Source organism: Salvelinus namaycush, chromosome 10 (genome assembly GCF_016432855.1).
Source record: "Salvelinus namaycush isolate Seneca chromosome 10, SaNama_1.0, whole genome shotgun sequence".
NCBI lineage: Eukaryota > Metazoa > Chordata > Actinopteri > Salmoniformes > Salmonidae > Salvelinus > Salvelinus namaycush.
Window position 1 is genome coordinate 1,478,360 of NC_052316.1, and position 72,089 is coordinate 1,550,448.

Sequence of the window (72,089 nt, forward strand, 5' to 3'; positions counted from 1 at the left end):
AATACCAGGTCCCTTCACGCGCTCTCCAGAAAACAGGAAACTGGTGACACGTCATGCCGAGAGCTATTATTCGAGCCCAGATCAAGTTACACACTCCATTTCTTCTCTCACTGCCTGTCGACATCAAGTGGAAGACGTATGAAGTGCATGTATACTGATATATATGAAGGGCATTTATAGGCAGCCCCTAGAAGAGAGCATCGATTTCAGATTTTCCACTTCCTGTCAGGAAGTTTGCTGCAAAATGAGTTCTGTTTTACTCACAGATATAATTCAAACGGTTTTAGAAACTAGAGAGTGTTTTCTATCCAATAGTAATAATAATATGCATATTGTACGAGCAAGAATTGAGTACGAGGCCGTTTGAAATGGGCACCTTTTATCCGGCTACTCAATACTGCCCCTGCAGCCCAAACAGGTTAATGTCTTGGCTCCCTCCCTCAATAAGCATGCTGGTCAGATGGGAGTTTTGGGATACTGTTGTTCCAGATGTAAAACTGTGCACAGCCCTGGCCAATAAAGTCCAGGCTCTCTAAAACCAACTGATAATAGCTAGAGGAAGATGCTAGGCTACATCAACTGCCTGCTAATGTAGGTCATCGTGTTGTTTTCTTCCTTATGAACGTCCCCTTTAGTTGCAAAGAGCATCCTCTTTTAGAGTATATTCTTGAGTGGTGGGCAAACAGCTAAACCAGTTTACCTATTTCTTTATTTCATTTTAAAACTATATAACAAATCTGTTCTGTTGGATGGTGTCAAACAATCGTTTAAGCTTACCCAATTTGAATGAGTGGTATATTTTTCATCGCAGAACCAGAATTTCAGCTTAAAATGACATACCCAAAAATGACATACCCAAAACTGCTTGTAGCTCAGGACCTGAAGCAAGGATATGCATACTCTTGATACCATTTGAAAGGAAACACTTAGAAGTTTGTGGAAATGTGAAATTGATGTAGGAGAATATAACACATTAAATCTGGTAAAAGATCATACAAAGAAATAAACATGCGTTTTCATTTACAATTTTCACAGTTGAAATGCAAGAGAAAGGCCATACTATCAGATAGGAGTTCAGTTGTAATTTAGATTTTGGCCACCATATAGCAGCAGTGTGTGTGCAAAGTTTCAGACTGATCCGATAAACGTTACATTACTACACTATATTTTGTATCAAGTCTGCCAGGAGAATGCCCAAATGTGCCAAATTGGTCAGTTGATAGATTTTCAAGTACATAACTATAGAGAACATATACAAAAATGCTATGGTAACAATACATTTAAGTGCACATACATCCAGGAATGTGGTACATGATAGATAAGTAGCTTCCCCGCAGAAAAAACACTAACAAAGTTCTAGATGGCCGGGCAGGGTGAGTGTGGGGCCAGAGACAGCAGGGGTTCAAACTGTAGAACCCAGTTCCTACATTTGAATATAAAAATGTATTTTATCAAACAAAACGATGCTACATTTTATCTCTGGGACCCTCAGGATGACAAATCAGAGCAAGATTACTGAATGTAAGTACATTATTTACCATCAGAGGTGAGTGTATCAGACCAGTTGCCATTATTAAAGTGTTTGGTTGTTGTGCACTCTCCTCAAACAATAGCATGATATTTTTTACACTGTAATACCGACTATGAATTGGACACTGCAGTTAGATTAACGCAAATGTAAGCTTTCTGGCCATATAACACACGTCTATGTCCTGGAAAGTTGGCTGTTACTTGCAACATCAGTCTAATTATATTAGCGCACGTTAGCATCCACCATCCCGGTTTAGGGACACTGATCCAGTAGAGGATAAACACAAGGAAAAAGAAAGAATGAAAATAAAGTTTTCAACAAGCCTAAATGAAGATAGTGGTTCTCTGGTATTATAAAAACAATGTAGGTTTTGTATTGTATCAGAAATCTCAGCTTCACTATAGATTAGCTCAAGCACTTGGAAAGGATCATGTCAACGTAAATTAAATTATACAACTTTAGTCATCTGGAAAGAATGAGTACAGTAACAATACCTCCCCATGGAGCCAAGTCAGTGAACATTTACTGCTGCCACATTTCAAGGCTGTAAATTCTCAAATAAGGGTATATAGAGATTTTGTCTTCAGTGCATGCATCTAATGTCTCGGGCTGTATTTTTTTTAAACAGGTTGATCATCGGTAGGGACACCATTTTGAAATGTCAAGGGGATTAATGGCCAATGATAAGTGGGATGGTGTATTAACTACTTTGAGTGTTGCCATTTCCATTTCAAGCATCATTTGTGGGATAATGGAAATTACAGTAGATCTAAAGTAGTAGGGTGGAAGGACTTTCAGTAAGGGACACAGATCCAAAAAACGTGCCAGTTTAGCTGAGCCAGACTATCAACAGCAAAACAGACGGCATACATACATGCTCACAGACAGACACGCAAACATCTGCAGGTTCTCACACACTATAACAGCTTTTCTTTATGGCAGCATGAGCACTATGAGCCGAGGGTGAAATGTGGGCACGGTGGGAGTCTCTGGGGAAGACAACTGTGTTTGCGCGTGTGCACGGCTCACATATGTGCATGTATGTATTGCACTGTTAGCATAAGCCAAGGCAGGACTCTCCGAAGTTCAGTGGTTTGGGGTGTTAATTATCTGATCAGCTTTTTTCTGATAATGTAAGTCAAAACGGCAGAGGCAACTCAGGATGCAACACCCAGGTTCAAAGTAAAACCATTGACCATACGTATCAAACCTCTCAGAGTAAGAGTGCTGCTCTAAGATCAGGTCTTCCCCGTCTATGTAGTCTTACTAATTGCAATCTAAAATGCAAAACTGATCCTAAATCCAGCCCTCCTACTCTGAGACGTTTGATAGATATGGTTCCAGATCTTTTCACACGAGTCCAATTCTAACCTTGAGAGTAGACACACTGCTCAGAACCGTTCCCTTGTGAAGAATGCATACAGAAATGCCCAAATATAAAAGCCCAATTCGATGAACTGTCTTCATTCAGCTCGTTCGCCAGGTTTAACATTCTCCTAAACAGGCAGCCAGGAGAGCAAGACTTCAGGAATGGACAATGCAGCTTGTTTCCAGTAGTCGGCAGTATCGACTAGCAGATACTGTATCACGCCTTGTCGAGCCAGTGTCCAGCCAGGAAACGGGAATTACAGAGTAGCACGGCCTTGAAAGCATGCTATGCAGAGCCCTTCACAAGCATGAATTTTAAGCCCGAACCCTACCCACGACATTCAGGCCCTACCATACCCAGGCCCGATTGCTTCTGCCAAATTTATAGCCTGGCCTTGCCCAAAATCTGAAATAACTTTAAACCGACATAACTTAAGGAACGTCATTATTTCCTGTGAAAATCTCTCCTGTCTTATATTTGATCAAGTTGAAGCACTTCTGAAACCATGTTATGTTCTCAGTGCGCAGCAGAGCATGACCTCAGCTTCAATATGTTTGTGATCAATTTCGTGATACCCGAGCTCTACCCATACCCTAGTTATTGATGAAAAAACAGGCCCTACCCGGTCCTAACCCAATGTATAATGTCGGGGCCCGTTGGGCTCGGGTCAGGTAGCAGAGCTCTAACACCATGCATTTAAGAGTGCTTTCTTTCCCCCACCTGTGTGAGTTCAAATAAATCCTGGAGGCTCTTGTAGTCACACAAATGAAAATGCATCCATTTATACTGTAACTATATCAGCAAAAGAAAATTGGCTAGAAAGTGAAGCAGAGCTGGGCCTGGGCATGCTGATTGGGGCTTGGCCTGGGTCATTTTAATGGAGCAAGAGGGACATCTAATGGTTGGATTTAGACAGTGTGCTCTTTTTCCACATTGTGTTGTCAGTAGTATCTCGAGTTTCCCTTTGTCTATGGCTGTGATGAGTGTCATTTGAGCCCATGTGCTACAGTATAGTTATTCATATGCATCTTAAAATGGCACCCTATCCCTTATGTAGTGCACTACTTTTGATCAGGGCCCACAAGGGTAGTATGTGAAGTTGTGCGCTACATAGGGAATAAGGTGCCATTTGGGACTCATCATGGTGACATGCTTAGTCTTAACTACATGTGTAGTGTAACGGTTTTGACTTGAATTGAGGTGATGGTTTGTTAGGGGTGCAAGGTAGGTCATCCCTACCAGAGAAACATTGGATTTCTCCTTTGTCTCATCTGTCAGTCAAGTCTACACCAATACAAAGGATTCATGTAAAAGTCAGAATTGTGAAATACACTTTGCATAAACCCTTAAAACATTGGAAGCAGTAAGTAACTTCAAAACAAAGGTGTCCATTTGCTTTTCTTATATTATTCAAAATAAAATATCCCACAAACATAACAGTCTCAAAATAATAATAACTTTGGTCACTCAGGAAAGGCACATTCCTCTGGCCTAAAAGGAGTTTGACTCAGTAAATGACTACAGTGAACCTATTTGACCTGTCTAGCAATGTTCATCAATACATAAGGGAGGTTTCTGAGTCAAAGGTGAACAAGGTGATTAGCTCACTAAAGAACTCTAAAGCCAAATATGTGTTTGGGCTGGACTCTACAGAGAGTCACTCACTGGCCCCATTACTAAGGTCACCAACACATCTATTGGTGGTGTTAGCAATAGTCTGGAATAACACAGATCTTTAAATCAGGTGACCCTGCTGATGTGAGTAACTACAGGCCCATTAGTATACTACCTGTGGTGTTGAAGGTTGCTGAAAAGTGTGTAGCAGAGCAACTGATTGCCCACTTCAACAACAGTCCCTTCACAGAAATGGCCAAATGCTTTCTTTGGAAAATGTGAAGTCCAAGATGGACAAAAGGGGCATTGTTGGGGATGTGTTTCTAGACCTAAGGAACGTCTTTGATACTGTTAACCATGAGGTTCTCATCACAAAACTGTCCAAATTAAACTTTTCCCCCAATGTCTTGAGATGGATGAAATCATACCTTGAGAGCAGAACCCAGTGTGTCAGAGTGAGCAATGAGATGTCGCCCACTCTCAGCTATGATGTAGGCGTGCACCAAGGGTCAATACTGGGGCCACTGCTGTTCAGCCTGCATGTTAGTCACAAATAGGGCAACTTATGCTACTACGCCAGATGTCTATGTGTCAGGGGAGAAGATCCAGTTGGTGTCGGATTTTAGGTACCTTGGCATCATACTTGATTCCAACCTCTCTTTTAAAAAGCAAGAGAAAAAGGTAACTCAAATAACCAAAATCAACCTAGCTAATTTCCGATACATACACAATTGTTTGACTACAGAGGCAGCAAAACTGTACTTCAATGCTATGATACTCCCCCACTTAACATACTGCTTGACTAGTTGTGCCCAAGCTTGCTGTACAACATTAAAACCCATTCAGTCTGTCTACAAACAGGCTCTCAAAGTGCTTGATAGAAAGCCAAATTGCCATCATTACTGTTACATCCTCAGAAAGCATGAGTTCCTGAGTTGGGAAAATCTTGTGCAATACACAGAGGCATGTCTTGTATTCAAGATCCTAAATGGCCTGGCTCCACGTCCACTTAGTACTTTAGTCAAACAGAAAACCCAAACCCATGGCAGCAGATCCACAAGGTCTGCCATGAGAGGTGACTGTATAGTTCCCTAAAGGAAAAGCAGCTTTAGTCAAACTGCTTTCTATGTGAGAGCATCCATGTCTGGAACACACCATCATCCGACACACATACATACAATGGCTTGCGAAAGTATTCACCCCCCTTGGCATTTTCCCTATTTTGTTGCTTTACAATCTGGAATTAAAATAGATTTTTGGGGGTTTTGTATAATTTAATTTACAGTTGAAGTCAGAAGTTTATATACATATACACATTTTGTTGAATTTTTTTTTTAAATGTATCAATTACATGTTACATTTACCACATTGGTAACACTTTACCTTAAGTGTCCTTCAAATAATAATAATAATACTAAATAGTAATACATGTATTTATAGCATAGTAGTTACATGTATGTACACTATTGTAAAGTGGCTGTTCCACTGGATATCATAAGGTGAATGCACCAATTTGTAAGTCGCTCTGGATAAGAGCGTCTGCTAAATGACTTAAATGTATATGTAAATGTAATTACTATGTACATACTATGTAATTACACTGTAATAGCGGTTTAGTGCTATAGGTTATTACACAAGTGGAACAAGGATATGTAATTACAAATCAGCTTGATGGCGGTCATTCCACATGTGTAATTACTTTTGTTACTTTTGTTCCGACTCCCGAGCGCTACAATGGTAATCTTGGCACTTGCAGAGCCTTTCTTGTGCAATCCTCACTAGTATTTGAGCAACAGCCCTAGTGCTAGTGAACGAGCCAAGATTCAGTCACCTATCTGCTTCTCCTACGGTAGATTCACGGAGGAGATGAGGAAGGTCTTCGACCACCCGGTCCGTGGAAAGGATACCGCTTAACGACTTCTGTCCCTTCGTCAAGGCTCCCAGAGTATGGCTGAAATAGCATGTGAGTTCCGCACCCTCGACACAGAGAGCAGCTAGAATGAGGAGGCCCTTCAGGGAGCATTCCAAAACGCACTCACTGAGACCCTCAAAGACGAGTTGGTGTCCAGAGAGGTGCCTGTTGGACTTGACAAACTCATTTCTCTCACTATCCGCATTGACAACCATCTCCGTAAGCGTCGGAGGGAGAGAGTAGGTAGGGTTGCATGTCCCATAACATCTGCTTCAGTGCCTTGCTCTCCTTCTCTGACTGCATCACATCTCCAGGCAGGTTCTAATCCTGAACCCATGCAGCTCAGCCGGACCCGTCTATCTCCAGAGGAGAGGCAGCGGCGTATCAGTACTAGGAGCTGTTTATATTGTGGCCAGGTTGGTCACCTGGTCTCCACTTGTTCCCTGTGTCCAGCAAAAGAGGGGGCCTTGCTTGAGGCCATCCTTGTGTGGCAGAGCCAGGCTTTTCCTCTGTCTGCTCTCATCGATTCAGGTGCCGACAAGAGCTTCCTGGACCGAGGGGTCATTAACCAGTTGGGTCTGGACACTGTTTCTTTCGATTCACCTCTCGATGCCAACACTCTCAATGGAAAGCAACTCTTCCGTGTTTTTGAGAGAACTGTTCCTGTTATCCTGCGTCTCTCTGGAAATCACCAGGAAAAGATCAGTTTCCACATATCGACTGTCCTTACTCTCCCCTGGATCTGGGTCATCCATGGTTAAAGATACACAACCCACAGATTGACTGGTCCACCGGGAGGGTAACTACTTGGAGTACATTTTGTCATTCCAATCGTCTACATTCTGCACTTCCACCTGCCTTGTCCGCACCCCAGTCAATTCCAGAACCCCCAGACCTGTCTTCTGTTCCTCCAGAGAATCACGGTCTAGCTCCTATATTTAGTAAGCACCACACCCCACCTCTGCCGTAAGACTGCGCTATCAAGCTGCAGCCTGGAGCTCTTCTCCCTAGTAGCAGGTTGTATAACCTCTCTCGCCCCGAGCAAGAGGCTATGGAGGAATACATCCAGGATACCCTGGCTGTCGGACATGTCAGGCCTTCTTCCTCTCCGGTGGGAGCTTGGTTTTTTTTGTCAAGAAAGAGGATGGGTCACTGAGGCCATGCATAGACTTCCGTGGGTTGAATAGTATCACTGTCAGGAACAAGTATCCCTTGCCACAGTGCTGCTTTTGCCTCCCTCCATGGTGCCACAGTGTTTACTAAACTTGACCTCCTGAATGCCTACCACCTTGTTCGCATCAGAGGGGGACGAGTGGAAAGTGGCGTTCAACACACCACTTGGACATTGAGTATTTGGTCATGCCTTTTGGTCTCACTAATGCCACTGCTGTTTTTCAGAGCCTGGTTAATGACGTCCTGAGGGATGTCATTGGGCGTTTTGTTTTTGTCTATGTGGATGACATTCTTATTTTTTCGAAGGACCTTGAGGCTCACAAGCAACACGTTCCCCAAAGGCTGTTGGAGAATAAGCTGTTTGTTAAGACTGAGAAATGTGAGTTTCATGGTTCCTGTGTACTTCTTGGGTTACATCACTGCTCAAGGACAGCTACGAATTGACCCTGCCAAGGTTAGAGCAGTCACAGAGTGGCCTGGGCCCGCAAATCTGAAGCAGCAACAGCGTTTCCTGGGGTTTGCCAATTTTTGTAGATGTTTCATCTGTGACTACATTTACATTTACATTTAAGTAAACTACAGTCGTTTGGCAGCTCCTCTCACCACCACTCCATTCCACTGGTCCCCTGAGGCAGCGTTCCGGGACCTCAAGCACCGCTTCACTTCCGCTCCAATCCTTGCCCATCCAGACCCTGAATTCCAGTTCGTTCTCGAGGTGGACGCTTCCGACACCGGTGCAGATGAAACCTGTCTCAACGTTCTCCCTCGGATCAGAAGCTCCATCCTTGTGCCTTGTCCCGCAAGCTCTCACCTGCAGAGAGACATTTTGACATAGGTAACCAGGAACTCCTGGTTGTTAAGCTGGCTCTTGAGGAGTGGCGTCACTGGTTAGAGGGTTTGGTCCTTCCCTTCATTGTGTGGACGGATCACAAAACAATCTAGCCTACATCCAGACCGCCAAACGTCTGAACTCTCGGCAGGCCAGGTGAGCATTCTTTTTCGGAAGATTCAACTTCACACTCACATATCGCCCCGGACCTAAGAATATCAAGCCTGATGCCCCCTCCCGTCAGTTCACCGCAGACAACACAGGTTCCGAGCCAGAAAACATTATGCCATCGTCCTGCATCGTTGCTGCTGTCTCCTGGGAGAGTCCCGTGTTCGTCAGGCTCCGTTGAACAAGCCTGATCCAAGAAACGTACCTTGTAAGGCTCTGTTTGTGCCAGATTCAGTTTGTTCTGAAGTTCTTCAGTGGGCCCATTCTACCCAGCTCACCTGTCACCCTGGCATGAACCAGACTGTCGCCTTCCTGCGTCAGCAATTTTGGTGGCCCACCATGGAGAAAGACGCTCGGGAATTAATCTCATCCTGCTCGGTCTGTGCCCGGAACAAAACCTCCACCAAACCTACATCCGGTGTGCTTCGCCCTCTTCCCATACCCAGTCGCCCCTGGTCACACATAGCTCTGGACTTTGTCACTGGCCTTCCCCCATCGAACAGTAACTCAGTCATCCTCACTATTATTGACCGAATTTTTTATTTTAATTTTTTCCACATGAGCTGTTGTCATCGCACCTGGAGGAGGGCCCAGGCTGCTCTTCGTGCCTCTGCCAGGACCCAATCCCAAGCTAACCGTCAATGTGCATCAACCCCAGTCTACACTCCAGGCCATTGACGACCATCCTGTCTCACCATCCGGCGGCTTTTGGATGTGCGCCGCCATGGTTGGCAGTATCTGGTTACTGGGAGGGATATGGGCCTGAGGAGCGCTGCTGGGTTCCCCGTCATCACATTCTGGATCCCTCCCTCTTACAGGATTTTCATACCTTACTGGGTCGCGCGCCAGGTGGTGTCTGTACGCCCTCTTGTGGTCATCCGGTGTCTTCTTGACCTGCAGTTACTCCCCCAGTACACACTCTCTCTCTCTCTCTCCCCCTCTCTGTGTGATTGTGTGGTTGGAGACAGGTGTGCTGGAGTCAGAGCAGATGCCTACCAGCTACAACTCGTTCCATATTCAAGACCTCTACAAATACTCAGTCCTGCCGCTTCCACTCTGCCAGATCATAATCTCTGCTCAGTCAGCTCATGCTTCTAGCTATTTATTATTATTCAAGATCCTGTTACGCTGCGGTGCCTGTTTCCCTACCTGACGCTGTTTATCCTCTCATTGCAGTTTTACCGCTCTGTCTCTGGCGCCTGTCTCCCGTTCCACATCTCAACACCCTACTACCCTGTTCTGGATTTAGCTCACCACCACTACCTTGGATTCCCCTCCGGACCTGTTTACCCGGTTCTACCCAGCTCACTCCAACCTCAGTCTCCATCTGGTTTTCTACAACTCATCCGAGCTTCCCCAGATCTGCACTCCATATCTCCCTGTGTTACAATAAATATCTTGGTTCATTCATCCCTGTTTCCTCATCTGAGTCTGCTCTTGGTTTCCCCTGTGTCGCTCCGCCTAACAGATTACAACTGTGTCTTTCTGGGTAAGTCTCTAAAAGCTTTGCACACCTGGATTGTACAATATTTGCACAATATTGTTTTTGAAATTCTTAAATCTCAAGTTGGTTGGTCATTTTCAAGTCTTGCAATAGATTTAAGCCAATTTAAGTCAAAACTGTAACGAGGCTACTCAGGAACATTCAATGTCATCTTGGTATGCAACTCCAGTGTATTTAGCCTTGTTTTAGATTATTGTCCTGCTGAAAGGTGACTTCATCTCCCAGTGTCTGATGGAAAGCCGACAACCAGGTTTTTCACTAGGATTTTGCTCGGGCTTAGCTCAATTCCATGAATTTGTTATCCTGGAAAAACTCCCAAGTCCTTAACAACCTCTTCAGGCTAGGGGGCAGTATTTTCACGTCCGGATGAAAAGCGTGCACAAAGTAAACTGCCTGCTACTCAGGCCCAGAAGCTAGGATATACATATAATTGGTAGATTTAGATAGAAAACACTAAAGTTTCTAAAACTGTTTGAATAATGTCTGTGAGTATAACAGAGCTGATATGGCAGGCGAAAACTTGAAGAAAAATCCATCCAGGAAAAAATAACTGACGTCACTCTCTTTTCAATGGGTTTTCTATGAGTATGTAGATTTCTGTGGCGCTTGCAGTTCCTATCGCTTCCACTGGATGTCAAGTCTTTAGAAATTGGTTGATGTTTTTCCTTTGAGAAATGAAGTAGGGCAGTTCAGAACGAGGGTCGAGTGTAGTGTTTGTTTGGCGCTCGCTCCACTTTGCTCCACTTTGTTTTTATCCGCTATTGAACACAGTTTATCCCGTCTTACATTTTATCGATTATTTACATTAGAAAATACCTAAAGTTGTATTAGGATTTTTTTTTAATGTTTGGAACAAGTTTACAGGTAATTTATTAGATATTTTGTAGTCATGTTGCGCAAGTTGGAACCAGTGTTGGATCAAACGTGCCAAATAAATTGACATTTTGGAGATATAACGACGGAATTAATTGAACAAAAGGACCATTTGTGATGTTTATGAGACATATTGGAGTGCCAACAAAAGAAGATCTTCAAAGGAAAGGCATTAATTATATAATTATTTATGCGTTTTGTGTCGCCCCTGGCGGGTTGAAATATGAATGTCATGTGTTTGTTTTGTGGGGTGCTATCCTCAGATAATCGCATGGTTTGCTTTCGCCGTAAAGCCTTTTTGAAATCTGACACATTGGCTGGATTAACAACAAGTGTAGTTTTGCTTTGGTGTATTGCATGTGTCATTTCATGAAAGTTTAATATTTATAGTAATTTGAATTTGGCGCTCTGCCATTTCACCGGATGTTGTCGAGGGGTTCCGCTAGCGGAACGTCTAGCCGTAACACGTTAACAATTACAAGCATACCCATAACATGATGCAGCCACCGCTATGCTTGAAAATATGGAGATTGGTACTCAGTAATGTATTGGATTTGCCCCAACATAACACTTTGTATTCAGGACAAAGTAAATTGCTTTGCCACATTTGTTGCAGTATTACTTCAGTGCTATGTTGTAAACAGGAGTGTTTTCTATCCAAATCTACCAATTATATGCATATTCTATCTTCTGGGCCTGAGTAGTAGGCAGTTTAGTTTGGGCACGCTTTTCATCCAAGATTCCGAATGCTGTCCCCTACCCTCGTGAGGTTAACAGATGCTGGAGAAGTCATCAGAAGAGCAAAATACTTCATCCAGTTCAGGGCAGTATTTACATTTACGTCATTTAGCAGACGCTCTTATCCAGAGCGACTTACAAGTACATACAATCATACTTTTTTTGTACTGGCCCCCCGTGGGAATCGAACCCACAACCCTGGCGTTGCAAGCGCCATGCTCTACCAACTGAGCCACACGGGACGTTTTGAGTTGAAGTTTTGAGTTGCCTGTACAAGAGACTGAGCCAACGTAGTTTTTGTCATTGTAAACAGAGCAAAATATATAGGTAATTTGTCTATCGGCAAGGGATGAGAGGAAATCCGTGTGTTTTGAGGTATTAGACAGCGCAAATAATAAAATCAAACTTTATTTGTCACACGCGCCGATTACAAGTGTAGATTTTACTGTGAAATGCTTAATTACAATACAATTGATCCTCAAAATGTAGTCTTTTTCCATTTGATTTATTAGGCTTTGTCCAAAATGGCACACTATTCACTAGATAGGGTTCTACTCATATGGGCTGTGGTCGACTCTAGTTCATTATTTAGGGAACTAACCAAAAGTGCAGTTCAAGAAGAGTTAAGAAAATATTTACCCATAAAAGTAATGAGGTTATATACAGGGGGCACCGGTACCGAGTCAATGTACAGGTTATTTGAGGTAATTTGTACATGTAGGTGGGGATGACTATGCATATATAATAAGCAGCAGTGTACAACAGAGGGGGGTTAATGTAAATTGTCCGGTGGCGATTTTGTTAATTTTTCAGCAGTCTTATGGCTTGGGGGTAGAAACTGTTGAGGAGCCTCTTGGTCCTAGACTTGGCACTCTGGTACCTCTTGCCATGCGGTAGTAGAGAAAACAGTCTATAACTTGGGTTACTGGAGTCTCTGACAATTTTATAGGCTTTCCTCTGACACCGCCTATTATATAGGTCGTGGATGGCAGGAAGCTTGGCCCCAGTGATGTACTGGGCCGTTCGCATTACCCTCTGTAGCGCCTTATGGTCAGATGCCGAGCAGTTGCCATACCAGGCGGTGATGCAACCGGTCAGGATGCTCTCTGGTGCAGCTGTAGAACCTTTTGAGGATCTGGGGGCCCATGCCAAATCTTTTCAGTCTCCTTAGGGGGAAAAGGTTTTGTTGTGCCCTCTTCACGACTGTCTTGGTATGTTTGGACCATGACAGTTCGTTGGTGATGTGGACACCAAGGAACTTAACACTCGACCCGCTCCACTACAGCCCCATCGATGTTAATGCGGGCCTGTTCGGCCCGCCTTTTCCTGTAGTCCATGATCAGCTCTTTAGTCTTGCTCACATTGAGGGAGAGGTTGTTGTCCTGGCACCACACTGCCAGCCCTATACGCCGTCTCATCATTGTCGGTGATCAGGCCTACCGCTGTTGTGTCGCCAGGAAACTTAATGGTGGTGTTGGAGTCGTGTTTGGCCAGGCAGTCGTGGGTGAACACGGAATACAGCAGGGGACTAGGTACACACGCCTGAGGGGCCCCAGTGTTAAGGATCAGCGTGGCAGACGTGTTGCCTACTCTTACCACCTGGGTGTGGCCCGTCAGGAAGTCCAGGATCGTGTTACATTCAAAATCATAATGTCACAAGTCATCTCTATTGTTTCTACTGCTGAAAGGAAATCATTATTTGACATTAAAATATTTTATTATTCTTCGTGTTACATTCAAAATCATGATTTATTTCATGATGGGCTGTTAAAGGTTGGCTTATCAACTCTCTTTGTCCTGTATTTCGAACATTTCCGGATAAATGTGCCACCAATCAAGTGTTTTGTTTTTTTAAACTGTTAACTATATTTAAGCAGCTAAATGCACTACAGGTATGTTCAGAGAAGCCACCTTGTAAGTGTTGCTGCATGAGAATCAAATCACAGTATTGCCAAGTACCTAAACTCCTCCACGGAGGTAAGCGCAGACTATTTTTTTTTAAATGAACCCCCGACTCAGAGTCGCTATGCGTCGATACATACCATTTTTGTTTCTTAAACCTTTACCGTGTATCTGTTTTTCCTCTGTTGCATGCCTTTCTTTGTTTGCTGAAATCCATACTTTTTTATAAAATGTTAATCAAATACAACTACCGACTGTTTCCTTGTTGAGATTCAATTGGCACATGAAAATTCGCGCTGATTTGCCAATCTTACAACACCAATGAGTCAGTCATTGGTATGTGATTAACTCTAGTCTGCGCTCAACTCTGTGGAGGAGTTGAGGTGCTTGGCAAATCACAGTACAATACACTACAGTATCAACTGGCTGAATTCAACTTTGGATTGGATATCTGATGCCTGTGTGTAGTCCACCAGCAGCGATTCATGTGAGTGACACACATTGTAACTTATATTATGCTGCTCTGTGATATGATAATTAACAAATCAATCATATCTTATCATTATGGAATTGTTAGTCCAGTATCGTGACGGGAGTGAGTCAGTTGGGCCGCTTGGGTGAGTAGTTCTTACAAGAAGTTGTCAAATATAATTTTTGAACTTTTAATACGAGTTGAGACATTCAGGAACTCTCAATATCAATAAGCCTAACATGACGTTGGTAGAAAATGTCATTCAACTTAAGTGCAGTGAATTTATGTCTTAGCTGTAAAATTACACCGTACGACTACAAAACAATATGCTGAAATGACTTACAAAACACCTCACGTTGTTACAACGAAAGCTTCATACTAGTCAACACTAGTGCAAATATTTTCAGTGCAGTGAGTTAACCTTGGACTTTTCCCCACATGACTGCAGTCACTGTTCAATACAAGGAGTGTTCAGTACAGGGAGTGCTACAGTACATTTATTTGTGCATTTACGGAAACACATCTGGTGGAAAAATAGCCTTTTTTTCCTAAACTGACTGAAATTGCTTATTCAAACGGTTACTTCTCTTTCAATTTGAACTCGTGTGTCCTTCCCCTTTTCAAATGGGATAACACTTAAAGGAACTTGTCAGAAAATAGATTATATGTTTTATCTTGTCTTCCTGTAAGTCATTTTCTTGTCCAAAAGTAATGTGATGAAGATGTCATATTCATTTTCATTCATTCAATCATATTCATTTGAGTTGAAGTTGATAGTTTTTACCTCAAGTTGTTCCCAATCATTTTAGTTGCTATAATAACATTTAAAACATATTTAGCCTAATAATAATGAGAATTGGGTTGTTTCTTTTAGTTCCACAATGAGCCAAGGCATAATAAAGGAGGAAATTCTTCGCGATGATCTAAAATACTACTTCATGAGCCCTTGTGAGAAATACAGGGCCAGACGCCAGTTACCATGGAAACTGGGGGTGCAGATCCTGAAAATCGTCATGATCACATCCCAGGTATAGTCTGAGAAGTGTATCATTAGAACTGTTTCTCTCTTTTTAGGAATTATCAAAGGTAATTGCTAAGAATGGCTATTCTGGGTGTCAGTCTGTTTCTGCTCGCTGTCTTGTCAACTCCTTATGGAATTGGTTTGGCATGGCATAAGGAGTTGGCGGTAGAGCAGAAAGTAACAGACAGGCACCAAGGCTTAAGAATGCTATCAACCCTTATGGATTTTTTTTACTCTCACAACTCAGTTGAATTTACACTGATTTGGTGATAAAACAATTTGATATGGTTGTGATATGAAAGGCAAATGCCCAGATTAGGCTGTTTTAGTATTTTGTTCATTAGTTCATTGTTGATACAATTCCCCAAAATTGTGCATGTCAGCAATCAAGTTTTCATGATAAAGCACTTTTCAGTACAGAGGAAAAAACGGATGTGTGTTGCATCATACTATCCCTTTAAAATCTGTTTTTCTTCTCCCACCAAGCTTATCTTGTTTGGACTGAACAACCAACTTGTGGTTTCCTACAAGGAGGAGAATGCCATGACCTTCAAGAACCTGTTCCTCAAGGACTATAGCGGAGTTGATGAGGACGATTACAGTGTAGCTCTTTTCTCCCAACAAGCCGTCTATGACAGTCTGTTCTATGTGCTGGATCAGGCAAGTCTCCAGGGCCCATATTCATAATAAAGCATCTCAGAGTAGGAGTGCAGATCTAGTATCTAAACAAGTCTCCCGACTGTCCTTCTCTTTCCCCTGTCTCTTTTACTCTATCCCCATTCTCTTTCTTACCGACGCTTTCTCCCTTGCTTGTCATCGGTTTCATAATCATTCCTGTATTTTTGCAGAGTAAATTGGTTTCTGCCACTCTTCAGGCAATTTTTCCCTGGGTTATCAATATTGAGTCATCGTTATAGCCTAATGCTGCACACATAAGCATTTCCCTCTTGAATTTAAAAAAATATTATAGAGATATAGGGTGACAGTGGGGAAAAACAGAGAGAGGTTGTGTCAAAGGGCAGCAGCTCAGATTTGACCTTCGCCGATACCGTAGACGTGTGCTGCAGGCTGCGACATTACTGCTAGACCAGCCAGGCCACCTTTTACTGTTTTATGAGTATGATTGTCCTTTTTTGTTTATGGTGCTGGTGCACCATTTCATTAGAGGTTATGACTCATACACATAGCGTTACATAGAGTAGCTGGTAATGAGCAAAACGCACTTGTGTTTGAATGGCGTTCTGCTTCCTGCAGTACCGCCAGTTGGGGCGCCTCTCTGTGGGGCCTATCAGTTACGCTGAGGAGGATGGGAAACTGTTACCTCTGGTCATCTGTAAGGAGTACTACAAGAGAGGCAATGTGGAACCCTCGGACGAGGCCTACGACATTGATGCTCAGTTAGAAAAAGGTCAGTGGACTCCAAGGGCGAAATTGTGGCGTAGATATTTGGGAGGATGAACAGTAGACGGTCAATTTCATTGACATTTTAAAGCATATTTCCTGCAATTCTACATAGTTTGACATGACTTATTATACCTATTTTCAGGGGTATATGGAGGGGTATTTAAAAAAAATTATAATAAAGGTTAACTTCCTGCATTTTGCCATGGGGAAGAGAAACATTTGCCGTTTTATAATATTATTCTATGAGATAATATGTTGCTAATTTTCTGCTACTCTACAAATTTTGACATGAGGCTGAGAGAAAATGTTGCATTTTTAAAGTAACTGTCCAGTGAAAATCTTACTTTTGAAAGAGAATATTCTGTTAACTCATACCCAAATAATGTTGTTGACTCATCCTATACTCGTATTTGTGGCCAAAGTATAAATTGGAGAAAAGCACTTCAACCCCCCACATCAAACTTCAAACAGGCTGTTTAAAAAATGCTTGCTATTTCCTCATAGAGGATGATGTCATCCTGAGCTGGCCAATCAGCCGTCTACTCGCATACATTTTTTAATGACCGGTATCCGACCACACCATTCACTTGTTAAACCTTCATTGTCTAAGAGTGTGAATCAAAATCAAATCAAATCAAATGCATTTATATAGCCCTTCTGACATCAGCTGATATCTCAAAGTGCTGTACAGAAACCCAGCCTAAAACCCCAAACAGCAAGCAATGCAGGTGTAGAAGCACGGTGGCTAGGAAAAACTCCCTAGAAAGGCCAAAACCTAGGAAGAAACCTAGAGAGGAACCAGGCTATGAGGGGTGGCCAGTCCTCTTCTGGCTGTGCCGGGTGGAGATTATAACAGAACATGGCCAAGATGTTCAAATGTTCATAAATGATCAGCATGGTCAAATAATAATAATCACAGTAGTGGTCGAGGGTGCAGCAAGTCAGCACCTCAGGAGTAAATGTCAGTTGGCTTTTCATAGCCGATCATTAAGAGTATCTCTACCGCTCCTGCAGTCTCTAGAGAGTTGAAAACAGCAGGTCTGGGACAGGTAGCACGTCCGGTGAACAGGTCAGGGTTCCATAGCCGCAGGCAGAACAGTTGAAACTGAACAACTTAATTTGGCCTACATATGGTTTAATTAGTTGTTCCAATCTTTTCATCTTTTGCAGATTGTATGACACATGATCCAACAAACGTGAGCCAGTGGAAAGCAGAAAATGTGTCTTTTTTCAATCTGGAATTTTACAGGTACAGTAACATGTTTCTTATTGGACAAGTGAGTGTTTCTTAAGCCTAATGAACACAACCCTGATCATTGGAAAAGCTCCTCGCCGCGGCACACGGAACCGGTTGGTGTCGGCCTGCCCTCCATTTGTTTTCATTTGCGGAGGCTTTCCTAACTGTTCATACCTCAGTGTTCCAGACAGACAAGAAATGGGCAGAGCCGAGTTCATATAGCTCAGTGGGTTCGCCTGGGCAAGTCCAGTACAAAAATAATTTCTTAACATTGCAAATAGGAAGGTCCATGAACAGACATGACTCCTTAGAATAGCAACAGTCATCAAAATTGTTAAGGCTTTATATATATATATTTTCTTATAGGTCATTTTTAAATATTTTGTTTAAAAAAAAATGTATATGCCTCACTTGCATAAATACAATGGGTGTATTTGCATATATGACTAAATTAACATTGCGCTGTGGAACAGGGCTGCAACAACCAAAAAACTTGCTCTCTCTAGGCCTACCTGCACCTGTGCTGTCTAGACTGCCTCATTATTACTGTTGTCAAGTTCTGTTGCATAATTCAACAAGTGTGTCAATAGCAGGATACCCTCGGATTAAAAATGAACATGCTTGGCTCTAGTTTACACCTATCTATACATACTTTACATTGTTTGCAAGATCAGACCTAATATGACTGTAATCCAGGTGTTCATTTTCGGAAGTTGTTTTCATTTCAGCGCATCTAATTTGTAAACGTTTCAACTGTATTCCAAGATTACTTTTTCAATTCCACAAAAAATGAACACCCATCAAAATAAAGTTATTTCTTGTGATGTAAGTGTCGAGATGTGTTAAATAATAAAAAGCTTCAGTGTTCATACAGATGCAACGAAAAGACAATGTAGTCGATTGAGCCCATTTCAGCCATTAACAGAGTGTGTTCGACGGGTCATTACAGACATTTGTGTGGTTGTAACGTTAACGGGATAAAACAATAGGCACAAGAATAAGAGTCGCAGGAATAAAATGAAACCATTCAATCCAGTGAGATGTAAGTGACAAGTAGATTTTGCACCCTTCAAATAGGAAATGGATGGCTTGAAAAGACATCTGCAGGTGGGCAGGGCATGTACGTTGCTACCTTAGAATCAGAGGCATATTTGTTCTACATAAAATATTTCTCTCAACGTTGAAGAGAAAAATATTTCTCTCCTTCCTCCTTCTGAATGCAGCCCTGTTATGCTGCATTCATAACCAAGTAGCTCCCTCATTTGACTCCCTGATTTGCATAGTGCTACTACTGATTTTGGAGCTCACAACAACGATTATCACTGCAGAAACAATAATTAGTGGGGAGAGCACATACATTCTGGTCCACTCTAATTTTTGCAGTGCGTGAAATATAAATTACACATTTTTTGCAGGTGATCTAATAATTTGTCCAGGTAAAAAAAAATTTGAATGTGCATTTCACGATCTAACATAATCGTAGGCTACTTTTTGAGCTTTACATTGGAGTTTGGTTCTAAGTCAGAGATGGGCAACTTCGATGGGGGTGGGAGCCACAAGTCTGCATACCGAAATCAGCATTCCCCACCACTTTGCATTTTTAGCATCACCTGTCTTGAGAGTGAATCATTATTTTTTGTTGTTTTAGAACACATAGAGAAAATGTTGCAGTATTAAAGCAAGTTGGCTGCAATTCTATACATTTTGACATGGGGTGGAGAGAAGATTTTGCTACAGTGGCTTTGCGAAAGTTTTCACCCCCTTGGCATTTTATCTATTTTGTTGCCACACAACCTGGAATTAAAATAGTTGTTTTTTTTGGGGGGGGGGGGGGGGGGGGGGGGGGTTAGCATCATTTGATTTACACAACATGCTTACCACTTTGAAGACGCAAAATATTTTTTATTGTGAAACAAACCAGAAATTAGACAAAAAGAACTGAACTTGAACGTGCATAACTATTCACCCCCCAAAGTCAATACTTTGTAGAGCCACCTTTTGCAGCAATTACAGCTGCAAGTCTCTTGGGGTATGTCTCTATAAACTTGGCACATCTAGCCACTGGGATTTTTGCCCATTCTTCAAGGCAAAACTGCTCCAGCTCCTTCAAGTTGGATGAGTTCCAATGGTGTACAGCAATATTTAAGTCATACCACATTTTCTCAATTGGATTCCCTGTGGGATGGTGTTCTTGGGGTGATGAGAGGTGTTGGGTTTGCGCCAGACAGTGTTTTCCTTGATGGCCAAAAAGCTACATTTTAGTTTCATCTGACCAGAGTACCTTCTTCATGTTTGGGGAGTCTCCCACATACCTTTTGGTGAACACTAAATGTGTTTGCTTATTTTTTTCTTTAAACAATGGCGTTTTTCTGGCCACTCTTCTGTAAAACCCAGCTCTGTGGAGTGTATGGCTTAAAGTGGTCCTATGGACAGATGCTCCAATCTCCGCTGTGGTGCTTTGCAGCTCCTTCAGGGGTATCTTTGGTCTCTTTGTTTCATCTGATTAAGCCCTCCTTGCCTGGTCCGTGAGTTTTGGTGGGCGGCCCTCTCTTGGCAGGTTTGTAGTGAGTTTCTGGGATGATGGTGTTGATGTGAACCATGATCAGCCTTTCAAAGTGCTAGGGGTCGGTAGTGGAATGGAACCATGACATCAGGAACCAAAACTCCTCCGTAGTGACCCGACACATGATAGCTAAATCAGCTGTTCGATTTAACTTACGGCATGTCAACTGAACCAGGATCACAGTCACATGGATTGGGAAGTATTTCTCAAAGTAATCTTCCAAGCGTTGGAGGTGAGCAGTCATCACTTGTAAGTAAGTAGCCTTGCACGAGCCTTGGATTGTGCGAACCGGAACGGCTCATTGAGCAGAAGCCTATGTCCTGTTTCTGTAGCATGAGGCAGCTTGATGTACAAGTACACGCCCTGAACAGGACACTAGTCTATCGCAGGGCCTTACCCTCAATCTATCTCAATGCTGAGTGCCAAACGGCAACGATCCAGGTCCCACTTTCGTATGACTCGGCCAGGGATTGAACCTTCCAATCTCAGGGCAGACACGCTAATGACAAGACCACTCGTATGGGACACTTACTGATGCTGTTTTCTGTTAGAAACGTGCACACCCAAGGGAAGGGGGCATGGAATTATTTCCTCTGAATCCACTGATTCGGTTACTCATCTGTAGAATGTTTTTGTATTTCCCCTGCGTCTTACGTTTAGTTCGTTCAATTTCTCAAATATGTATGTTACATAGGCAATGTAACAGTTTCATTAATTCATTGCTTGAGCACACTCCGCCAACCCTAATGTCCTAGCCGTGTCTGAATCCTGGCATAGGAAGTCCACCAAAAATTGTGACATTTCCATCCCCAATAGCATTTGTCTTGACGGAAAATGTAAAAGGGGGAGGAATTGCAATATACTGTAGAGATAGCCTGCAGAGTTCTGTCATACTATGCAGGTCTATGCCCAAACAGTTCGAGCTTCTACTTTTAAAGATCCATCTCTCCAGAAATAAGTCCTTCACTGTTGCCGCTTGTTATAGACCCCCCTCAGCTCCCAGCTGTGCCCTGGACACCATATGTGAATTGATTGCCCCCCATCTATCATCAGAGTTCGTACTGCTAGGTGACATAAATTGGGATATGATTAACACCCCGGCCGTCCTACAATCTAAGCTAGATACCCTCAATCTCACACAAATTATAAAGGAACCTACCAGGTACAACCCCAAATCCGTAAACATGGGCACCCTCATAGATATCATCCTGACCAACTTGCCCTCTAAATACACCTCTGCTGTTTCCAACCAGGATCTCAGCGATCACTGCCTCATTGCCTGCGTCCGTTATGGGTCCGTGGTCAAACCACCACCCCTCATCACTGTCAAATGTTCCCTAAAACACTTCTGCGAGCAGGCCTTTGTAATCGACCTGGCCCAGGTATCCTGGAAGGATATTGACCTCATCCCATCAGTAGAGGATACCTGGTTGTTCTTTAGAAGTGCTTTCCCCACCATCTTAAATAAGCGTGCCCCTTTCAAAAAATGTTGAACTAAGAACAGATATAGCCCTTGGTTCACTCCGGACTTGACTGCCCTTAACCAGCACAAAAACACCCTGTGGCATCCTGCACTAACATTGAATAGTCCCCACGATATGCAACTTTTCAGGGAAGTTAGGAACCAATACACACAGTCAGTTAGGCAAGCAAAGGCTAGCTTTTTCAAACAGAAATTTGCATCCTGCAGCACTAATTCCCAAAAGTTTTGGGACACTGTAAAGTCCATGGAGAATAAGAGCACCTCCTCCCAGCTGCCCACTGCACTAAGACTAGGAAACACTGTCACCACTGATAAATCCACGATAATCGAATTTCAATAAGTATTTCTCTACGGCTGGCCATGCTTTCCACCTGACTACCCCGGCCAACAGCTCTGCACCCCCCACAGCAGCTGGCAGTCTCTCTGGCAGTCTCTATGGGGGTGCCAGAGGGTTCAATTCTCAGGACGACTCTCTTCTCTGTTTACATCAATGATGTTGCTCTTGCTGCTGGTTATTCTCTGATCCACCTCTACGCAGACGACACCATTCTGTATACATCTGGCCCTTCTTTGGACACTGTTAGCAAACCTCAAAACGAGCTTCAACGCCATACAACACTCCTTCCGTGGCCTCAAACTGCTCTTAAATGCTAGTAAAATGAAATGCATGCTCGTCAACTGATCTCTGCCCGCACCTGCCTGCCATTCCAGCATCACTACTCTGGACGGTTCTGACTTAGAATATGTGGACAACTACCTGTACCTAGGTGTCTGGTTGGACTGTAAACTCTCCTTCCAGACTCACATTAAGCATCTCCAATCCAAAATTAAATTTAGAATTGGCTTCCTATTTCGCAACAAAGCATCCTTCACTCATGCTGCCAAACATACCCTCGTAAAACTGACTATCCTACCGATCCTTAGTCATTTACAAAATATCCTCCAACACTCTACTCAGCAAATTGGATGCAGTCTATCACAGTGCCATCCGTTTTGTCACCAAAGCCCCATATAATACCCACCACTGCGACCTGTATGCTCTCGTTGGCTGGCCCTCGCTAAATATTCATCGCTAAACCCACTGGCTCCAGGTCATCTAAGTCTTTGCTAGGTAAAGCTCCGCCTTATCTCAGCTCACTAGTCGCCATAGCAACACTCACCCGCAGCACACGCTCCAGCAGGTATATTTTACTGGTCATCCCCAAAGCCAACACCTCCTTTGGCCGCCTTTCCTTCCAGCTCTCTGTTGTCAATGACTGGAACGAATTGCAAAAATCACTGAAGCTGGAGACTTATATCTCCCTCACTAACTTTAAGCATCAGCTGTCAGAGCATGTTACTGATCACTGCACCTGTACATAGCCCATCCAACCAACTACCTACCTAATCCCCTATTTGTTTTAGTTTTTCTGCTCTTTTGCACACCAGTATTTCTACTTGCACATTCTCATCTGCACATATATCAATTTAGCATGTAAATTGCTAAATTGTAATTACTTCGCCACTATTAGCCTATGTATTGCCTTACCTCCTTACTTAATTTGCACACACTGTATACAGATGTTTCTATTGTTATTGACTGTACGTTTGTTTATCCCATGTGTAACTCTGTTTTTGTCGCACTGCTTTGCTTTATCTTGGCCAGGTCACAGTTGTAAATGAGAACTTGTTTTAAACTGGCCTACCTGGTTAAATAAAGGTGGGGGGAAAACATTTGAATGCTACATCCATTGTGAATGACAAAGTTCCTCTCTCAAAGCGAAAAGCCTCAGTGTGAAATAGAACAGTATCATGCTCTGATCCCATATCTCCATGTAGTTTTGCAAACAGGCTTGGGCGCAGTGAATGTGGTTTGATGTAGTTTACAATCGAAGTTACCTGCTGCAGTATATCTCTGAGTTCTGTGCTTCGATCTTTTGCCACCAGTTGCTCTCGGTGTATCATACAATGCGACCTTATGGCAGAAGGAGATAGATGGAGCCCCATCTGTGCAAAAGCCCACCATCCGATCCTATGTAGAATCTGTTTTTCTGCACATCCCCTGTGCAGTTTCATTCTCGGGAATCGTGAGACAGAACTGTGTGGGTGTCGGTGTGTGGGGGTGTCGGTGTGTGTGTGTGTCGGCCCTCACAGCTAACGTCCCTTTGGAGAACATAAACTGGGGAGTTTGAGTTCAGTCAGTTTCCTCTTGATTACTAGTAATAGCATAAATTCTTTGTTTAACAGTATTATCTGACAAAGATAATGATGTGAGTTTCTATGCCTCTGCCTCCCCACACATTGTTTTCACCATATCAATTGTGGCCAGTAATATCAAAGTCTGTAATAGTGTGTGGTTTCATGGCGTAGTGGGCCTAGTCAATCAGCATGGGAATTATTTTTCCATGATCTAAGGGCACGCTCTGGTTTCTTTTATATTTGAATAATTTAGATTTTTAAGGTTAACCAAATTACAATGATGGGTGGGGGGGGGGGGGGGGGGGATTGCTGAAGAGTATTTCTGTCTTTAATAAAGTGTGGGGAAAAACTCATTCTGATAGGCTGGGCCTAGCTCCCCAGTGGGTGGGCTTATGGCTGCACCCCTGTTTGTGAAATCCATAGATTAGGGCCTAATTTATTTATTTCAATTGACTGATTTCCATATGATTAATTCTCCAGCAACCCCATTTTCAAATTCGGCAACCCCATATGGGGTCACAATCCATAGTTTGGGAACCGCTGGCTTATGGGTAATGTGATTGAGGCTTTACATGTACCTGCTGATGTATCACCATGCAGGCTACGTTGTGTCGAGCGTGGTGGAATGAAAATGCATCTCAACCAAGGAAAATGTGTGGTGGGCCGACCCCGCCAACCTTGACCCGTTCCTTGTGCCGCAGCGAGGGGTACTTGGATCATTTGGGGATTGATTTCTTATTAACGTTGGCATGTTTTCCTTTCAGGCTTGTTGATATCAAGATCACTTTTCAACTTAAAGGAATCAACCTACAAACAGTGCGCTCACATGAGTTACCCGACTGTTATGTCTTTTTTGTGACGGTAAGGTTCCTTTGTTGTGTTTAAACATGTAACCCCATCATCATGCCCATGGAGCGCTGTTGGTACTGTTAGACCATTTTGTAATCTGTTTTCAGGTGTCTCTTTCTCCAGATCACATTTGATAACCAGTGTCACAGCGGAAAGATAAAAGTCTTCCTCGATATTGACGCACTGAGCAGTGCGTGCAAAAACTGGAAGATTTCAGGGACTGGTAAGTATAGTTAAGTTTGAGTTATTAAGAAACCAATTCGTTCATCAGGATTATTGTCCTGGGTAATTAAATAAACACAGTATGTTCAAATACTTGAGGTGCCGTTAAGTAGGTGTGCATGCACACAAATGCACAACTCCAGATTTCTTACTCATATTATTATAATTATTTGATTTATTCCGCTCATTCCAGCACTTCAACGACTTAAGCTATTAACATGAAACCAACTTCCAAATGTGCAGACCGACCCAACTTATTTTTGATATTGTATACTTTTTGTACTACAGCCATATTTAAATGAGCTGACAATACATTTCAATGGAAATAAAAGTGCCATAGACTTACACCATATATACAAAAGTATGTGGACACCCCTTCAAATGAGTGTATTCGTCTATTTCAGCCACACCCATTGCTGACAGGTGTATAAACTCGAGCACCCAGCCATGCAATCTCCATAGACAAACATTGGCAATATAATGGCCTTATTGAAGACCTGAGTGACTTTCTGCCCTGCTAGAGCTGCCCCAGTCAACTGTAAGTGCTGTTATTGTGAAGTGGAAACATCTAGGATCAACAATAGCTCAGCCGCGAAGTGGTAGGCCACATAAACTCACAGATTGTGACCGCCGAGTCCAAAGACTCTGGACAGGTGAAACTGGAGCAGCAGCACGACCAGGTGGACTCGGGACAGCTGAGAATACTTGCTCGTATTCATAGTGCCAACGGTAAAGTTTGGTGGAGGAGGAATAATGGTCTGGGGTGGTTTTTCATGGTTCAGGCTGGGCCCCTTAGTTCCAGTGAAGGGACATAACGCTACAGCATACAATGGCATTCTAGACGATTCTGCGCTTCCAACTTTGTGGAAACGGTTTTGGGAAGGCCATTTCCTGTTTCAGCATGACAATGCCCCCGTGCACAAAGCGAGGTCCATACAGAAATGGTTTGCCGAGATCGGTGTGGAAGAACTTGACTGGCCTGCACAGAGCCCTGACCTTAACCTCATTGAACGCCTTTGGGATGAATTGGAACGCCAACTGCGAGCCAGGCCTAATCACCAGTGCCCGACCTCAGTAATGCTCTTGTGGCTGAATGGAAGAAAGTCCCCTCAGCAAGAGTGGAGGCTGTTATAACTACACTGAACAAAAATATAAAAGCAACATGTAAAGTGTTGGTCCTATGTTTCATGAGCTGAAATAAAAAATCCCAGAAATTTTCCATACGAACAAAAAGCTTATTTCTCTCAAATTTTCTGAACAAATTTGTTTAGTGAGCATTTCTTCTTAGCCAAGATGATTGAGTTGGACTATTTCTGTCTGTAATAAAGCCCCTTTTCTGGGGGAAAAAAAATCATGCTGATTGGCTGCGCCTATGCGAAATGATGCGAATATCATTTCCTTATATGAACTGTAACTCAGTAAAATCTTTGACATTTTTGAATGTTGCATTTATATTTTTGGTGAGTATACATATGTTGGCATAACATAACTCGCTAACAGTAACTAGTGAACCGTTTAAGCTAGACAGACCAAACCAACTTTCTCATTTTCAGGCTATCCTAATTTCAAGTTATTAAACTTTTATCAACTATAATTATATAAATTTTCATAAAATACATCACCAACCCTAACTCTTAAACCGTTCAAGCTAGAGATACTAAACCAGCTTCCTCATTCTTAAACTTTTATCAACTATAACTATATGAAATTGCATGAATTTGCATAAAGAAACTACAAACAATAATTATTGAAAAGTTCAAGCTACATTATAGGCACCAAAATTCCACATGTTCAGGTTCACATGTAACTTCAAATTCTTAAAAAACTTTCAAAAATGACAACTTCAAATTTGCATCAAATAACACACCAACAGTAATTCTTGATCCGTAATTCTTGATCCGTTCAAGCTAGAGACACAAAACCAACTTTCACATGTTCAGGCTATCCTAACTTCAAATTGTTATACACTTTTATCAACTATATCTAAGCAAATTGCATAAATTAGCATACAATTTATCACCAACAGTAACTGTTGAACTGCTATCCTATTTTCAAATTCGTATTTTTTTTAAACAAATATAACTATACAAATTTGAATAAATTAGCATACAATTACTTGCCAACAGTAACTATTGAACCGTTCAAGATAGACACCAAAGCAACCATCACATGTTCAGGCTTTCCTAACTTCACATTTGTATATCCTTTTATCAACTATAACTCTTTCATTTGCATAAATTAGCATACAATTTCTCACCAACAGTAACTCTTGATCAGTTCAAGCTAGACATACTAAACTCACTTCATGTTCAGGCTATCCTAACTCCCATATCTAAAAAAACGTTAAGACATAACTATAAACATTTGCATAAACTAAGTCACTAACAGTAACTCTTAATTAAACCATTCTAGCTATAGATACTCAACCAACTTCCTCATGTTCCAGCTATCCTAACATCAAATTATTACAAACTTTTATCAACTATAACTATATGAAATTGCATAGATTTGAATAAAAAAACTACAAACAGTAATTATTGAACCGTTCCATATATAAGCACCAAACTAGCTTTGTCATGTTCAGGATATCCTAACTTTAAATTATTCACTTTGATCAACTATAGCTCACTTGCACAAAATAGCATACAATGACCAACCCACAGTAACTCTTTATTCGTTCAAGCTAGGGACTCCGAACCAATTTTCTCATGTTCATACTATCCTAACTTCAAATTCTTCAAAACTTTCAACAAATAGAACTATACAGATTTGAATGTATTTGCATAAAATAACCCACTAAAAGTAACTTCTTCCCTTTCAAGCTAGAGACACCAAATCAAGATTCTCATGTTCAGCCTATCCTAACGTAAACGTAACTTTTATTATATAAATGAACTATAAATATATAAATGTACATACTTTTACAAAAATAACTCACCGTCAGTAACTCTTGATCCTTCAAGTTTATGCCACCAAACCAACCTTTACATGTTCGGCCTATACTAAACCAACAGTAACTCTTGATCCGTTCAAGCTAGACTCCAAACCGCCGTTCACATGTTATGCCAATCCTAACTTCAAATTCTTAAACTTTCAACAACTACAACTATATAATTTGTAATACATGTTTGTAAAGTAAGCCACCAACAGTAACTCTTGATCCATTCAAGCTATACACCAAACCAACTTTCACATGTTCAGGCTATCCTAACTTCAAATACTTAAATGTTTACAAGAACAAAAAACACAAATGTACATGCATTTGCATAAATAACTCATCAATAGAAACTCTTGAACTGTTTAAGCTACTGTAGAGCCAAAAACCCAACCGTCACATATTCAGGCTATCCTAAATTCAAATTCTTATACAATTTTATCAACAATAACTAGGGAATTTGCGTAAATCAGCATACAATTTTTAACCAACAGTAACTGTTGAACCATTCAAGCTAGATCACATGTTCAGGCTATCCTAACTTAAAAATCTTAACTGTAACAACTATACAAATGTAACGAAATTAGCATAAAATGACTCGCCAACAGTAACTATTGATCTGTTCAAGCTAGATACACCAAACCAATTTTTACATGTTCAGGCTATCAAAAATTCTAAATCTTCAAAAGATTTCAACAACTATACAAATTGTAATACACTTGCATAAAATAACTGAATAAAAGTAACTCGTCTTCCGTTCAAGCTAGAGACACCAAACCACCTTTCACATGTTCATTGCATAAATTAGCATACAATTTCCCACCAACAGTAAGTCTTGATCCTTTCAAGCTAGAGATCCTAAACATATTTCCTCATGTTCAGGCTATCCTAACATCAAATTCTTAGACTTTTATCAACTACAACTACATGAAATGGCGTACATTTGACCAAAAAAACTACAAATAGTCATTATTGAACCGTTCAAGCTTTAGGCACCAAACATACTTTCACATGTTCAGACTATCCTAACTTCAAATCCGTGAAAACTATACTATACAAATTAGCATACATGAACATAATATAACTCACCAACAGTATCTCTTAAACCATTCAAGCTAAAGATACTAAACCAACTTCCTCATGTTCAGACTATCGTAACTTCAAATTTAACCAACTTTAAATATATAAATGTACCTACATTTGCATAAATAACTCACCAACAGTAACTCCTGATCCGTTTAAGTTTTTGCCACCAAACCAACGTTTACATGTTCAGGCTGTCCTAACCTCATATTCTTACTTTGAACCACTACAACTGTACACATTTGCATAAATGATCATAAAATAACCCACCAACAGTAACTCTTGATCCGTTCAAGCTAGAGACATCAGCCTATCCTAACTTCAAATTCTCAAAAACGTATCAACTGTATTTATATACATTTGCATAAAATTACCAACCCACAGTAACTCTTGAACCGTTCAAGCTAGAGAAACCAAACCAAGTTTCTCATGTTCAAGCTATCCTAACTTTAAACTCTTAACGTTTATCAACTATAATTATATAAATTAATAAAATGTATACCTAAAGGGGTCCTAAAATTCTAAATCAAATTGTTAAATGATCCATGGTATGACCATCTTAAAACAATTCCATATGTTAGCTTATTAACCCCCTTATTAACCCCCCAGCGTAGACTTTTAAAGGCTAATAGCATACAAATACACACAGACAGTAACTCTTGAACTGTTCAAGATTTAGACACCAAACCAACTTTCACAAGTTCAGGCTATCCTAACTTCACACTTTTTGTAAAACTTTTGTCAACTATAACACCAAACCAACTTCCACATTTTAAAGCTATTCAATCAATCAATCCATCACAAGCTAGCATGCACATAATATTTTCTTCAGGAAATGTACTTTTCTAGTTTAGCCTGCCTTACTAGCTTTTGCTAGTAGAGGAACGTTGGTAAGTTGCTCAAGAGTGTTTGCTAAATGACTGTAAAATGTACTTTTGAGTATAATTTGACATATGTACTGTATTTGAACTAAGTCTCAAATAAGTCCAAATCCAACCATAATGTTTCTTCTCTAAACAACCAATACTGAAGACGTCCAATGTTGACACTGTGACACTATGTCAAAAGCCTCAAAGCACATGGGAAGAGTTATGTAACCCAGGTGTCTTTATCTGTTTCAGCTCAGAAGAACACGCACTACCTTCTGGTGTTTGATGGCTTTGTCATACTGGTTTGCCTGACCTCGGCCGTGCTATGCACACGCTCCATCGTTCTGGCAGTCAAATTACTGCAGGTCAGTTAATGATACATTATGGAAGTTTAGTTGCTAATTATATACATCACATTTCGGCTTGAAAGGCCAATGTTGGCTGTATTGTTAATACACATGTATGATGTGAATTTCTTGTCTCATAAAACCCAACTCGTGTTTTAGCTAAACAATATACGCTTTGCTCATGGGTGCGATGTCATTTCTGGACAATATTTATCTCCATTTAGAGGGATCCCTTTTGGCTCAAAAACCAAATTGTAGGTGTTCTGGACCCCTCACTGGCCAATCAGAATGTGTTCCATGGCTAAATATGTGGTTGCTTCAAGTTGTGTATTTACAATCTTTTATGTATTGTGTTGTAATCAACTCCAATTACAATAGTCCATTATGGCCTAGTTTGTTAAATAGCCTACAGAAACAAAATAACAAAATATACGTAGGCCAGTCCTATCTTCGCTTAACTTCTTATGGCTGCAGGGGCAGTATTGAGTAGCTTGGATGAAAAGGTGCCCAGAGGTGCCCAGAGTAAACTGCCTGCCCCTCAGTCCCAGTTGCTAATATATGCATATTATTATTAGCATTGGATAGAAAACACTCTGACGTTTCTAAAACTGTTTGAATGATGTATGTGAGTATAACAGAACTCATATGGCATGCGAAAACCTGAGAAAAATCCAACCAGGAAGTGGGATATCTGAGGTTTGTAGTTTTTTCAAAACTTGGCCTACCGAATACACCGTGTCTATGGAGTCAAGTTGCACTTCCTATGGCTTCCACTAGATGTCAACCGTCTTTAGAAACTAGTTTGAGGATTCTACTATAAAGGAGGGGCTCATGAGACCTGTTTGAGTCAGTGGTCTGGAAGAGTGTCTCAGGCTCGTGACGCGCACTCCCGACAGAGTCAGCTCTCATTCCAGTGCTTTTCTTCAGACATAGGAATTCTCCGGTTGGAAGCTTATTGATGTTTTATGTTAAAAACATCCTAAAGATTGATTCCATACATCGTTTGACTTGTTTCTATGACCTGTAACGGAACTTTTCGAGATTTTGTCTGGACGAAAGCCTCATGAAGATGGATTACTGGGCTGAACACGCTAACAACAAGTGGCTATTTGGACATAAATTATGGACTTTATGGAACTTTATGGAACAAATCAGTCATTTATTGTCGAACTGGGATTCCTGGGAGTGCCTTCTGATGAAGATCATCAAAGGTAAGTGAATATTTATTGTGTTATTTCTAACTTCTGTTGACCCCCCCAAAAAAATGATATATATTTTTTTAAGACAATTAATTACATTCCCCACCCCCAAAAACCCCTCAATGCACCAACAACCAAGAAAATGAACTAAAGAGAAAAAAGAAAAAAGACAGAAGAAACAGCAAACAACAATGCAAAACAAAACAAGGGACATCAAGGACAACTAAAATCATAACAGCAATGCCAACTGTATATGTTTGAGTGCATGTCTGGCACTATTACGTGTGTGTGTGTGTGTCCGTGTATGCGTGTATTTGAATGAGTGTGTGTGTGTGTATATGCATGGGTACAAAGACCTGCACGGTATCAGCCTCATCTTTGACCATCATTCTATCTCCCACACAGCATTTCCACTCCAACTTATCTCCAGGTGCTTCAATAAAGTACTAAGTAAAGGGTCTGAATACTTATGTACAGTGCATTTGGAAAGTATTCAGACCCCTTGACCTTTTGCACATTTTGTTACGTTACAGCCTTATTCTAAAATGGACTCAATAGTTATTATCCCCTCATCAATATACACACAATATTCCATAATGACAAAGCAAAAACTGGTTTAGACATTTTTGAAAATGTATATAAAAAAAACTGAAATATCACATTTACATAAGTATTAAGACCCTTTTAGTGAAATCAAATCAAAATCTAATTAAATGTTATTTGTCAAATGTTCCAAATCAAACAGGTGTATACCTTACTGTAAAATGCTTACTTACAAGCCCTTAACCAACAATACAGTTCAAGAAATAGAGTTAAGAAAATATTTACTAAATAAACTAAAGTCAAAAATTCAATAAAAAGTAACACAATAAAATAACAAGGTTATATACAGGGGGTACCGGTACAGAGTCAATGTGCAGGGTTACAGGTTAGTTCGAGGTCATTTGTGCATGTAGATGGGGGTAAAGTAACTATGCATAGATAATCAACAGTGAGTAGCAGCAGTGTGCTCAGTACTTTGTTGAAGCACCTTTGGCAGCAGTTACAACCTTGAGTCTACTTAGCCTCCGTAGCCTTGTTATCTACCCTCTTGGTCCTGGTGTCTTCTGTAGCCTATCTTCTAGCTAAATCCAACTCTTTGTTTCGAATCCTCTTCGCAATATTCTGGATGAAACATCTATGGATGAATGTCACCATGTAGTTTAAAAAAAAAAATGCTCCATTGTCAAATTCATGTTGATGATTGGAATCCCTTGAAGCCATTATGGTCTGGTAAGTTTTTTCAGTTTTGCCCAAAGTATTGTGTTAGTATCCGCCTCCCTTTTTAAAAAAGGCCGCCTTGGAGGAGGGAGAGGGCCAGAGCATGAGGCTCCGCTCCCCAGGAGTTCAAATGTGTCAGCTTATATATTTAGCAATGAATCTGCTGACAGGAACATCACTGAAAGACGTTTCATGGCTCTATCAAACAAGGACAGCCATATACATGCACAAAAACATATAGCGCGATAAGTATCACATTGAGCCTTCGTGAAATACCACAAAGCAGGACTACATTTATTTTCGGATCTCCCCCCATCATTACACCGGAAGCCGTCATAGGGTGTATCATTTAGTGCGCAAAGCCCAGACCTGTCTTCCTCCTAGGCAATGATGTGTGAAACACATCTCGCTGACCTAAAATACCTTGAACGTGATGAAAACAAGCCCAGATTCCCCCAGGGTGAAATTCCCTTTTAAGAACACCTCAAATATTGCCACCCCTTCCGCCTCAGCACAAGCGAGCTGATGTTAGGTAGGTAAATTGCCGAAATTGGCGTGAAGGGGGTAAAATGCCATTGAGACAGTTTTTACATGACGAAATTTGTAACTAACGTGCGTTTTAACACTTGTGCCTCCTTAGCGCCAGACGAAAACCGAGCCCTCGGTCTCTTTCTGTGTCTGAGTCTCCAGAAGTGTCACTCACAATTTCACCATGACAACGTGCATCCTATAGTATTCATTATAAATGCGGTAAAAAGTTACATGAACTTGCTTGCGACATGTTGCCAGTTTTGTGTAAACTTCATGATGGGCTTTTATAACCATTTGTGTGGTTTATTACAGTATACAATGATCTTTCAATTCCTGGCCTCATGAATTTATCCCCCTTTATTCCAGAGATTTTCCAAGTTCTTCCGTGAGAATTATAATCACAAGGTGTGTGAGACTGACCAAAAGGAGTTTTTAAACGGCTGGTATGTTTTGGTGATCGTCAGTGACGCTATGGCCATAGTAGGATCCATATTGAAGATGGAAATACAAGCAAAGGTAATTCTCAACTCAAATGTTTCAAACTCCTTGAAAGAGTTTAAGCTGACACACATTCACCAGACATCTCTTTCTTTCCTAAATTTAATAGGAACATGTTCAATTTACAAACACTGTTTTTACAAAATATATGGTTTTGGAAATGTATTTGAATTATCCTGCTTACTGCAAGATGTTACATATTTAATAACGGCAATAAATGATTGATGTCTAATCATAGGAAGATTATCTATCTGTTAGGGGAGAAGTATCTGTTAATTGAATGATTGGAATATTCTGCCCTGAAACATATAATTGTATGGAAGTGATTAGAATGTATGAAATCATAATCAATAAATGTGTAGTCCTAGTCAGAATTAGGGTAAAGACAATATGTCTTTATGGTATTATAAACACAGACTGTCTGAGCTTGGCGCCGACCTGACTAGAGATTTGGGAGAGAACAGGGAGTACGTGTCAAGAACAAGGTCACTGATCTCTGTCGGCTGGGTAGCAGGACATGTGTGTGCGTCTGTTTGTGTGCATGTGTGTGTGTGTGTGTGTGTGTGTGTGTGTGTGTGTGTGTGTGTGTGTGTGTGTGTGTGTGTGTGTGTGTGTGTGTGTGTGTGTGTGTGTGTGTGTGTGTGTGTGTGTGTGTGTGTGTGTGTGTGTGTGTGTGTGTGTGTGTGTGTGTGTGTGTGGTTGTGTGAATGTGTGGGCGTGAGAAGTCAGTATAAAATGAATTGTTTTGTATTCTTGACTTTAGAACGTTCTGGTGAATACATCTTTTTGACTATCTATTTTAGCTGGGCCTCCGTCTGTTTCGTTCGACCAGGATCTTACAAATTCTGGTTTGCAGACTGAGTAATACAATTCAATTGGGTTATGTACCTGGAGAACAAAATTCTCTTATCAATATCATATTCGTTTTGAACATGTGGAAGAAGTGGGTTTTTCCATGTATACCTAATCAATTACTATTTGATAATACAGAAATTAAGAAAGAAAAAAAACTCTCGAAGAGAGGTTGAGAAATAAAAACTCCCCGTTGCCTGGGCACAGAATCACTGGGCTTGGACTTTGTAACAAGATGGTTGAATCAAGACATTGTAAAACTCCCAAAGACTATTTACTCTAACCTAAGTGACTTTCGAGTCAGATCTTTATGACTTGCATGTTAACCATTTACCCCCAGTTGGCATAAGGAAAATGAACTCCTCTCTCCCTTCTAGAGTCTTACCAGCTATGATGTGTGCAGCATCTTTCTGGGGACTTCTACGCTGATGGTGTGGGTGGGAGTGATCAGGTACCTGGGCTACTTCCAAAAGTACAATGTAAGTTTGATCAAAGACACATTTATTTAGTGTATTCAAAGATAATTATCCAGTTGGAATAGACGTGTCCTGTTTGGCCACATGCAAACTCTGACGTACATAAAAAATACATTGGAAAATACCATTTAAAAATCTATACATAATGAAAGTGGTTAAAAACAAGGATGTTGCAATACGAATGATTCATCAACTTAAGGAACACTATCTTAAACACTGATTCAACACAGGTTTTACAGTGTGTGTGTGTGTGTGTGTGTGTGTGTGTGTGTGTGTGTGTGCACATGCCTGTGCACATGCGTGTGTATGTTCCAGGTGCTCATCCTGACTATGAAGACTGCCTTCCCCAAGGTGATCCGCTTCTGTTGCTGTGCTGGCATGATCTACCTGGGGTACACCTTTTGTGGCTGGATCGTACTTGGCCCTTACCATGAAAAGGTACTGACTGGGAATGGCAATGCCGATACTCATTTTAATTCTACAGAATAGGCACTCCCGAGTGGTGCAGCGGTCTAAGGCACTGCATCGCAGTGCTAGAGCCGTCACTACAGACCCTGGTTCGAGCCTGGGCTGTATCACAACCGTCCATGATCGGGAGTCCCATAGGTCAGAGCACAATTGACCCAGCGTCTTCTGGGTTAGGTGAAGGTTTGGCTGGGGTAGGCCGTCATTGTAAATAGAATGTGTTCTTAAAACTGACTTGCCTAATTAAATAAAAAAATACCAGGCTTCATATTTTAGAACCATTTCCTTAACTGTACACAACTTAAAGTGATAGTCCTCTGTGTGTACCGACCCAATTCAAGCACTAGCGATATAAATAGGCTTCATGTGGCCTGGTGTGGTTTTGCAATGGCCTGAAACGGAACATGTTTCCACTGTCGCCTAACAATTTGATGTATTGTTATCCATTGACAACCACAAGATGGCAGCATGTATACATTTTGCTGCTTGTTGTTGCTTGTCTAGTCAGTGTTGCACCATTATGAGGCACACACATAATGCCTGAATCATTAATGCTAGCAAGGAAGGGCCCAAGTGTCTAAAGTGATCGCAGGTTTATAAGAAAAATAATTGACGGAAGTCGAGAAACATCGCAGTAGTAAACAAGAGCTCACATGGTGGACTGCAGAATCCTCAACGTAACTTTAACCCGCGTCAAACTACACAGCCACACTTTAGTTGGATTGTCTCCTGTAGTTGGTCTACACATGTTCAAACTATCAAAAGCAATTTCCAATTAACACTTTGCTGGGATTAGGGTTAGGTTCAGGGGATTAGGTTTAGGGTTGGGGTAAATTGACACAGTAGTTAGTATAGTGAACAAAAATATAAACGCAACAGAACCATACATTTATATATATGTTTGTTTTTATTTATTACATTTTTTTTACCCCTTTTTTTACCCGATTTTGTGATATCCAATTCGTAGTTACAGTCTTGTCAATCGCTGCAACTCCCGTACGGACTTGGGAGAGGCGAAGGTCGAGAGCCATGCGTCTTCCGAAACACGACCCTGCCAAGCCACACTGCTTCTTGACACACTGCTCGCTTAACCCGAAAGCCAGCCGCACCAATGTGTTGAAGGAAACACTGTACAACTGGCGACCGTGTCAGTGTGCATGCACCCGTTCCGCCACAAGAGTTGCTAGAGCGCGATGGGACAAGAACATCCTGGCCGGCCAAACCCTCCCCTAACCCGGACGACGCTGGGCCAATTGTGCGCCGCATCATGGGTCTCCTGGTCGCGGCCGGCTGCAACACAGCCGGGATCGAACCAACATGCAACAATTGCAACGATTTTACTGAGTTACAGATCTTATAAGGAAATCAGTCAATTGAAATAAATGTATCAGACCCAAATCTATGGATTTCACATGAATTGTTAAGGGTACAGCCATGAGTGGGCCTGGGAAGCCTACCCACTTGGGGGCCAGGCTCACCCACTGGGGAGTCAGGCCCAGCCATTGAGAATGAGTTTCTCAGTTTCAACCAGTCCGAATACTCCTCAGTTTCATCAGCTGTCCGGGATGCTGGTCTCAGACAATCCCACAGGTGAAGAAAGCGGATGTGGAGGTCCTGGGCTGGCGTGGTTACATGTGGTCTGCGGTTAGGAGGCTGGTTGGACATACTGCCAAATTCTCTAAAACGATGTTGAAGGTGGCTTATGGTTGAGAAATGAACATTCAATTCTCTGGCAACAGCTCTGGTAGACATTCCTGTAGTCAGCATGCCAATTGCACGCTCCCTCAACTTGAGACATCTGTGGCATTGTGTTGTGTGACCAAATTGCACATTTTAGAGTGGCCTTTTATTGTCCCCAGCACAAGGTGCACCTCTGTAATGACGACGCTGTTTAATCAGCTTTTTTATATGCCACACCTGTCAGATGGATGGATTATCTTGGCCAATGATAAATGCTCACTAATAAGGATGTAAACACATTTGTGCTCAAAATTTGAGATAAATAAGCTTGGACAATTTCTGGGATCTTTTATTTCAGCTTATGAAAACATGGGATCAACTCTTTACATGTTGCATTTATATTTCTGTTTAGTATTGTTTGGGGACTATCCAAATACAGTGTTACCCTTACAGGTTTACTATCTTAATTTGATCACTCTGTTGTCGCAGAGAATTTTCCTGCAAAGCAGGAAATGCAAATTGTAGTATTTAAAAAGGCTTAGAATGTTTGTAATTTCCACATTAAAATGACAGACTTGATTTATCCTATCAAAAAATGTATCAAACCTCTACAAAAATGTCCATTTAATTATAATCCACATAATAGTTCACATGTCCTGTTGCTGCAGATCTAGAAAATGTTCAAATTAAGATAGAACATCTGTGTACTTGTACGCAGTCCAAATAAGGTGTGCCCCTATTTTGTCTTCATTAGTTTGACATTTTCCTCTCATACTCTAAGAGTTTTCTGAATGATGGCACGAGTGAAATAATACTATTTGTTGTAACTTTTCTGTAAGGAGGAAGTTTGTTTTAAACAGAGTTTTAGCATAGTTTTAGTACACGCAATGCAATCAAGAGCTGCAGTATCAGATCTCCCATTATTTAAAATGTGGCGGTGCGTTTACTTATAGTGCGTTGTGTTTGCAAGAGGAAAATGTTTGCCCAATATGTGTAAAAATGGCACCAAACTGTCCTCACAGCACGGGTACATTGCAGAGAGGCTCTTCAGACCACGTAGATAGATATCGTTAATAGATATTGTTTTATCTCTATGATTCAGACTATCCTTGATCACCAAAGTATTCAACTCTGGTGTCTGTTGCAACAAGATGTTCACTCATACTTACAACATGGTATGTGTCCCAAATGGCATCCTATTCCCTATATAGTGCACTACTTTTGACTCCCTATGGACCCTGGTCAAAAGCAGTGCATTATGTAGGAAATGGGGTGCCTTTCGGGATGCAACCATACACTGCAGCCAGGGAGGTTACCATAACATCAACTCATTTAGACATTGTTTACCATTTGCAATAAACAAGGGATGTTACAGAGCTGCCCTCCCACCCTACCTAGGATCTATACCGTCTGTCTGAGTGGGCTGTGCTTAGATGCTATCGCTCTTTGTTTGTAGTGATGTCTCCCCCTGAATCTGACTGTGTTTTGGGATGTGTGCACTCTTTCTTCTCTCTCCCTCGCTCACTCTTTCTCTCTCTTTTCTCTTTTTGCAATCTCTCTCCCATGTTTCTCTCTGTCCATCTCTCTGCTCCTCTCTCTCATTGTCTATGCCTGTCTCTCTCCCCTCTCTACTCGGTCCCCTTCCCTCTCTCATCTCTTGCTTTCTTTCTCCTCCCCCTTCACCCTTCTCTTTTTCTCACTCCATCTCAGTTTGAGGGCCTGAGTCGGGTGGCCGAGAGCCTGTTCTCGCTGGTCAACGGCGACGACATGTACACCACCTTTGCACAGCTGAAGGACAAAAACAGCCTGGTGTGGCTGTTCAGCCGCGTCTACCTCTACTCCTTCATCTCCCTCTTCATCTATATGGTGCTCTCGCTCTTCATCGCCCTCATCACAGACGCCTACGACACCATCAAGGTACTCACTCATACCTTTTCTGGTTTGTGTTCAGTTGGCACAAAACGTAAGAAAATGATCTGAAATGGAGTGAAATGGGGAGGTACTATCTGAACGTGCCCAATTAGGAACGCTCACTTTGTTATCCGTTGCAAAACATTCTGAAACATTTTTCTAAGGTGTGGCCTGATGATCATGACCCACAGACCCAGGTATCAGGTCTATATCCCAGACCATACCACCCCAAATCCATAACTATCGTCCAAAAACAGCTTATTGAGATTTGAGGAGGGTTACATATGTAAACGGTCCATATCAGATATGTTTTAATGTCTAGTGAAAAGGAGGGGGCCCAGGCACATTATTACACATAATTAATTAAAAGATATTGAATTTAGTCATCAGTGCCCCTTCAAAACAAAATAGTACATGAACAAATATTATACATTATGTGTGATGAGAGAAACAACAATATACGTTGAAAGATTAATCAACTGAGGACCCTTTCATGTGTTAATGAGCAATGGAATTGGAATCGGAAATTGGAATTGGAGATTTTGTCCAGTATGGCATTATTTGTTATTCATCCTTTAATGTTTTTTCTATGGGCCCAATTCAGACTTAGTAAATGTCCGCCTTTGCCACGCACGCCTTTCCTATGCACTTTTCAGTAGTTGGTATTCAGACTTACCTTATGCATATGCATAACGGGCTTTGCAGGCGTGTTTCCCTTGCCCGCGAAGGACACATTTTATTAAACAGCTGAAAACCCTCCCACTTGCTGGCCAACAGATTTTCTCGTGGAGTTTTCATTCAATAGGCATTTCCGTACATGCATCTAAAGCCACCCCTTTAAATGTGGTATACCTTTTAATTCTAATTTTGTCGAGACTCACTAGAATATATGAAGAGAATGATTCGGAATATTAGGGATCAATGAAAGATAGCCATGTAAATACACACATACTTGTCTTCTTTTCAGCGGTAATTGGTAGATTTAAAAATACTCTGATCTTGTATATTATTTAGGGTTAGGAAAGTATTTTTGAAAAAAATAAACGGGTTTGGAGAACATTGATGTTCAAAATATATTGATGAATCAAGAATGGTGGTTTGATTCATCCTGAAGGTTGCCATATCATTGAAATATTGGAAGGTGAGAAGTGTACAATATGGGTTGAACAGTAGTCCTATAAATCTACCCTAATAATCCTCACTAATCATGGAACTGTGACAATGGTCGAGTCGTCGTGAACCGTGCGCCAGCATCCAGATTGAAACTGCTAAGTACACTGTGTACGAAAAATTAGGATCACCTTTTTATCGACACCAATTTTTCAAAATGCAGTGAAAAGTCTGGGCATATATTTGAAAGATTCTAGCATTAATCAACTCGGCAGGTTTGGGGCTATACTGTCATTTGCACGTAGGCTACAGAAGCATATAGTTTGGGTCTCCAAATTTCAGGGCCAGCATTTCATAAACTTGGTGATATGTTGACAGGCTTCAGTTTGCTGCCGTGTGACGGGTTTTACATTTTTCTCTGGCGATCATAATGCAAAATAGATCTAAACAATTGTCATATATATTTACAATTCCCTTATCCAAGTGACTTGCTCATTTACGTAGATCTTATTGAGTTGTAAATTGCAGTGTTGTAAATTGCAGGGAAAAAATTGAAGTAGATGCAGTTCCACTTGGAACCACAGATTGCTCGATCTTATCGTTTCATTGTGCATGAAGGTGGTCAAATTATGAGGCAATTAAGTCGAGGTCAGAATACAACGTATCTGTAGACACGCCTACGCAACACCTTCATTTCTTTGATCTTCACCCCGAACAAATAGAGGGTGAATAGCATGCTTGCTTTAAGTTCAAGATCAGAATACATGTAAACAGAGAAGTTTATGAAGAGCAATTAGTGCCTTCAGAAAGTATTCACACCTCTTGACTTTTTCCACATTTTGTGTTACAAAGTGGGATTAAAGTGGATTTAATTGTCATTTTTCTCAACGATCTACAGAAAATACTCTAATGTCAAAGTGGAAGAAAAAATGTGAACATTTGTAAAAAAAAAAATATAATAAAAAAATAGAACACTAATGTACTGTATCTTGATTAGATACGTATTCAACAGCCTGAGTCAATACATGTTATAATCACCTTTGGCAGTAATTACAGCTGCGAGTCTTTCTGGTTAAGTCTCTAAGAGCTTTGCACACCTGGATTGTACAATATTTGCACATTATTCTTTTTTAAATCCTTAAAGCTCTGCCAAGTTGGTTTTGATCATTGCTAGACAGCCATTTTCATGGCTTAATATAGATTTTCAAGCCAATTTAAGTCAAAACTGTAACTAGGCCACTCAGGAAAATTCAATGTTGTCTTGGTAAGGAACTCCAGTGTATATTTGGCCTTGTGTTTTAGGTTATTGTCCTGCTGAAAGGTGAATTAATCTCCCACTGTGTAAAGATCGTCTAAGGGAGGAGACCAAAACGCAGCGTGGTAAGTGTTCATGCCTTTTAATGAGAAGTGAACACTATGACAAAAATAACAAAGTGATAAACAAAAATCGAACAACACGAAACAGTTCTGTCTGGTACAGACACAAAGACAGAAAACAACTACCCATAAAACACAGGTGGGAAAAGGCTACCTAAGTATGGTTCTCAATCAGAGACAACGATGGACAGCTGCCTCTGATTGAGAACCACACCCGGCCAAACACACAGAAATAAAAAACATAGAACACAAAACATAGAATGCCCACCCCAACTCACGCCCTGACCAAACCAAAATAGAGACATAAAAAGGATCTCTAAGGTCAATGTAACGGTTTTCTTCGGTGGAAGAAGGAGAGGACCAAAGCGCAACGTGGTAAGTGTCCATAATGTTTAATTAAAGACAATAAACTGAACACTTCCAAATAGAAAACAACAAAAGTGACAACCGAAACAGTTCTATCTGGTGCAGAGAGAGACACAAAGACTGAAAACAACCACCCACAAAACCCAACACAAAACAGGCTACCTAAATATGGTTCCCAATCAGGGACAACGATTGACAGCTGCCTCTGATTGAGAACCATATCAGGCCAAACACAGAAATAGCAAAACATAGAAATACAAACATAGATTGCCCACCCCAACTCACGCCCTGACCATACTAAATAAAGACAAAACAAAGGAAATAAAGGTCAGAACGTGACAGTCAAGTCGTGACACACTGTCTGGTGGAAAGCAGACTGAACCAGGTTTCCCTCTAGGATTTTGCTTTTGCTTAGCTCCATTCCATTTCTTTTTATTCTGAAAAACTACAGTCATTAACGATGACAAGCATACCTATAACATGATGCAGCCACCACTATGCTTGGAAATATGGAGAGTAGTACTCAGTATTGTGTTGTTTTGGATTTGCCCCAAACATAACAATTTGTATGTTTGTTATAAAGTAAATTTCTTTGGCAATTTTTTGGCAGTTTTACTTTAGTGCCTTGTTGCAAACAGGACGCATGTTTTGGAATAATTTTCACTGTCAATTTGGTTAGTATTGTGGAGTAGCTACAATGTTGTTGATCCATCCTCATTCTTCTCCTATCACAGCCATTAAACTCTGTAACTGTTTAAAAGTCACCATTGGCCTCATGGTGAAATCCCTGACTGGGTTCCTCCTTCTCCGGAAACTGAGTTAGGACGGATGCCTCTCTTTGTAGTGGCTGGGTGTGTTGATACACCATCCTAAGTGTAATTGATAACTTCACCATGCTCAAAGGGATATTTCAAGTCAGCTTTTTTACCCATCTCCCAATAGGTGCCCTTATTTGTGAAGTATTGGAAAACCTCACTGGTCTTTGTGGTTGAATTTGTTCGAATTTCACTGCTCGACTGAGAGACCATACAGATAATTGTATGTGTGGGGTACAGACATAAGGTAGTCATTAAAAAATTATGTTAAACACTTAAACACTTAGCATTTATGCATGCTTAACTATTATTGCACACATAGTGAGTCCATGCAACTTATTATGTGACTTGTTTACCTTGCCATAACAAAGGGGTAAAATACTTATTGACTCAAGACATTTCAGCTTTTCATTTTAATTAACTTGTAAACATAAAAAAATATATAATTCATCTTTGAACGTTATGGGGTATTGTGTGTAAGCCAGTGATAATAAAAAATCTGAATTTAATCCATTTTAAATTCAGGCTGTAATACAACAAAATGTGGAAAAAGTCAAGGGGTGTGAATACCTTCTGAAGGCTCTTTCCATTTATGCGTGCTTAATTCGGGTCGGAATTCCCCCCTATGTGAATTCAGTTGTCTCATAGTACTTTTATTCTACCCTACCGACAGAACTACCAGAAGAATGGTTTCCCCATGACAGACCTGCAGAGGTTCCTGAGAGAGCAGAAGGATTTCCCCCCCAGTGAGGAGGGCAGCGAGATGGACACAGAGATTGGAATGGGACACCCAGCGCTGTGCTGTTGCAGACGGTACAGTAACGTTAAAATAGCATTACCCCATATAATTAAAATTAGTATAACAGACAATCTCATTTTAAGCAAAGTTCCATTTTATGATGATGGTAGTATAGTTTGTTAAGGTATATGGCACGTTATTATGACATGTCATATAGTATGGCTATGTAATATTTGTATTTAATACCCTAGAGTCGATGTCCGCGCCCCCTCAGAAATCTAATTAGAATAATAAAAACATCCCCATCAAAATTTGTCAGTTTCATCTAGAGATATCAGTTTCCGCATCAGAGAGACATTCATCTGTGCTGAAAGGTGACAGAGCTAGAGCAGTGTGTGTCAGACCATGAGACATCCCGAAAACGTATGTTGTCCGAACGGTTTAGCTTACAAACTATTATGACCACTCTATGAAAAGATGAGACTCTCACGAATATGAAAAAAATAAAGAATATGACAATTTTATGAGTGGTAAAATTGCGTGACACGATTGCATTTTAGAACCCCGCTACCCCCATTTTAGGCAAATTCGTTCCGCATGGCCCACTGCCCTGGGTGTGGTTTGCTCATTTTCGACCATTCCATTGATCCTAATGAGGAAATCTACACCCACCCGGGGCACCGGGCCAGACAAAATTTACTCGTCCATTGATTCAATAGTTATGTTATCGATATTAACGGAGCTTATATTCTTTCTATTTCTATAAAGAATTTGCAGCCGCAATTTAGATAATGAATACACTGAATGTCCAAAGTATTAGGAACACCTTCCCAATATTGATTTGCACCCCCTTTTGTGCTCAGAAGAACCTCAATTCATCAGGGCGTCCTCTCTACAAGGCTGTCGAAAGCATCCACAGGGATGCTTGCCCATGTTGACTCCAATGCTTCCCACAGTTGTCAAGTTGGCTGGATGTCCTTTGGGTGGTGGACCATTCTTGATACACACGGAAAACAGTTGAGCATGAAAACCCCAGCAGCGTTGCAGTTCTTGACACACTCAAACCGGTGTGCCCGGCACCTACTCCCATACCCCATTCAAAGGCACTTAAATCTTTGTCTTGCCCATTCACGCTCTAATTGGCACACATCTACAATCCATGTCTCAATTGTCCCAAGGCTTAAAAGTCCTTCTTTAACCGGTCTCCTCCGCTTCATCTACACTGTTTGAAGTGGATTTAACAAGTGACATCAATAAGGGATCATGACTTTCACCTGGTCAGTCTATGTCATGGAAAAAGCAGGTGTTCCTAATGTTTTGTACACTCAGTGTATAGCTAGCTAGCTTGCTGAAATTATACCAGAGAGAACAAAGAATATAGCTATTTGATCATGGGCATGTCCAAATATGAATGATGTCTGGAATCCGACACAGTTTCACTGGAATTATCAAACGGCAAGAGTCAAACAAACGTCAACCCACAAAATGTCAATAGCTTGTATATGCATGGTTTAGCTGAGACACATTTTTTGATAGGTAGGCTGGTAGTCTTTTTCTGAAATAATTTTCACCTGATTTACAGTATGCCTGTCTTAACTGAAGTGGTACTCACAACTTTCATTAGCTAGCTAAGTTTAGCATGCTAGCTAGTTACACTGACAGCTGTCAGTCAGTACCCCATATGCAACAACTTCAATCACCATTGTCTCTCCCACATGACTGCTCTTACGTGAAAAGCATGTGTAATTTCCCTTCGAAACAGTTTCTATCAATCTCTGTCATCTAGGGCAGAGCGCAGCCGATGTGGAGTTTCCACCACGCTGAGGTTTAGCCTAGCCCTTTGTGGCCTGAGAAATGAAATTAGTGGTGGGAGAAATGTGGACACACCCAGCGATGTGCTGATTACAGAGGAACCAAGGGTTATATGCTGGGAAGAGACTTCACCCTTTGGCTGCTCTGTGCCCTGAGATAAACAACAGCATTGAGTTTGAGTCCCAAATGGCACCCTTTTCCATATATAGTGCACTACTAGTGCACTATGTAGGGAATAGGTCAAATTAACCAGTGTCATACTGGCTATGTGTTAGCCTGGTCCCAGATCTGTGTGTGCGGTCTTGCCAAACACTGGCGTGACAATGACCATAGGAATTTTCTAAACGGCACAAAGAGATCAGGGACCAGACTAGATATGTGTGCCACTATATGATTCACTGATGATGTCTGGAAAGCAACAGCTCGTGCTGGTCAACAAATTATGACCATTTCAAGGTCTCTGTGTCTTCTGTTGTGTTTATTTGCAGTATAGCATGTGTTTGAATCTGTGGACAATATGTGCGTGTGAAGGAGTGGCGTTCTCGAAATAAATTCATTTTAAAGTGCATTTATTCTAAGTATTTATAGAGCAAGTTGTGTTCGTATTTCCTTATTTTATTTAATAATTTACCAAACATTCCAGTTTCTAGATACTGTATTTCCCATCATTTTCAACCAATTGCGGTCATGTGTTCATTATTAAGTGTTACTTGATTTCTATTGGTCCAGTTGATGGACGTGGTTAATTGACAAAAGTGTTTCAGCTCAGTAATTGGGTCACCTGCCATGTTAAAAATAGGTGTGTCTTGTACATTGGATTCCATAAAAATGTGATGCTTAGTGTTGCCGTGAGTAACTACTGGAAGCGTTGTTGAATCCAATGGGTTGCTTTAACATTAGCTAGCATGCTGATGAAAACGGCAGTTTGAAATAATGCTAGTCTTTAATTAATCTTCTCTATGTATTCATTTGGATAATGGGATAATTAGGTGTACAGTGCCCGCTCCCATCCCTGGATTGAGCTATGTTTTCTGAGCCATATCTCTCGCTGGCTAAATGGCATCCTGATCATGGCAGCCTGCCGTTAAGACTTTACAGGGAAGATGAAATTACAGTGACCATAAGGTCTGAATCTTTAGGCTACTGCCATGTTAAATAGGTGTGCCCGAATGTTTGAGAGTTTAATGTCTTAACTAGGGTGAGACGCATCTGTTTTTAGCTGTCAGTTTTGTTTTATTAACTTACTGCAGTTCAATAAATGTGATACATTTTTTAATCTGTCCTTTAAGTGTTAGTGTAACTGCCAGCCCTCCCACATTAGCTATGTTTCCAACAAATGGCCATTTCAAGGTCTCTGTTTTGATTAATTTGCAGTGTAGCATATTTGACTCTTTGGGAGGCTTGTTTGTATCTGCCACTCTCAGTGATTCACTGTTGATGCTTGGAAACCAACAGTTAGTGCTGGTCAACAGATGGCCAGTTCAAGGTCTGTCTGTGTTGCATATAGACGGGTTAGCTGAGAAAATCATGAATGATGTGCGTTATGATTCTAGATGGTCAGAAAGCTAGCAACAATGACAAGATGCTTCCATGTGGGGAATCATAGGTGGCTCGTTTTTAGCTCATGTCTTGTTATTGATACTATGTAGGGCCTCGCAATACTCGTTAGTATTGTGGCAAGGAAACAAACTGCCTTAATGTTAGAAACGAACATAATGTTGTCATCCAGCGTCACATTTATATTTTACATGCAAGCAGGTTAAGGATGAAAGAGTTTGGTCTGATTCGTGTTGTCAGTTTTGGCATGGAAAAAAATATCCCGATACAGCGAAAGTCCCGGCCTTAAATACCGTGTCTTGTTTTGACTCTTGTCACGTCTATGCTAAAATGACAAATTCGCTAGCTAACCAACAACTGTAATGATGTATTTGAGACAAGTGCTTTTTATGCATGTTTTCACTAAAGGTTTTGAGGAAATATAGTTAACATGCCAACACTCCTTTGACATTTGGAAGGATTACAAGCTCTTTGATGAGGGGAGAGTTATGTTGGTTCTCTCATGCATTGACAGTTTATTCTCCCACCTGAATGACTATTTGGATTTAGGTTTTAGTGATTTCTCAATTGCTCTGAGATTTACCAAGTGTTTTTTGTTTTTTTTACAGATGCTTTTTAAATCTCGTTTGCCCCCTTTTTAATCACTTGTTTATACATGTGAACACTTTATTGTGCTGAAGTCTTTTTAAACAACACTAGAACCGCGTGGCCTTTCAGCCTATAAATACCTGCTAGACAATGTTGCCGAGCGTCCACTTTAGCATATGCATCAGATGCATATCAACCCGCAAACATAAGCACCAACGCTTGATAAATGGTGCATAAAGGATTAATTAAGAAATATTGTGGAAATGTTTTGTGAAGTCACATGCGCCATTATCCATTTATATTGCCCATTCATCCACTGATGACAGAAAACCATATTTTAATTGTATTATACTAGTTTTTGCTTGGATTTCTATATACCTTATCAAACATCTCCGAGTAGGAGTGCTGATTTAGGATAAGTTTTGCCTTTTAGATCCTTGATCAGCACTCTGAAATGCTTGATACATATAGCCACTTGTGTAACTCCACTGAGCTGTGTTATCACATGAACAACAAGCGTTGTCAGTGAGATATGGACTGTGGGAGCTTACGCAGTAACCTCATGTCATGCCAACTGTTAAAAGTGGACTTATAAGGCTAAGAGTGCAGGGTCACTGATCTATGTGTTATTTCTTACATTGTTACCCCAGGAAATATTAGGTTATATTACATACAGTCGGGAGGAACTATTGGATATAAGAGCAACGTCAATTCACCAACATTACGACCAGGAATACGACTTTCCCGAAGCGGATCCCCTATTTGGTCCACCACCCAGGACAATGGATCGGATCCCAGCCGGCGACCCAAAACAACGGCGCCGCAGAAGGGGCAGACGGCGCGGTCTTCTGGTCAGGCTCCGTATACGGGCACATCGCGCACCGCTCCCAAGCATACTACTCGCCAATGTCCAGTCTCTTGACAACAAGGTGGACGAAATCCGAGCAAGGGTTGCCTTCCAGAGAGACATCAGAGATTGTAACATTCTCTGTTAAACGGAAACATGGCTCACTCGGGATACGTCAGAGTCGGTACAGCCACAACATGGCTTCTTCACGCATCGCGCCGACAGAAACAAACATCTCTCTGGTTATAAGAAGTGCGGGGGTGTATGCCTTATGATTAACGAGACGTGGTGTGATCATAACAACATACAGGAACTGAAGTCCTTTTGTTCACCTGACTTAGAATTCCTTCCAATCAAATGCTGACCGCATTATCTACCAAGAGAATTCTCTACGATCATAATCACAGTCGTGTATATCCCGCCCAAGCAAACACATCGACGGCCCTGAAAGAACTTCATTTGACTCTACGTAAACTGGAAACCACAAATTCTGAGGCTGCATTTATTGTAGCAGGGAATTTTAACAAGGCTAATCTGAAAACAAGGCTCCCTAAATTTTATCAGCATATCGACTGCGCGACCCGGGCTGGCAAAACCCTGGATCATTGTTATTCTAACTTCCGCGAAGCATACAAGCCCTCCCCTGCCCTCCTTTTGGAAAATCTGACCACGACTCCATTTTGTTGCTCCCAGCCTATAGACAGAAACTTAAACAGGAAGCGCCCGTGCTCAGGTCTGTTCAACGCTGGTCCAACCAATCGGATTCCACGCTCCAAGATTGCTTCGATCACGTGGACTGGGATATGATCCGCATAGTGTCGGACAATAACATTGATGAATACGCTGATTTGGTGACCGAGTTTATTAGCAAGTGCATCGGTGATGTTATACCCACAGCGTCTATTAAAACATTCCCCAACCAGAAACCGTGGATTGATGGCAACATTCGCGCAAAACTGAAAGCGCAAACCACTGCTTTTAATCAGGGCAAGGTGACCGGAAACATGACTGAATACAAATAGTGTAGCTATTCCCTCCACAAGGCAATGAAACAAGCTAAGCGTAAGTATAGAGACAAAGTAGAGTCGCAATTCAACGGCTCAGACACGAGAGGTATGTGGCAGGATCTACAGTCAATCACAAACTATAAAACCAGCCCCGTCGCGGACAACGATGTCTTGCTCCTACACAAACAAACAACTTTCCTCGCTTTAAGGACAATACAGTGCCACTGACACGGCCCGCTACTTAAACCTGCGGGCTCTCCTTCACTGCAGCCAACGTGAGTAAAACATTTAAACATGTTAACCCTCGCAAGGCTGCCGGCCCAGACGGCATCCCCAGCCGCGTCCTCAGAGCATGCGCAGACCAGCTGGCTGGAGTGTTTATGGACATATTTAATCAATCCTTATCTGTTGGCTGTTCCCACATGCTTCAAGATGCTTCATTGTTCCTGTTCCCAAGAAAGCTAAGGTAACTGAGCTAAATGACTATCGCCCCGTAGCACTCACTTCCGTCATCATGAAGTGCTTTGAGAGACTATTCAAGGACCTGATCACCTCCACGCTACCTGACACCCTAAACCCACTCCAATTTTCTTACCGCCCCAATAGGTCCACAGACGACGCAATCGCAATTACACTGCCCTAACCTATCTGGATAAGAGGAATACCTATGTAAGAATGCTGTTCATCGACTACAGCTCAGCATTTAACACCATAGTACCCTCAACTCGTCATCAAGCTCGAGACCCTGGGTCTCGACCCCGCCCTGTGCAACTGGGTCCTGGACTTCCTGACAGGCTGCCCCCAGGTGGTGAGGGTAGGTAACAACATCACCCCGCTGATCCTCAACACTGGGGCCCCACAAGGGTGCGTTCTCAGCCCTCTCCTGTACTCCCTGTTCACCCATGACTGCGTGGCCATGCACGCCTCCAACTCAATCATCAAGTTTGCAGACGACACTACAGTGGTAGGCTTGATTACCAACAACGACGAGACGGCCTACAGGGAGGAAGTGAGGGCCCTCAGAGTGCGGTGTCAGGAGAATAACCTCACACTCAATGTTAACAAAACAAAGGAGATGATCGTGGACTTCAGGAGACAGCAGAGGGAGCAGCCCCCTATCCACATCGACGGGACAGTAGTGAAGAAGGTGGAAAGTTTTAAGTTCCTCGGTGTACACATCACTCACAAACTGAAATGGTCCACCCACACAGACAGCGTGGTGAAGAAGGCGCAGCAGCGCCTCTTCAACCTCAGGAGGCTGAAGAAATTCGGCTTGTCACCAGAAACACTCAAACTTTCCTGTTGGGCTGTATCACCGCCTGGTACGGCAACTGCTCCGCCCACAACCGTAAGGTTCTCCAGAGGGTAGTGAGGTCTACACAACGCATCACCGGGGGCAGACTACCTGCCCTCCAGGACACCTACACCACCCGACGTCACATGAAGGCCAAAAAGATCGTCAAGGACAACAACCACCCAGGCCACTGCCTGTTCACCCCGCTATCATCCAGAAGGCGAGGTCAGTACAGGTGTATCAAAGCGGGGACCGAGAGACTGAAAAACAGCTTCCATCTCAAGGCCATCAGACTGTTAAACAGCCATTGCTAACATTGCGTGGCTGCTGCCAACATACTGACTCATCTCTAGCCACTTTAATAATTTAAAAAATGGATGTAATAAATGTATCACTAGCCACTTTAAACAATGCCACGTTATATAATGTTTACATACCCTACATTACTCTTCTCATATGTATATACTGTACTCTATACCGTCTACTGCATCTTGCCTATGCCGTTCGGCCATCGCTCATTCATATATCTTTATGTACATATTCTTATTCATTCCTTTACACGTGTGTGTGTAAGGTAGTTGTGAAATTGTTAGGTTAGATTACTTAGCACACCTTTAACATCTGACTGATTCCCGAGATCGTTTCCTGACATTTATATCCAAGAGGATTTCAAATAAAACATCTTAAGCATGTACAAATTAAAATAAAACTTCTGGCTACAGAAAACAACCAAACACAGTAACAGACACCTTAGAAACCCGCCCCTCCCCACTGCTTCCCCAAATGAAGCACTGTTCTCTCATGTAAATGAGGACCGCCGGGCATGATGGCTAGAATAGACAAATTAATACGTTACTGCTTATGAATCAACATAAAATCCACTGTTTGCTCAGTCAATATCCCAGAAATATGTGGCGAGTGATTTCACCTTTGCAGAGGGTTTGTTGTAGTTTTGATGAGTAGGTTGCAGCCTCTTCGGGCTTGGTGAAAACTCTTGTCATGCCGTTGTGATGAATATGCAGCTTTTCTGGGAAACGCAGGCTGTATTTCACCTCCCCCTCTCTCATGATCTGCATGACATCTTGGAATGCGTGCTGCTGCGCCTTCACCTCCATGGTGTCGTCGGGGAAAATGAAAACCTTTTGGCCTTTGTATTCCATAGTTCGCTGATGAGCTCCTTTTCCTGAATTTGATTTACCCTTGCTATTATGGTGCACGGCTTGGCACCTAGTGAGGGCTTCACCTGCAGAGAGTGGTGTGTACGGTCAATGAAGTGCCTTGGGAAGTTGTCATTGGCCAGCAGCTTGGGAATGAGCTTGGACACGAACTCTGTGGGTTACCTTGTTCTTCGTCCTCCCAAATCCAAACAAGTCTGCTGTTCAGCCTGCAACTCCTGCTTTCTAAGTCGAGAACCTTGGCTTGGAGCGCCTTCATTTTTTAAAAGCTGCGGGCAGGTGGTTTCCAGGCCTCCAATCCGGGTGTCATTGTCAGACAGCCTCATCGGCTGTGTCCATGCGGCTCTTCAGTTCGACCTGTGCTGTCTTTAGGGACTCAAACTTTGTTTCGAGCCTGTCAAAATGATCGTTGATAGTTTTTATTACAGCCTTTCTAATTTGTTCATTGCCGTGGCAGAATCTTGTTGCTGGGTGTCTGAAGTGTTGTCAGTACTCAAACTGGCGCTAGCTGCTGCTTGTTGTGACTGGGCCTTTGTAGACTTTCCGTTAGCGGTTCTGTTGATTTTCGTCACCATTCTTCACTTCATCGCTGCTAGTTAAAACTTCTTATGGGCAGGTGGGACGGTAGTGTCCCACCTGGCCAACATCCGGTGGAATTGCAGAGCAAAAAATTCTAACTACAGAATTCTAAATATTTAACTTTCATAAAAAGTGTAATACATCAAAATAAAGCTTAGCTTCTTGTTAATCCAGCCGCTGTGTCAGATTTCAAAAAGGATCTATCTGAGGATAGCGCCCCGCATACAAAAGCATGAAAAACATATTTCAACCAGGCAGGTGCGCCACGAAAGTCAGAAATAGCGATACAAAAAATGCCTTACCTTTGATCTTCTTCTGTTGGCACTCCAAAAGGTCCCAGATACATCACAAATGGTCCTTTTGTTCGATAATGTCCTTCTTTATATCCATAAAAACTCAGTTTAGCTGGCACGCTTCAGTCAATAATCCACCCAGTTTCCCTCCATCAAAATGCAAAAATAAATGAATTTATTTCAAACGTTACTAATAAACTTTTCCAAACAAGTCAAACAATGTTTATAATCAAACCTTAGGTACCCTAATACGTAAATAAATGATACAATTTAAGACTTAGAATTGTTATTGTCTTTACCGGAGAAAAATACCAAAGAACGCGCTCCCTTCCACGCGCTTGGAAACACTACAGCCAAAATGGGAGCCACCTAGAAAAACGACCATTTCTGGCTCATTTTTCCATAAACCAGAAAACTCTTTCTAAAGACTGTTGACATCTAGTGGAAGCACTAGGAACTGTAATCTGGGAGGATTGCACCTTATAATAAAAGTGACAGCCATTGACAACAGTGGTAGGCTGAAAAAAAAAATGTTGGGGGGGGGTGGTTTGTCTTCTGGGTTTCGCCTGCCATATCAATTCTGTTATACTCACAGACATAATTTTAACAGTTTTAGAAACTTTTGAGTGTTTTCAAAATGTTCTACATTCTAACTTTCAGGGACTACATCCAAATGCCACGCTATTCCCTACATAGTGCCACGTTATTCCCTACATAGCGCTACAAATGGAATAGCGTGGCATTTGGAATGCAAACACAAAGCTTTAAGTTTTACCAGACAACCTAGGGTCCATACTTGTGAACATTAGAAAAAGTTTCAGTTTAACCTGGACCTACATTGTAGTTGGTCCCATCCGATAACCTGCCACGTGTTAGCCCTATGCTAACCTCACCAGCAGACAATGATTATTTCCTGTAACAACAAATTCTGCATCAGCTTATCAAAGATCTTAAACTTTATATCCACCAACAAATGACATTTCTTAAAATAGGTCCTTTGTCACCAGAGGGATATTTAACCTCAAAATTCAAGGTTTACTTTTGTTCCTCTTGGTCTGTCTCAAGTATAGAGTGCCAACATTGCATGATGATGATAATGCATCCTTGACTAGGCTACTAATGTTAGACACAATTCAAAAGGCACGTTTTCTCATATGTCAAAATCCTACACTTTTGCTCATCTGTTGTGCACACATCCATGTGCTTTTACAGAAAATAAGTCAATGCAACAAGTTTATTGTACATTGTAAAAAAAAAAAAGCTGAAGAGCCATATGGACTTGTCATATAGATGTCATGACGTACCATCAACATAATTACTTCCTGGTGGCAAACTCAGCTAATGCAGTTGCCTCAAATGACAGTGCTCATTAACCATGGGTTCGAGCTCCCCTCATGTCAAGCATTTTTGGTAAGGGAAACACTGCTTGTCCTCTGTTCAATGAGACAAAGTCGATAATTATAAAACATTGTACATGTAAGGGTAGCCTAATGTGGTTTTTCCCTATGGGTGATTGAAGCTAGTAAAAGATTTGCTGGAATGACCGTCAACTTTTTTTGTTTGGGATTATGACTGGATTGTTCTGTTTCAGGGCTCCAAGCAATGATGACATCATACTCATCAGCTGACAGCAGCCACACCTGGGAATGTTGGGAGAAGAGAATGATTCTGGAAATTGGGAACCCGGACCTCTGAAATAGAAATGGAAATACTGTTCAATAATATTTGGGACCATGCAGGTTTTTATAGGCAGAGTTTATATATTTTCCACAGGGGAGCAAATGTGGAATATAAGTGCCAAATAAAGTTCTTTATATTGCCTTTTAAACATTAAACTAAAAGCCATGTACGATATCTGCTGGCTCAGAGCTAGCGGCTCTGTATTAGCAAAGAGAAGGAAAATATTGAAAAGCTAGAATCATTAATTGAAACAATAAGTGGCCACTCCACCTCTGAGGAATGGGCCTGGAGAAATGTAACAACTCTCAAATTCATAGAGGGAGCTATGTATGCAAGGACTAACCATCATGATATCAAAATTATAGTTAACTATGTTTTGATGCTATACAGTGTTTTACTTTGTTTACAAACATTGGCGTAACAAAACAAGCTCAGGGTGCTCAGGGTGCAAAACAGGCTCAGGGTGCTCAGGGTGCAAAACAGGCTCAGGGTGCTGTCACTCATAGGGAGACTACGTTGCCAGCAAAAGCCCATCTTCAGTGCTCCATTGATTTACAGTAGAAGCAAACAGAGACCAGAGCTTGTCGTTTCCAATCGGAACAAATTAATTATAGTGGGTAGTGTCGTAGCTGAATCAGAATTAGTTAGGTAACATAGATAAATAAGATGTTTTATTTACTTTCATAATATGCTTATGTGAGATACTTGTCATTAGAATGTCTATTTTTGGACTATACTGTTGGCAGTTGCATTTTCCTTTCTTCTCTAAGGAAAAGTCACTTGGGGCCCAGAGAGGGGAGAGGTCAGGCTTGTCTTTTACATGTCTGGTAATATGCAGAATATCAGAATGGAACATTGTCTTCATATGTGAACAGAATGGAACATTGTCTTCATATGTGAATGTATCTGTTAAACCATGTGAAGGGATGATTAAGGGGGAAACAATTATCTCTTGGCTCCACAATGTCTGCGCACAAGTCACTCCCCTCAGTGAGCTTGTCCAGGAGTGGGGAGAAGAGGCGTTGTATTTGAGATGGGTGTATCTAGAATTGACAATTGATATATGCCATTGGATGAGGTAATGTTTTGGTACTATGAAGTACCAAGAACGAGATTAGAACCTCGTCTTAGAGAGCAAAATGAACGATAATTTATAGCTAATGCTATCTGGCTATGGGATACTCCTCTCTCAAGTAAAAGGCCCTTTGTGAAGTTCCTAAGATCTGTGGTTAGTCATGAGAGTTGAGAGGGGTGTATCTTGGCTATAAAAGATACTAATTATTCTTTTGTAAGCACTCTCAGAACTCATTTATAGACACTGAATTGATCTGAGAGTCAAAGGGCTATGGTGAAGCTCATATAATTAAAGATGAAGTTTAAAATATAACTCTGACTTGTGTGTGGTTTGTAAACCCTCTTCATTTATTAATACAGGAAATTACCACGACAGTAGAACAAGCAAGGAGGTGGGCAGAGCCAAGCATGAGCTAGTGAGATTCTATTTATTTGCACATTTCCGTGTGGTGCCAAGACAACAGCTCTCCCTCAACCTGTTCAAGACAAAGGAGTTGATTGTGGACTACAGGAAAAGGCGGACCGAACACGCCCCCATTCTCATCGACGGGGCTGTAGTGGAGCGGGTTGAGCGCTTCAAGTTCCTTGGTGTCCACATCACCAACAAACTAACATGGTCCAAACACACCAAGACAGTCGTGAAGAGGGCACAACAAAACCTATTCCCCCTCAGGAGACTGAAAAGATTTGGCATGGGTCCTCAGATCCTCAAAAGGTTCAACAGCTGCACCATCGAGAGCATCCTGACTGGTTGCATCAATGCCTGGTATGGCAACTGCTCGGCCTCCGACCGCAAAGGAACTAGAGAGGGTAGTGTGTACGGCCCAGTACATCACTGGGGCCAAATTTCCTGCCATCCATGACCTCTATACCAGGTGGTGTCAGTGGAAGGCCCTAAAAATTGTCAAACTCCAGCCACCCTAGTCATACTGTTCTCTCTGCTACTGCACGTCAAGTGGTACCGGAACGCCAAGTCTAGGTCCAAGAGGCCTCTAAACAGCTTCTACCCCCAAGCCATAAGACTCCTGAACATCCAATCAAATGGCTAACCAGACTATTTGCATTAACCCCCCCACCCCGCACATTGGCTCTGTACCGGTACCCCCTGTATATAGTCTCGGTGTTATTTTACTGCTGCTCTTAACTACTTGTTACTTGTATTTCTTATTCATATTTTTTAAACTGCATTGTTGGTTAGGGGCTTGTAAGTAAGTATTTCACTGTAAGGTCTACACCTGTTGTATACGGCGCATGTGAATAATACAATTCTGAAGTGCACGTGTACAATAATTGAATTTGCCCCTTGCACGCCTTCTAAACAATGTAATTTTTGGAAACTTTGGCAAATACAGTCCACACTGTTTTGTTACAGATTCTAGTTTTGGAAACAACTGTATGGCGATCAAATGTTTCATCGATGAGAAAATGAGCTGTCAACTGCTGGCAACTGGGCTTCCTCTCATCACCATATTTGGTAGTGAGTGGAAACACTAACTGGATGCTTCACATTTAAACATCCGGTAAAATATGTGGCTCTTTGTTCTATCTGTAGTAGATGTGGCCTCCCAAGAAGGCTCATTGTCATTGGCCACAGATAAGTCAACCTCTTATGCCCGGTAACATTGATTGGACTGATGGGATAACTTCATAACTAGGTTTACCACGCACAGTTACCACGTCTTCAAGCTAGGTAGCTTAGCTAGATAAAACGTGTCGACGAGTTAAACTATCCACTAGCAAATGATTTTCTAACTTAATGTTATGAAGGACATGTAGAACGTCATAAACTGTCCATCCATTAAAATTAAGCATGCTGGAAAAGACGATTCAAGTCAAGTGGTTGGTGGTGGATCATGTTTTTAAGTAGGCTAGCCATAATATACTATCCACCTCATTTTTGAATGTTGCTATAGGCACAGCCAAACAATGGAGGTGATGGATTCGACTTCCGCTTTATTTCCCTACTGCAGTACACGGGTGGCAAACTTGCCAGAGTAAATGATTTGAAAGAGTCAATTTATAGAGTATAAAATTCAAGTGAACAAGTGTAAGTGTCATTTTATATTTCTTTAATTCAAGTTCACTAATGTTACGTAGCTAGACATACGTTAGTTGTGTTGTGGCAGAGTTAAGGACCATCCACCAAGCCTATAACAATAAATATAATGATACACTTTAGGCTACATAACTACAAAATGTTTGGAGCGTCCACACTAGAGGAAAGTTTATCGTCCTGCACCAGTCAATCGACTGATCAAATGCATCCCACTGCACGCTGCTTATTAAAAACCCTTTCCTGACCTCAAATTACCAAATCGACCACCTCATGGGAGGAATGTTAATGTTTCAACATTTCAGAATGAATAAACATGTTTTTTACCTGTTGAAAATCTGCTATTTCTTTGTACCCCCTTTTCTCCCCAATTTTCATGGTATCCAATCGCTAGTAATTACTATCTTGTCTCATCGCTACAACTCCCGTACGGGCTCGGGAGAGACGAAGGTCGAAAGCCATGCGTCTTCCGAGGCACAACCCAACCAAGCCGCACTGCTTCTTAACACAGCGCGCCTCCAACCCGGAAGCCAGCCGCACCAATGTGTCGGAGGAAACACCGCGCACCTGGCCCCCTTGGTTAGCACGCACTGCACCCGGCCCGCCACAGGAGTCGCTGGAGCGCGATGAGACAAGGATATCCCTACCAGCCAAACCCTCCCTAACCCGGACGACGCTAGGCCAATTGTGCGTCGCCCCACGGACCTCCCGGTCGCGGCCGGCGGCGACAGAGCCTGGGCGCGAACCCAGAGACTCTGGTGGCGCAGCTAGCGCTGCGATGCAGTGCCCTAGACCACTGCGCCACCCGGGAGGCCCTGAAAATCTGCTATTTCTATGTGAAACGGTTTTGTTATATTTCAGTCTTCTGCGATGTACACTGAACAAAAATATAAATGCAACATTCAACAATTTCAAAAATTTGACATAAATTCATTAGGCCCTTGTATATGGATTTCACATGACTGGAAATACACATGCATCTGTTGGTCACAGACACATTAAAAAGGTAGGGGCGTGGATCAGAAAAGCAGTAAGTATCTAGTGTGACCACCATTTGCCTCATGCAGTGCGACACATCTCCTTCACATCGTTTATCAGGCTGCTGAATGTGGCCTGCGGATTGTTGTCCCACTCCTCTTCAATGGCTGTTAAAAGTTGCTGGATATTGGAGAGGACTGGGATATTTTCAGCTTCCAGACATTGTCTACAAATCCTTACGACAAGGGGCTGTGCATTATCATGCTGGAACATGAGGTGATGGCGGTGGATGAATGGCACGACAATGGGCCTCAGGATCTCATCACGGTATCTCTGTGTATTCAAATTGACATTGATAAAAATGCAATTGTGTTTGTGGTCCGTAGCTTATACCTGCCCATACCATCACCCAACCACCACCATGGGGCACTCTGTTCACAACGTTGACATCAGCGAACCACTCGCCCACACAACGCCATACACGCCGTCTGCCCGGTACAGTTGAAACTGGGATTCATCCATAAAGAGCACACTTCTCCGGTGTGCCAGTGGCCATCGAAGGTGAGCCCACTGAAGTCGGTTACGAAGCCGAACTGCAGTCAGGTCAAAACTCTGGTAAGGATGACAAGCATGCAGATCTGCTTCCCTGACACGGCTTCTGGGAGTTTGTGCAGAAATGCTTCTGTTGTGCAAACCCACAGTTTCATCAGCTGTCCAGGTGGCTTTTCTCAAAAGTTCCCACAGGTATAAAAAAAGCTGGATGTAGAGATCCAGGGTAGCGCTGTTTAGGTAACTGTATTACCGCCAGTGGTCATGAGTCATGGTAATTAGGCTTCTCCAAGCTCTGATGCTGTTGATGGTCATAAGGGCTACCGAGTGGCGCATCGGTAAAAGACACTGCATCTTGGTGCTAGAGGCGTCACTACAGACCCTGGTTCGATTCCAGGCTGAAAGACTCGATCATGTGATGGAGTGACAGGTGCTTCGGCATGCAGCTGGGAGAAGGGGATTATAATTATTATATTCAGCTGAAGGGCACAACGGCCGCTAAAAGGCATGGATTTTTTGGGGGGGCATTACGGCCATACAACTGGGAAATTCGATGTATCAAATGTTGAATGAGCGACTGAAGTGTGTACAGCCTGCACAAAAAAACAAAGCAGAGCTCAAGCCTTTCATGCACTTTTTCAAATAATCATTAGTCGCATCATGCAGCCTTAGAAGGTATTCAAAATCTAAAACATATAACCCAACATTTGTATCGCAACTTAAATTACATAAATTACTCTAAGCATATAGGACGACCTGTTTCTTTTGTTAACCGCTCAACACAGAATAGCCGCATGTGCACACTCCCTCAAATCGTTTGGAGAAAATATCCTTTCTATTTTATTCAAATGTTCAATTGTATTCTTCATACTATAAAATAAGATAAAATACTGCCACGGAATCCTAAGCAAATCTTTTCTGCTAAATTAACTCGTGTAGACCACAGCTATATGGCATAGCGAGATCAGGACCTAACATAAGGGCAACTCAGTGTGCTATTCTGTTCTTCTGAAATAGACTACATTTTCTTCATATCATGTTTCTTTAGACCTGTCTAAAATAAATAATGTATTTATTGTGATGGTGTAAGCTATATTACATGGATTTATTAGACTTTATTAAATGTAAATGTTCAGGTCTGCATCAGTGACTTGTAGGCTATGCGTGGAAGCCATGAGATGCGTGGAAGCCAACAATAAAACAATGTTTTATTGTTCATTAACGGTCAATTAATGTGAGACCACCAGTTATTTGCTTGACAAACACTTGCTGAGAAAATGTAATGACCGTCACAGCCCTTGTCCTGGGCTAGCGTGGTCACACGTAGTCTGGGGTTGTAAGGCCGGTTGGACTTTTTGCCAAATTCTCTAAAACAACTTTGGAGGCAGCTTAGAGATTAGATTCATGCAGTCAGCATGCCAATTGCATGTTCCCTAAACTTGAGACATCTATGGCATTGTGTACACTGCACATTTTAATGGCCTTTTATTGTCCCCAACACAAGGTGCACCTATGTAATGATCATGCTGTTTAATCAGCTTCTTGTTATGCCACACCTGTCAGGTGGATGAGTTATCTTGGGAAAGGAGAAATGCTCACTAACAGGGATGCAAACAAATGTGTGCACAACATTTGAGAGAAATTAGCTTTTTGTGCATATGGAACATTTCTGGGATCTTTAATTTCAGCTCATGAAACATGGGACCAACACTTTACATGTTGCATTTATTATTTTTGTTCAGTATAAGTGTCCAACAAGCTTTTGCAGTCTGGCTTTTCCTGAGACTCTACCAGATTTAAGGAGAATAACTGTGGCAGCAGAGAGGCCAGGTGCGTAATTTTGCAACCGAACAAAGACAGACTCGCACGAGATGTAGCCTAGAGGCTAAATTCGAAGCATATGCATATTATCCCATAATTCATAAACTCAGGCTTAATCCTGCAGTGAATACATCAAGTCAATTTACACAGTGAAAGGAAAAGATTGTTTAATCAGACAACGAAATCATAGGTAGCCTACACTGAGTGTGCTTCCTCCCAGTCCCCCGGTACCAGCTTGAACAGCTACCCTAATGATTCTGTTTTTTTAGGGACAAAAAATGTATCCTACCAAGGCTACAACAACACAATTGAATGAAGAATGCTATTATTGTTTTCAAGTGAGTACAAAATTCTAGCCTAAGGCTGTAAACTGCAGTGAATAGCCAATGTCATTTAAATAACTGCTCAAAAGCCTGGCATTTTGAATGCATATTCATTTAGAAATAACTGCATCTAGCCTGCCTGATTGGGCGACCATTTGGATCAGTTATGGGGTTTTTCTCAGCAGTTTAGCTTACAAGGTCCAGGCACATTAGCAGGCCAGTAATATGGTTTATTTTTTCCAGGATGTATCGGCAAACAGAAACATGCTAATGCAGGGATTTCTGGAGGTGGGCAAATTAATTATAATAATGCATGAGCATACAGGAAGTTGTATCCATAGTTTCTGTGTTTCAAAGTGTTCGAAAATGAGGTGCAAAGGCTACCTCTCTTATTGTTAATGTTTGATGGCTGACTGTAATACCCATGGAACCACATGTAGAAGAAGGGTTAGTTATGTAAGCAAGAGAATAATGTTATAAAAGTTGCATATTGTTCACAGGCCCCTTTTTAACAGACAGGCAGACCCATGCAGGCAATATCTCAATATTGTAGACCGATTACTAGCTAGCTAGTTTACTCTAAAAGTATGCTCGACTACCGTGGTCTTCCATGCAATAAGAACTAAAGATATGGGAAGTACAGTAGCCATAAACTGATAACCCAAATCTTATAACGTTTGTGTGTGTGGCTCAAAACTAATTTTTGGGATTGGTTATTAGTGCATTCAATGTGTAGACAGTTGTACTGGTTTTGTTGCATGTCATCAGCTTTGTTGAGTTTGCCTCACCAATATTTTCATGTTAAAATCGCCACTGTTACTGAATATGCCAAAAGGCCAAACCAAGTTTTGGAACTTGAAACTTGAACCTGATATATAGCCTGTGCTAGCCCTATTTCCCCATTGGCCGGTATAGGCCCTTGACTTAACATTCTTCTTTTTCGTCTTCTCCTTCTCACTGAGGTCAATGTTGCGTGAAGTTCCCTATAGAGTTAAATCCTCAGGGCCCAATTTGATCTACAGTTATCTATCTGGATTTCTCTTAGCCTTATTGGATAGGATTAAATGCATAGAAATAGAATGGGCAAAGCATTAATTTAATCCTATCCGATAGCTGAAACAGATCACTTCTGAAAAACTGGGCCTGAGGTACATGTTACGGATCAAAATCACTTAGTTGAAGATCATAACTCTTCCTTAACTCATTAACAGCTAACTGACAGGCTCATTTTCTCGTCATCTTCTCGAATCCGCAGGAAATCAAACAATGTAGAGGTAAGATGGGATGTAGTACTTTCATATTGTAGTATACGGTTTTCATATTTTGAAATTCCTGTACATTTTTGAAGATTTCTCACAACAAGCATATCTCTGTGAAATGTCAACAGAGCACTGAGCGTTTACCTGTCACGATCGTCATAATAAGCGTACCAAGGCGCAGCGGGATATGAAGACATCTTCTTTTATTAAAGATGACGAAACACGAAACGAACACTTTTACAAAACAAAACAACAAACGACCGTGAAGCTACAAACGTAAGTGCATACACAAGCTACAAACGTTCAACATAGACAATTACCCACAAACACCTAAAGCCTATGGCTGCCTTAAATATGGCTCCCAATCAGAGACAACAATAAACAGCTGTCTCTGATTGAGAACCAAATCAGGCAACCATAGACTTTCCTAAACACCTACACTGAACACAACCCCATACATACTAAAAACCCCTTAAACAATACACACACCCTAAACTAGACAAAACACACAAACATCCCCCATGTCACACCCTGACCTAACTAAACTAATAAAGAAAATCAATATAACAGAGGCCAGGGTGTGACAGTACCCCCCCCCAAAGGTGCGGACTCCGGCCGCAAAACCTGACACAGAAGGGGAGGGTCCGGGTGGGCCTTCCTATGGTGGCGGCTCGGGTGCGGGACGTGGACCCCCCTCCACCATAGTCACTAACCGCTTTGGTGGCGCCTTTGGAACGGCGAGTCCCGGACTGAATACCATCCCAGAGGGCGCCACTGGACGGAGGGGCAGCTCCGGACTGAGGGGCAGCTCCGGACTGAGGGGCAGCTCCGGACTGAGGGGCAGCTCCGGACTGAGGGGCAGCTCCGGACTGAGGGGCGGATCCTGGCTGACTGACGGCTCTGGCGGATCCTGGCTGACTGACGGCTCTGGCGGATCCTGGCTGACTGACGGCTCTGGCGGATCCTGGCTGACTGACGGCTCTGGCGGATCCTGGCTGACTGACGGCTCTGGCGGATCCTGGCTGGCTGACGGCTCTGGCGGATCCTGGCTGGCTGACGGCTCTGGCGGATCCTGGCTGGCTGGCTCTGGCGGATCCTGGCTGGCTGGCTCTGGCGGATCCTGGCTGGCTGGCTCTGGCGGATCCTGGCTGGCTGGCTCTGGCGGATCCTGGCTGACTGGCTCTGGCGGATCCTGGCTGACTGGCTCTGGCGGATCCTGGCTGACTGGCTCTGGCGGATCCTGGCTGACTGGCTCTGGCGGATCCTGGCTGGCTGACGGCTCTGGCTGGTCATGGCTGGCTGACGGCTCTGGCTGGTCATGGCTGGCTGACGGCTCTGGCTGGTCATGGCTGGCTGACGGCTCTGGCTGGTCATGGCTGGCTGACGGCTCTGGCTGGTCATGGCTGGCTGACGGCTCTGGCTGGTCATGGCTGGCTGACGGCTCTGGCTGGTCATGGCTGGCGGAAGGCTCTGGCTGCTCCTGTCTGCCGGCAGGCTCTGGCGGCTCCTGTCTGGCGGACGGCTCTGAAGGGTCATGGCAGACGGGCGGCTTTGCAGGCTCAGTACAGACGGGCGGCTTTGAAGGCTCAGTACAGACGGGCAGTTCATGCGGCGTTTGGCAGACGGACAGTTCAGACGGCGTTGGGCAGATGGGCAGTTCAGGCGCCGTTGGGCAGACGGGCAGTTCAGGCGCCGTTGGGCAGACGGGCAGTTCAGGCGCCGCTGGGCAGACGGCAGACTCTGGCCGGCTGAGACGCACTGTAGGCCTGGTGCGTGGTGCCGGAACTGGAGGTACCGGGCTAAGGACACGCACCTGATGGCTAGTGCGGGGAACAACAACAGGGCACACTGGACTCTCAAGGCGTACTATAGGCCTGGTGCGTGGTACCGGCACTGGTGGTACCGGGCTGAGGGCACGCACATCAGGGCGAGTACGGGGAGAAGGAACAGTGCGTACAGGGCTCTGGAGACGCACATGAGGCTTGGTGCGTGGTGCCGGAACTGGTGGTACCGGGCTGGGGACACGCATCTCAGGATGAGTGCAAGAAGCAGGAACAGGACACACCGGGTTGTGAAGGTGTACTGGAGACCTGGTGTTTATAGCCGGCATCAAATCTTCCGGAACTTTAACACAAGTTTCAGGCTGAGTACGAGGAACTGATACAGGTGGCATCGGACAGCTAACACGCTCCTCAGGGAGAATGCCATGCATACTCTGCCAAATCAACAGCTCTCTCTCTTCACTCTCCTCCAATTTCGTCAACAACTCCTTGAATGTCTCATAATCTCCCCTTCGTTCACTCTCCTCCAATCTGTCCAATAACTCCTCGACAATCTCAGACTCACCCCTCAACTTCGCCGACTGCTCCAAGTGCCCCCCCCCCCCCAAGAATTTTTTTGGGCTGTCTCTCGGGCTTCCTACCGTGTCGCCGTGCTGCCTCCATCTCTGCCTTGGGGCGGTGATATTCCCCTGGCTGTGCCCAGGGTCCTCTCCCGTCTAGGATTTCCTCCCATGTCCAGAAATCCTGCGATCGCTGCGGTTGCTTTTTATTCCGCCGCTTGGTCCTTTGTTGGTGGGTAATTCTGTCATGATCGTCATAATAAGCGTACCAAGGCGCAGCGGGATATGAAGACATCTTCTTTTATTAAAGATGACGAAACACGAAACGAACACTTTTACAAAACAAAACAACAAACGACCGTGAAGCTACAAACGTAAGTGCATACACAAGCTACAAACGTTCAACATAGACAATTACCCACAAACACCTAAAGCCTATGGCTGCCTTAAATATGGCTCCCAATCAGAGACAACAATAAACAGCTGTCTCTGATTGAGAACCAAATCAGGCAACCATAGACTTTCCTAAACACCTACACTGAACACAACCCCATACATACTAAAAACCCCTTAAACAATACACACACCCTAAACTAGACAAAACACACAAACATCCCCCATGTCACACCCTGACCTAACTAAACTAATAAAGAAAATCAATATAACAGAGGCCAGGGTGTGACATTACCAACCTTTTTATTTTCAGCCTTTTACATTTTACTCGTGTCAACATAATTATATTGATGCGAGCTGTGAAAACAACTTTGAAGAAGGCTACCACAAAATGTAAAATCCTCAAGTTATTATGAGAAACCTGCACTGCTATGTCAACAGAGCTCTGTGCTTATTATTGGATGTATTAGGTTACGAAATCCGACTTTTTGGATGTAATGTCGGGATGGAAATGTCTGTAAATGTTGCTGCCGACTAACCGACACTCATTAACCGGTCACCAACTGTACATTTTTTCCAAACAGTACAATGATGTTTATAGGAGAGAATTTCCTAATTACTCATAGATCGATAGAGCTAGAGACATCATATTTTATGACTAACAATTTATATACAGTTGAAGTCGGAAGTTTACATACGCCAAATACATTTAAACTCAGTTTCACAATTCCTGACATTTAATCCCAGTAAAAATTCCCTGTCTTAGGTCACTTAGGATCACCACTTTATTTTAAGAATGTGAAATGTCAGAATAATAGTAGACAGTGATTTATTTCAGCTTTTATTTCTTTCATCACATTCCCAGTAGGTCAGAAGTTTACATACACTCAGTTAGTATTTGGTAGCATTGCCTTTAAATTGTTTAACTTGGGTCAAATGTTTTGGGTAGCCTTCCACAAGCATCCCACAACAAGTTGGCAAAATTTTGGCCCATTCCTCCTGACATAGCTTGTGTAACTGAGTCAGGTTTTTAGGCCTCCTTGCTCGCACATGCTTTTTCAGTTCTGCACACAAATGTTCAATAGGACTGAGTTCAGGGCTTTGTAATGGCCACTCCAATACCTTGACTTTATTGTCCTTAAGCCAGTATTTATGCTGCAGTAGTTTGTGTCAGGGGGCTAGGGTCAGTTTGTTATATCTGGAGAACTTCTCCTGTCTTATCCGGTGTCTTGTGTGAATTTAAGTATGCTCTTTCTAATTCTCTCTTTCTCTCTTTCTTTCTCTCTCTCGGAGGACCTGAGCCCTAGGACCATGCCTCAGGACGACCTGGCATGATGACTCCTTGCTGTCTCCAGTCCACCTGGCCGTGCTGCTGCTCCAGTTTCAACTGTTCTGCCTGCGGCTATGGAACCCTGACCTGTTCACCGGACGTGCTACCTGTCCCAGACCTGCTGTTTTCAATTCTCTAGAGACAGGAGGAGCAGTAGAGATACTCTTAATGATCGGCTATGAAAAGCCAACTGACATTTACTCCTGAGGTGCTGACTTGCTGCACCCTCGACAACTACTGTGATTATTATTATTTGACCATGCTGGTCATTTATGAACATTTGAACATCTTGGCCATGTTCTGTTATAATCTCCACCCAGCACAGCCAGAAGAGGACTGGCCACCCCCCATAGCCTGGTTCCTCTCTAGGTTTCTTTCTAGGTTTTGGCCTTTCTAGGGAGTTTTTCCTAGCCACCGTGCTTCTACACCTGCATTGCTTGCTGTTTGGGGTTTTAGGCTGGGTTTCTGTACAGCACTTTGAGATATCAGCTGATGTAAGAAGGGCTATATAAATAAATGTGATTTTATTTGCCACAACTTTGGAAGTATGCTTGGGGTCATTGTCCATTTGGAAGACCCATTTGCGACCAAGCTTTAACTTCCTGACTGATGTCTTGAGATGTTGCTTCAATATATCCACATAATTTTCCTGCCTCATGATGTCATCTATTTTGTGAAGTGCACCAGTCCCTCATGCAGCAAAGCACCCCAACAACATAATGCTGCCACCCCCGTGCTTCACGGTTGGGATGGTGTTCTTCGACTTGCAAGCCTCCCCCTTTTTCCTACAAATAACGATGGTCATTATGGCCAAACAGTTCTATTTTTGTTTCATCAGACCAGAGGACATTTCTCCAAAAAGCATGAAATTTGTCCCCATGTGCAGTTGCTAACCGTAGTCTAGCTTTTTTATGACGGTTTTGGAGCAGTGGCTTCCTCCTTGCTGAGCGGCCTTTCAGGCTATGTCGATATAGGACTCGTTTTACTGTGGATATAGATACTTTTGTGCCTGTTTCCTCCAGCATCTTCACAAGGTCCTTTGCTGTTGTTCTTGGATTGATTTGCACTTTTCGCACCAAAGTACGTTCATCTCTAGGAGACAGAACGCGTCTCCTTCCTGAAGCAGTATGATGGCTGCGTGGTCCCATGATGTTTATACTTGCGTACTATTGTTTGTACAGATGAATGTGGTACCTTCAGGCATTTGGAAATTGCTCCCAAGGATGAACCAGACTTGTGGAGGTCTACAACTTTTTTTCTGAGGTCTTGGCTGATTTCTTTTGATTTTCTTTGATGTCTTTCTTTTAATGTCAAACAAAGAGGCACTGAGTTTGAAGGTAGGCTTTGAAATACATCCACAGGTTCACCTCCAATTGACTCAAATGATGTCAATTAGCCTATCAGAAGCTTCTAAATCCATGACATCATTTTCTGGAATTTTCCAAGCTGTTTAAAGGCACAGTCACTTTAGTGTGTATAAACGTCTGACCCACCGGAATTGTCATACAGTGAATTATAAGTGAAATAATCTGCCTGTAAACAATTGTTGGAAAAATTACTTGTGTCATGCACAAAGTAGATGTCCTAACCGACTTGCCAAAACTATAGTTTGTTAACAAGAAATTTGTGGAATGGTTTAAAAACGAGTTTTAATGACTCCAACATAAGTGTATGTAAACTTCCGACTTCAACTGTATGTCTTCTGAGCAGAGGGCAAGTGCATCGAAAGACTTGCTTTCTCAATTTCAAAAGCAGCAAGGACTTTTCACAAAACTGCATTCAGCAAACAACAGAATTGCGAGAGCTAGCTATGTACTGTCCCACAAAATTGCTAAACATCACAAGCCATTTGCTGAGGGTGAATTCATTAAAGAATGTTTAATTGACTGCAGCAAAACTTTGCCCTCGACAAGAAAGAGCTGAAGAGAGCTCAAGACAAACAGTGACACGGTGTGTTGAGGACATTGCAGACAATGTGGAACAACAGTTGAAAGACAAGGTAAAGGATTTCACTTTTTTCTCCTTGGCCCTGGATGAGAGCAGTGATGCATGTGACAGGGCACAGTTGTTGATATTCTTACGAGGCATAACCCCAGACTTTAAATTACAGAGAAGCTTGCTTCAGTGAAGAGCACAACCACTGGGAAAGATATATTGGAGGAGGTTAATAAGTGTGTTTCAAAGCTGGGACTGAGTTTTAAAAAGTTATCTAGTGTGACCACTGATGGTTGCCCAAACTTGACAGGAAAAAACGTTGGCCTTTTGAAAAGGATACAAAATCAAGTAGCTGAGCTGTACCCAGATCAGAAAATTATTTTCATGCATTGCATTATTCAGGAGGAGGTGCTCTGTAAATGTGTTCTGAAAATGAGCCATGTTGTGGATATAGTCACTAAATTGGTAAACTTCATAAGAGCAAAATCTTTAAACCACAGGCAGTTTGTCTCACTGTTGGAGGAGACAGTGTCAGGTCGTGCAGATCTCCCCTACCACACAAACGTGAGATGGCTGAGTTTGGGGAAGGTGCTTAAAAGGGTGTGGGACCGGAAGTCTGAGATTTCTGAGTTTTTGCAAATGAAAGGAAAATATGTGGATTTCCCTCAACTACAAGATAAAGAGTGGTTGGCTGATTTTGTCTTCACCGTGGACATCATGGCCCTCATGAATGAACTAAATTACAAACTACAAGGGAAGAGCCTTTTTGCACATCAGATGTACAGCCTTGTCAAAGCCTTCAAGGGAACATTAGTCCTCCTGACCCGCCAAGTAGAAGCCAACAATCTCACCCACCTTCCGACACTACTAGTCTGTTCCTTATCAGACGACCAGTGGGAGAAGTATACATCGCTGCTGCATGCTTTGAACGGTGAGTTTTCTCATCGTTTTGAGGATCTCAAAGTGTTGGAAAATGACACTGTTGGTTTCCTCTCCTTTCACCTTCAATGTGGATAACGCTCCCACTGACCTGCAACTTGAGCTTATATATCTTCAGTCTGATGCAGTGATTGGTGAAGTATTCAAAACAATGTCACAGAGGTTCTATGCCTCTCTCGATGAACAAAACTTTCCAAAGATTAGGAGTCATGCTCAGAAGATGTTTGTACTGTTTGGTCAACCTATGTATGTGAACAGACATTTTCAGTGATGAAATGTAACAAGTCAAGGCACAGATCATCTCTTACTGACTCTCACCTCTCAGCAATCCTGTGCATAGCGACATCAGAAACTAACCTGACTTCACTGCTCTAGTCAATGCCCATCAGAGACTTCACTCCTCACACTGATTGAGTAGTTTAAATGTAATGTTGAGCTCTCTCTTTCTTGTTTTTGTGCAGACCCGTTAACAAGAGTTCTGTCCGTGGTGCTGAATGCATAGTGTACTTTTCCCTTCGTTTAGTTCATTGCATGTTTAATAATGAAAATACGTAACAAAAGGAGAACATGGATGTGGTTTATTTCTGCATGTAAAAAAGTAAAATAAGAAGCATATCTGGATGTGATTTACAGTGGATATATCTGTCAACATAATCATACACATGATGTATAATCCAGTAATATGATTCTGGCCCGCGAAAGCAGAAATATATTCTGTGGCCCTCCACGGAAAAAATTGCCCAGGCCTAGGCTACGCAGAACACTCTATTTTTAGCTAGCTAACCAGCCATGATATATACACATGAAAAGAAGCTAGCTAGCCAGCATCAGCTTCGTAGTTGTAATGCTACGTGGAAATACACATTTTTATTTCTTCCTCCAGTTTTCTCACCAACGCCTTGCTTTAGCATTTACATTATGTAAATGTTATTTACTAATTCTAACAATTTGATCCACATTTAGCAACATATCCTCCCTCCCTGAGTAAGCAATTCATCGCGACAGGATGGAACTCAAACAAAGTCAAACTCACGGAAATTGACGTGGGAGGGGTTACAACGTGGTACTTTCCAGACACATGAAATTGTGTCAGTTACTACAAAGGCATTCGAAATGTGTGCAGTGGAACAATTTCATGCGTCTGAAAGTACAAAATTCAAGTGTTCTAATTGCTTGGTGTACATTTTTATGCTTGATTCATCCGCATGTCCTTTTTGCATGAACAGGTGAATAAAGCGCCTGTCTTCTTAATTTCACACACATGTTAAGCATTTATACACTGGATTTTTTTCACCTGTTGTGTATGTATTTACAAGTGTAGAAAGCGTGTGTCTTCTGTGAAGAGTTAGAGTTTAATGGCTGTGATAGGAGAACTGAGGATGGATCAATAACATAGTATTTACTCCAGTGCTTAATTTGAGCTGGGTCCTGCTGGAACAGGATCGGGCACCTCTCAGTTTTGGACTATTTGCCTGGATCTGTTACCTCTATTGGCATGAACTTGTTTTCAATGTAAAAATTAAAATTAAAATATTTGCTAAACATTGCAAGCCATTCACCTTTCAACAAAAAAAAGTTTCAACAATATCCTAGCTCCCTTTCTTTCTTTTCCTTGCCATCTCCCTTTCCTTTCCTCCTTTTCTATTCTAGCTCCTCTTCCTTATATATCTCCCTTTGCTTCCCCATTAGTGTTCTTGATACTAATATCTAGAGTATTGATATGTTCAACACTATTTGGAATGGGATACTATAAATTGCAATGATTTTTTTTATTTTTTTACATTTGTGAATTATGTATGCAAGGTGGCAGACTATATAAAAAAAAAAGAATTGTATGTCAGTTGTTCTAAATTAAACTTCAATTGTTGTGGCAACGGGGGCTTCAAATAGTGATCAAATCAAAGTGTATTGGTTGCGTACACAGTTTAGTACATCAAAGTGTATGTAACGGCTGTCGTCCTCTTCTTCCTCTGAAGAGGTGTAGCAAGGATCTGACCAATACGCAGCGTGGTAGGTGTCCATGTTTTAATAGGGAAAAACTGAACATGAACACATATACAAAAACAATAAACGTGAACAAACCGAAACAGTCCCGTGTGGCACAAACACTGACACAGGAAACAATCACCCACAAAATACCCAAAGAACATGGCTGCCTAAATATGGTTCCCAATCAGAGACAACGATAAACACCTGCCTCTAATTGAGAACCAATCTAGGCAACCATAGACTTACATAAACACCTATAATGAACACAACCCCATAAATCTACAAAAAAACACTAGACAGTACAAACACCCTAGACGAGACAAAAACACACAAACCACCCTCGTCACACCCTGACCTAACCAAAATAATAAAGAGAACAAAGATATCTAAGGCCAGGGCGTGACAGTGTATTTGGAATTTTACACTGGTGACAAAGTGTACACACTACTTATTTTCCCCAATGTAGTGATTTATTGTTTTATATATACATTTGAAATATTGTATAACATACTGTTTATCATGGCCTAGCCTACAGCTTGGGTTTATTAGTCACACACAAATAACTATTTTTACTTTATGCAATGACTTGAATAATTTGCTCAGGACATATGGGATCGACCGGCTCGAATCGGTCTTATGTAGCAAAAATTGAAATTGTGTTTTTTACATTGGATAATAGTAGAGACTCAGAGCTAGAAAATGGTATATCATACACTAC

General features: G+C 42.1%; 1 protein-coding gene across 5 annotated transcripts; it reads left to right on the top strand.

The window, feature by feature from the left end:
- Positions 1-13,831: 13,831 nt before the first annotated feature.
- Positions 13,832-54,598, top strand: mcoln2 (mucolipin TRP cation channel 2). Of its 5 annotated transcripts, XM_039002040.1 has the most exons (15): positions 13,832-14,100; positions 14,191-14,230; positions 14,960-15,113; positions 15,593-15,766; positions 16,361-16,514; positions 17,681-17,759; positions 24,736-24,832; positions 24,944-25,043; positions 30,182-30,294; positions 33,633-33,782; positions 34,994-35,095; positions 35,408-35,530; positions 38,948-39,154; positions 43,490-43,629; positions 54,299-54,598. In XM_039002040.1, the coding sequence occupies exons 3-15, from the start codon at positions 14,967-14,969 to the stop codon at positions 54,333-54,335; spliced, it is 1,623 nt and encodes a 540-aa protein (XP_038857968.1). In that variant the 5' UTR covers positions 13,832-14,100; positions 14,191-14,230; positions 14,960-14,966; the 3' UTR covers positions 54,336-54,598. The 5 variants fall into 5 exon arrangements, with proteins under 5 accessions (XP_038857968.1, XP_038857967.1, XP_038857965.1 ...); XM_039002039.1 differs by lacking the exon at positions 14,191-14,230 and having other exon boundaries at positions 13,835-14,100; XM_039002037.1 differs by lacking the exon at positions 13,832-14,100 and having other exon boundaries at positions 14,107-14,230.
- The last annotated feature ends 17,491 nt before the right edge of the window (positions 54,599-72,089 follow it).

Excerpts from the sequence above, each read along its gene's own strand:
- mcoln2 (XM_039002037.1), top strand. The coding sequence starts at position 14,178 with ATGGAATTGTTAGTCCAGTATCGTGACGGGAGTGAGTCAGTTGGGCCG. Across the intron at positions 17,760-24,735 it reads TTCAATCTGGAATTTTACAG|GCTTGTTGATATCAAGATCA; the intron begins GTACAGTAACAT and ends TTTTCCTTTCAG. Across the intron at positions 30,295-33,632 it reads TGGCAGTCAAATTACTGCAG|AGATTTTCCAAGTTCTTCCG; the intron begins GTCAGTTAATGA and ends CCTTTATTCCAG.